General features: G+C 33.2%; 6 protein-coding genes across 8 annotated transcripts; 3 read left to right on the plus strand and 3 right to left on the minus strand.

The window, feature by feature from the left end:
* Positions 1-262: 262 nt before the first annotated feature.
* Positions 263-4,581, minus strand: LOC129879875 (G-type lectin S-receptor-like serine/threonine-protein kinase At4g27290). Its single transcript, XM_055953605.1, has 7 exons — positions 3,226-4,581; positions 2,675-2,803; positions 2,349-2,533; positions 1,699-1,909; positions 1,376-1,613; positions 1,044-1,194; positions 263-851 (listed from the first exon to the last, which is right to left on the minus strand). Exons 1-7 carry the CDS (start codon positions 4,577-4,579, stop codon positions 537-539), a joined length of 2,583 nt encoding a protein of 860 aa, XP_055809580.1. The 5' UTR covers positions 4,580-4,581; the 3' UTR covers positions 263-536.
* Positions 4,582-12,318: 7,737 nt separating this feature from the next.
* LOC129874007 (putative fasciclin-like arabinogalactan protein 20) lies at positions 12,319-13,699 on the plus strand. Of its 2 annotated transcripts, XM_055949229.1 has the most exons (3): positions 12,319-12,962; positions 13,326-13,462; positions 13,541-13,699. In XM_055949229.1, the coding sequence occupies exons 1-2, from the start codon at positions 12,403-12,405 to the stop codon at positions 13,459-13,461; spliced, it is 696 nt and encodes a 231-aa protein (XP_055805204.1). In that variant the 5' UTR covers positions 12,319-12,402; the 3' UTR covers position 13,462; positions 13,541-13,699. The 2 variants fall into 2 exon arrangements, with proteins under 2 accessions (XP_055805204.1, XP_055805195.1); XM_055949220.1 differs by having other exon boundaries at positions 12,319-13,462.
* A 464-nt stretch (positions 13,700-14,163) lies between these two features.
* Positions 14,164-16,220, minus strand: LOC129879876 (pentatricopeptide repeat-containing protein At1g71060, mitochondrial). The gene has a single exon (XM_055953606.1). It carries the CDS (start codon positions 16,057-16,059, stop codon positions 14,434-14,436), a length of 1,626 nt encoding a protein of 541 aa, XP_055809581.1. The 5' UTR covers positions 16,060-16,220; the 3' UTR covers positions 14,164-14,433.
* Positions 16,221-17,390: 1,170 nt separating this feature from the next.
* On the minus strand, positions 17,391-21,992 carry LOC129879877 (beta-glucuronosyltransferase GlcAT14A). The gene is made up of 4 exons (XM_055953607.1): positions 21,085-21,992; positions 18,734-18,809; positions 18,520-18,635; positions 17,391-18,422 (listed from the first exon to the last, which is right to left on the minus strand). Exons 1-4 carry the CDS (start codon positions 21,584-21,586, stop codon positions 17,908-17,910), a joined length of 1,209 nt encoding a protein of 402 aa, XP_055809582.1. The 5' UTR covers positions 21,587-21,992; the 3' UTR covers positions 17,391-17,907.
* A 4,348-nt stretch (positions 21,993-26,340) lies between these two features.
* LOC129879879 (ABC transporter G family member 7-like) lies at positions 26,341-37,077 on the plus strand. 2 transcript variants are annotated; one of them, XM_055953609.1, is made up of 12 exons: positions 26,342-26,675; positions 28,872-29,062; positions 29,145-29,295; positions 30,532-30,664; positions 32,250-32,451; positions 33,110-33,380; positions 33,799-33,930; positions 34,251-34,471; positions 35,127-35,339; positions 35,445-35,529; positions 36,353-36,608; positions 36,750-37,077. In XM_055953609.1, exons 1-12 carry the CDS (start codon positions 26,430-26,432, stop codon positions 36,779-36,781), a joined length of 2,133 nt encoding a protein of 710 aa, XP_055809584.1. In that variant the 5' UTR covers positions 26,342-26,429; the 3' UTR covers positions 36,782-37,077. The 2 variants fall into 2 exon arrangements, with proteins under 2 accessions (XP_055809583.1, XP_055809584.1); XM_055953608.1 differs by having other exon boundaries at positions 26,341-26,675; positions 36,353-37,077.
* A 1,175-nt stretch (positions 37,078-38,252) lies between these two features.
* LOC129879880 (ABC transporter G family member 7-like) lies at positions 38,253-48,752 on the plus strand. The gene is made up of 12 exons (XM_055953610.1): positions 38,253-38,326; positions 40,718-40,908; positions 40,991-41,141; positions 42,375-42,507; positions 43,933-44,134; positions 44,796-45,066; positions 45,484-45,615; positions 45,936-46,156; positions 46,803-47,015; positions 47,121-47,205; positions 48,028-48,283; positions 48,425-48,752. The coding sequence occupies exons 2-12, from the start codon at positions 40,778-40,780 to the stop codon at positions 48,454-48,456; spliced, it is 1,827 nt and encodes a 608-aa protein (XP_055809585.1). The 5' UTR covers positions 38,253-38,326; positions 40,718-40,777; the 3' UTR covers positions 48,457-48,752.
* Positions 48,753-58,572: the final 9,820 nt, after the last annotated feature.

Genomic DNA, 58,572 nt, shown 5'->3' on the forward strand with positions numbered 1-58,572 from the left:
GATAGACAACTCATGAGGATATAAAAGAGTAGGTCATCTTGCTATTGATAGATAACTCATTTTTTGTTTTTTTCCCTAATTAAATTCCTCATGTATGGAGAAAAACTTAGTATATACCCTACATACAAGAGACACAGTTCTACTTATTACATAATGTCCCTCTTATGGAGAGCAATGAAATTGTTTTTTTTTTTGGACATTCAATTGTCCTGTTTTGCAATAGTAAGTTACAAGAGGAACAAACAAAGGGAGCAAATAGCCATGTAAAAATACATAATTTAATTACTAAAGATGTTTCTAAAGTACATCCTTTAGTAGAATATATACATTGAATAAGTAAAGATAAGAAATAAAATATAAAGGGATTTAATATGTCAAAATTTGATGGCATCTCACTCTTGTCACTATCATAAATCAAGTCAATTTTTGACGAACATTCTATGAGAAATTCATTAAAAAAAATACTCATCAGAAAAATTTCGACAGATTTTTCAACGGATACGTTCATGGGAAATTGACTGATTTCTAGTAGTGCGTTATCGACCCATTTCAATGGTGACAGTAAGCTGATTATTAGAGACACCATCAGACTTAGCATTAGAAGAAGAAGATGTGTTATTACCACCTTTTCTTGTCATAAAAGACGGTTGATTTGGGCGTGGAAGTGAAATAATATTTTCACTACCAAGCATCATTATAATATTTGATGTATTGGGCCTCTCTTTTGGATCTTCTTGTACACACAAAAGCCCAATATTAAGCAATTTAATTGCTTCTTCTTTGTTACATGATTCATGTAGTGATTGATCCACCAAGTCCAATGCTTTATCTTCTGTCCATAATCTCCATGCCTAAAATATAATATATAGTACAAATATGTTAACACAAAGTTGTAATTAATAGCTACTTTTCAGTCCTGTAATTGAGAAATAAATGTCATGGAGATTCAAATTTCATAGGCTGGAGTTTAACCTATGAAGTTTGAAACTCTGTGACAATGTAGAAAAAAGAAGCAGCAAGATTTAACGTAATTATTCACTCACATGGCCTAAGAGGTTCGACGCTTCTTCTTGATGAAAAAATCCAGTATTTCTTCTTCCACTGATGATCTCGAGTATAACTATTCCAAAACTAAATACATCCGATTTAATTGAGAATAATCCATCTATTGCATACTCTGGAGCCATATAACCACTGCATAAATAGTACCAATGGACAAGAAAATCAACACAATTGCCAAATTTTTTTTTAAAAAAATGGGGCAGTCTGATGTACAAAGCATCCTGCGTTAGCAATGTTTGGAGAAGGATCGCACCACAATTGCCTATATGAGTTTCAAAATAATGCCAAGACAATAGGAATTAGCAGTACTTACTAGGTTCCAACCACTTTATTTGTATTTGCTTGTGTAATTTTCCCTTCAACAACTCTTGCTAATCCAAAATCTGATATTTTTGGATTCAACTCTTCATCTAATAATATGTTACTTGTTTTGAGATCTCTATGAATAATCCTTAATCTTGAATCATGGTGTAGATAAAGAAGTCCTTTAGCAATTCCCTCTATAATTTCAAATCTTTTTCTCCAATCCAATGTCACACTTCGTCTTCGATCTTATGGAGTCGTCATGCAAAAAAATTAAAGAAATTTAACTTGTATACATCAACAGTATAAAGATATTAGTAAAAAAATACTAACCAAAAATGAAGGTGTCAAGACTTTTATTTGCCATATACTCATAGAGTAAAATCTTTTCACTTGATTGAATGCAATAGCCCAAAAGTCTAACAAGATTTCTATGTTGAAGCCTTGCAATCAACATTACTTCATTCTTGAATTCATTTATGCCTTGTCCAGAATGACTTGATAACCTTTTTAATGCAAATTCTCTTCCTCCTGAAAATACTCCCTACAACAAATTTACAAGAGTTTTATTCATTATAATCAAGGAATAGTACTTGATAATACTATGACATTATGTTGGTTAGGTGCACGTCATGAGTTCAGTCATGTTGCAAACAAATGTCTAGCATTTAAGTATAGAAGGATATAGGATCGGCCTCGTTATCCAAATCTAGAGACGAAACTAAGATTTTGAGTTTATAAGTTTTGGATTGTAGAAAAGACAAATTACTGAATTATGAAAATATATAAGTGGATTTCTAAGCACAAATACAGAGTCGTCTGAGCTGAAAGCCTGAAAGGCTGAAACTATTGGGTTCTGCCGAACTCCTAAGTAGACATGTAGCTCTACCCTTTGTCTAAATCTAGTTATGAACGTGCGCCATTGACTCTTAGAAATTTCTAGCTTATAAAAATAAATTACAAAATGATATTTGTATAAATACCTTGTAAACAGGACCAAATCCCCCTTGACCAAGCTTATTTTGTTCAGAGAAGTCATCTGTTGCCACTAATATGCTTTCAAAACTAAAGAATGGAACCTCAATATTGCCTTTATCATCTTGAATATCCATCAATTCCATTCCTTCTCCTTCAGTATTATTCTGCATGAAAGGTTTTGTAGTACTCTCTGTATTTAAACAGAAAAAAAAAGATGGATGAGTTTAGAAACCTGATAATACTAAATTTTGTACATTTTTAATAAAAAGGAGAAAAATAAGTGAAAGATTGTGATTCATTAAAAAAAAAAAAAAGAGACATTTGTTTTTACCTTTAACTTTTGAGCTTCTTCTTTTTCTATAATATATATAGGAAAAGCATGAAAGAATGAGAAGTGCAGCAATCACACCAATAGGAATTGCAATTTTCAGCTTTGTTGAAGTTTGCTTTTGATGTGCATCTGATAATCAAGAGAACAAAGAGCACATTTTACCAAGTAAAATGACAAGAGAAATGATAAGTTCATAAATAGACAGAATAAAAAAGAAAAAGAAATGTTGTATTTTAATGTGCCACCACTCTATCTTTAATCAAAAGTATAAAGTTCAACCTTTGAGAATAGTCAACAGATTGGTAGGAAGAGCTTTAACACCTTAATTATTAGCTAAGTCCACTCTATCCTCAACTAAATGTCTCTGGTTCAAGTTCTGTAAATGAAATCGTTTTTGATAAGAAACACTTTACCCCTCCCCGTTGCCCTTCCCACCCCAACCATAAAGTGGTGCGAACACAACTTTTCATTTTTCAAAAGAGACAAAAAACAAAATAAAGTACCTCATGCATCTAAAATTCAAAAATTTAGGAGAAATTGCAAGTCATCACCTTGGTTACTTGAAAACTCAGAAGCTGCAAGCCTAACATAAATGGTGCTTCCATTTGCATTATCTTGAGAAAGTTGTTGCAAATTCAAGATTTCCCCTTTCCATATCAAACACCCAATATTTCCACTCTTATAAGCATAACCAACACAATCACAATTCTCCAAACAAGCACTTTCACACTCTGCTTCATTCCCAACACCCAAAGTCTCATTATTTGTTGGTAATCTCATATCCTTGTACATCCAAAACTTGTCCTTTTCACCAAAATTACCACAATTCAAACTTGTTTTCCTCATACATCCACTTGAAAAACTATTCAATTTCCAATCCTTTTCAAACTTAGGATTAAAACCATTCAAACAATCACATGTTGGAGCAGAGTTTAACTCACTACATGTACCAAAAGCTCCACAATAAGAAAAAACATCACAAACTTGTTTTGGATCAGTGTAAAATACATTCCAATCATTTGTACTATCCATCCATAGTACTTGTTTTGTTTGTCCATTAACATCCATAATGAAATTTGAAATAAGTGAAGGGTTAAAGAAGTCGTACATGTAATAAACCTCATCATCATTATTAACATATGTATAATTAAACATAGGATTTGGTTGATATGGTACCCCTGTAAAATTGTTGCCTGTCCAAGGTCCACTATTCCAATAAATAACACTATGGTTCCACATATTAACACCTTGTCCACTATACTTATCCATGTTAACTTCATGTGTAAAGGGTCCTGGTGATGGATCGTTTGCGTTTTTCCATGAAGTAAGGACCTGCTTCAGTCTTGTACGTTTGTTGTACCCAAATTTTGAACCAGGCATGAACGTGTGAGATGGATGATCAAAACTTGTCCATAGAAAATTCGTCCTATTGTTACTATCTCCATTACTTAATATCAAATTTCCATCATCAACAAGTGTTGCAACAACTTGGGAATTGTTGAAATTTGTGGTAAAATTGATATTTGTCGACCAAATTATTTGTTTAGTACCATTGATGAGTACTAAATTTCCATCTTCAATCTTGAATTGTGCAAAATCCATTTCATATATGGAAATTGGTGTCTCTCTATTTGCAACCCAAATAACAGTTTGTTTACTTAATTTTTTGTACCATATACCTATGTAATAATTGGAATTGTTACCTGGTGTGAAGAATCCCATTTCAAAATTACCACTTGAAGAAACTATTGTTGAGGCAATTGAAATCCATTTGTTTCCACCAATTGTGTTACCAATAATTGAACTATTTTGGCTTGTAAAATTGTTAGCTTTTGCTAAATGAAAAGGGGGATTTTTTAGAGAGAAAAAAGAGAGTACAAAGACCAAAATAAAGAGAGGAGTCATTTTTTGCAATTTTAGATTTTGTGCATTACAAATGATTTATGAAGACAAAGAATGTTGACTAAAAATCTACCTGCACTAAAATGTGTGCATTAATTTATGTCAATTTTAATTTGTCTCTTTAGCTCTTTTTCACATTTATTTTTAATATAAAAGATATATAAGTTATTAAATTATTCTTATTGATTAGATATTTTTTGAGACTTGTCTTTTTTAATATTAGGGGCATAGTTGAAAGAATTTGAAAGCGACAACTTCAGTTCTTTTCACGTCAACAAATAGTAAATATAAGGAATAGTTTATTAAATTATTTTTATTTATTAGATATTCTTTTCAAGAACTACCTCTTTAATATTTGGGGTATAGTTAAAAATAATTGTCAATTTTAATTTTGAATTTTTAAAATGATAATTTTTTGAGCTAAAACGACAATTAAAATGGATAAAAATTTTGTCTCAAATTACTTGTCTTGTTTCTCTTTTACACGCACCTTTAAAAAAATTAATTAGGAGGAGTTTTTGATTAGCTTATCTTTATTTATATCTTACAATATAATCTCTTTTCGTCAAATTAATGAGGTGTTTACGATCTTTAAAAAAATTTACTATTTAAAATAAAATAGAAAAAAATTAATCAATTTTATTTTCAACTTTTACAACGATAAATAATTTATTTTGAAGAACAAATTAGAATTGTCTAGTTAATAATTTTGACTAAAATTAAATGAGTGTCATAGTCAAAGTCTATGTTATTAAATTTTTTCTCTTGAAGGTTCCTTCTCTTATTTATATATGTTTCTTTTCTTTGGTCAAAAATTGGACGCTATGTTTACCTTATTGGACCAACCCAATTTAATTTTCTCCTGCATATTGCATACGTCACTCATTAATTTATCGTAAACATTTTTAATGGATTTTTTTAATCAAGAATTTCATTTTTTTTCAATGCCATTCAAATAAGATATTCATCAAAAATTAAATCTGCTTTCACAATTTATCTATTGTGGACTGTAGTCAATTGATAAAAAGAGTTACGAAATGAAATAAACAATAAAAATAAATATGTCTTCAGTACTAAGCAAACTGAAGTCGATTATATAATTTTTAAATATCATGTTTTTTTGAATTAAAATTCATCTCATGTCAAATCGTCAATATTAATAAAAAACAACAAAAAAAAGTTATTATAAGTTCTCTTGGAAATGAAATGAATAAAGGAAAAATAAATATTTCACTTAGTTACCCATTATTTCCTAACTCACGCATTTTCACTTGGAAATTGATATCTACTGATTAGTCTATTTTGTGATTAATTAGTTTACTGATTAACTTAATTATCACGCCATTAAAAACAAGAGGTTTCTTAGAAAATGCTTCTTTTTTTTTTTGTGTGTGTTTGTTAAAAGATTTTTATAAAACTATGAAAGTGAAAGGCATTATCTGTATCTCGAAGAAAGTATGTTGCAATTTGACTTCTACTAAAAAGATGTTTCTTTGAAGAGTCAAATGACTATTGTTTTTTTAATTTTTTTTTTGTCATTTTAACATTTAAAAGCAATATTTATTATAATTGTAAATATTTAGTTTTTACTTCAAACAATTGAGAAATAAATATTCGAATTTCGATATTAAAAAGTAACCTTGTACACTGAAATCTGAATTTTACCATTTTCTCCGTTAATCAAAGCTCTTTGGTTATGAGTCATAAATATGAAAAAAAAATTAATAGAAAATATTTTCCTCAAAAAATTCTATAGATAATATGAATTTAAATTGATCAGGCTTCAATGCCGTATTATATTGAATATTGGACAGGAAATCAAAAGGCATGAGTTTCATTTTTTTCTATATTGCTTTTTTCTTATTTGTTACTTCAGTAGCCAATTAAAGACACTATAGTCAATGCAAATTACTTTGCGTTTCAAACGACCTATTCAAACCGCGGTTGAAAATTTAAAATAAATATAATTTTTTTATATTCTTCCCTCCATACTTAATTAAAAATTTTGAATTCAAGCTTTAAAACAGAAAAATTCTAATAGCAAAACCTTCTACTTTTAATGAGTATTATGCACCATGAATCTGAATTAATTGACGTCAAAACAGATACTGAACACCAGATAAAAAAATAATTTTAGACCCAAAAAATGATCCAATCATTTACGTAAGAAACCACCAATTTGACTAGCACAATATCATATTCTAACTTTCACCAAAAACATTATATACATATGTATCAAGACAATGAGTGTCTTTATCTAATTATCTTTCTTGACTCTATGCTAGGTTAAAGAATATTTCTTCTACATAGAAAACATGTTATTTCTAGAAACACTAGATTAACCTTAATTATCTAGTATAGTTTTATATTGACAGGCCATTTTTGCTTACACCTTGTGTCGTAAGATGTGATCTAACTCTGAGATGAGAAGAAAATGCAAACATGTTCATGTTCGGTTGGTCAAAAAATTTAAAAAATAATTTTTTTACTAAAATAAAATTCTTAAAAACGAAGAAAATAATTTTTTCAGTAAGAATAGGAAAATAAGTTCCACAAACTTATAGTAATAATTGTGTCCTCCCCACTCTCCAACACACCTCATCTATATTATACAAAAATACTTTTAAAATGATATTTTTTACTTACATACCAATTAACACAAGTAAAATGAAAAACCCACACAAAAAAAAATATTCCCCCCCCCCCCCCCCCCCCCCCGCAAACACACTCTTAATGTCAAATGTTTGTTTTCAAAACCAAAAACATGCCCCATGTCTTGGAAATTTGAGAGATCCACCTTTAAAATAATGCATGCCTCCAAAATAGACATGTCACCATTTGGTTATTGGTTGTTCACTACTTTCTAGTATCAAATAAGCACTTATATTTTTATTATTAAAATATATACTTTCTATATATTTCTAGAAATTATATAAAATTGCAAGGTGTTTGGATTAAACGTCTAAATTTCAGGAAAAAAAATCAGATTTATGATGATCAATTTTAAGTTGTTACCATATACATAATGGTGAAGAGATGTTAATTGTGAATGAATAATAATATACAAAATGTAATCTCACCGATGAAATTTAAGACTATTGAAACGATAATTTGAAGGCACGTCGTGCTTAAATGAGACCACAGGCCCATACTATAGAGTTTGGTGCATTTCAAAGGCCCAATGACTTGTATTCGTATATAGGAAAAATTATCCTTTTACACATATTCTAATATCATATTTACTTATATTCCCTATTATACTAAAAAATATCCAAAATTCCTCTTTTTTCTTTAACTCTCTCTCCCTCACTGATACATCACTCTTCCTCCCTAAATCCTCGGCTAAATTCGCTCCTTTTCATCAGTTTTTGAGATTTTGAATTTCTGAGTACATCTTTTACTCAATTTCAAGGTTTTAACTAAGGTATATTTAAGTTTTTCCTTATCTGAAATCTCACTTCATCCTCATTCAATCTGATTTCTCCTAAAATTTGTATCGTTTGATTTCTTCTGTAAATCTTTGAAAAATCTTCTAAAATTGGTGTCCTTTGTTTTCTTCTATAAATTTGAGACCTTCATGTCTACCATTTTCAGTGAGGTACATGCATTGAAGATTATTCGTTTATGCACCGATTCATTATACATAACATCTAAGATGCATTCTATATTCGTGACCTTGATACATTATAATTTGATTCATAAAGTAGATGTATCAGGTGCTATATTTATGTATCAGGTTATAAATGTATCAAGATATAATGCCCCTGATACATCTACTTTATGTATCAAATGAAAATGTATCAAGCTATAACCTTTCTGATACATATAAATGTATGTATCAGAAACTCATTTATTAGTCTTTACAGCTCCTGAAAACTCTACCTTATGTATCAAATTATAATGTATCAAGAATTAAATCTCATGATACATCTGCATTTATGTATCAGATTCTACTGCTTTAGATAATGTTGTTTTTCTATTAGTTTCTCATGTATCAAGGATTAATGTTTCTGATACATCATGTTTATGTACCAGAATTATAAATAACTGATATGCATTAACTATTCTATAGCTAAAGATGATGTATCAGATACATAACTAATGTATTAGCAAAACTGGAAAAAAAATTGAAATCGACTTTGGTTTGAATTGATGCTCTATTTTTTGGCTTGAATCTTCATGTACACAACCGTTGCTTTTTTTAACCAATTAATTCCATTAATTAGATCAGTAATTGATTTAAAAAACCAATCATACCTTATATTAAAATACTATCCATAAATAGATGATCTGCATTAACTATTCTACTGCTAAAGTTGATGTATCAGATACATAACTAATGTATCAGCAAAACTGAAAAAAGTAGAAATCGAGTAATTTTGGTACGATGAGGGTTGTTTAGTAATTAGACTTTTCCATTATGGGATTTAGGTAAAGTTTACAAAAATTAATTGGGTAAACACTTTTTAATAAATAAATACTGATTTTAGCGATATTTTTTATTTATTATCATCTATAGCAATACATAGCAATACTATGATAAATCTGATATGTATTAAAAGTGAATTATGCATGCAATATAAATGTATTCTAAGTATTTTAAAATATATTATGCCTGTTTGGTAAGAAATTGACACAATATATTATAAGTGTATAAAAGTTGCATTATATGTGCTTTATAAATTATTTCGCTAATATGTATTAAAATTGTATTATAAATCTATCATAAGTATCTAGTGAAAAAAATATTATTATTATAAATGGTAAATATTTTCTTAAATCGGTATATCTATGTAAATTTCCATCGTATATATCTCTAATGGGCCTAGAACATTAGTAATGTTGCACTTTTTGATTGACACAAAATCTAAGAAATAAAGAAAATATTTTTAAAATTTGCAGGAAAAAAAAAGTCGTCGACATATGTCTAGTTATAAATAACAAATGTGTTCTGTTGACTAAAGACATAGTTAGTCAAGCTAGGCTAATTAATGATAGTTAAGCTAACAAGAGTAGTTAATTGGTTGTTAGTGGCTGTTAGTTAGTTATAGATACTGTTAGGGTGTATGTGTACACAATAACAAATGTGTTATAAGTAGGGTGTTATAAATAACATTTGTTATTTATAACTAGAGTATCTATAACTAATGGTAGTTAAGCTAACAAGAGTAGTTAATTGGTTGTTAGTGGCTGTTAGTTAGTTATAGATACTGTTAGGGTGTATGTGTACACAATACACAATTCAGTACAAATACATATATATGTACATGTATCAGTGGAACAAAGGAATAACAGAAGATATTTCTTTCTCTCTCTTCCTCTCTAAACTCAGACTTCTCTCACTATCTCTCTCTAGCTTCGTCTCTTTTCTTCTCTTCTATTTTTCTCCATTAATGGAGCACTGATAACCTCCATTAATGGAGTTTTAGCATGTTCATCATTCCTTCTAATGATTTCTATGTATACTTATCTACATTGTGCATATACTGATTTACGATACTAAGGCTGATAAACAACAATTAATATATGTTTGAATATACAGGTTCATCAGAATTAAATAGTTTTGGCCGAAACCATGTGTATGTGCTTAAAAATGCACTAAATATATACAAAAACTAAATTAAGAACCTAATTACTACATTGCATATATTTTAGGTGAATACTGTGTTTTAGATAGATTATGATACATTTGAGCAAATAAAATGATAGATGATGATTGATCTGCTATAACTATAATCAGATAAAAGAAAAACGTGTAGCGGTAACGAATTTTGGTCACAGGTTCGGACCCATGCATAGCGGGAGCGCATGAAAATTAGCTCAGAGTTCTGGATCTGCATGAATGATTCCATTTGATCAGCTTTCCTAATGTCCTGCTTTTATGTCCAATGGAGTAAACAATGACATAGCCGTCTTTGTAGATTGACGGAGGAGAGATTTTGACGAAGTTAGTTGAGATTTCAGAATCAAGGAAATTGCTATTACTGATGAGGTGGTACTGAAGAGAAATCGTCGAGATTTCGGTCGGAGTGCGCGGAGTGAAGGAAAATTGTTTCGGCTGGCGGAATTTCTCTATTACCGGAGATATCAAAGATCGGAATTAGTCGGAGCAAAAATGGTGAAGCCTGTGAGGTTGAGATTACTCCACTGAAGGAGGTTATCGTACAGCATCAAAGTAATTATTCACTAATCAAAACACCTTCATCAATCCAACAGAATAACAATCTAACTGTTCAAAATAAAAAATCAGAAGAATTCACAGAGACAGAAACGTAGAGATCCATTATCCACATGCATCCACAATGCAAAGCATTACATTTAGAAAACAAAAAGAAATCTGAGTTTCAACTGCTCTTCTTAAAGGACTTGTAACAATTTGTTCGAGTAAAAAAGGAGAGTATTAGTACAATTTATCAGTAAGCCTCCATGAAAATTAGCTCAGAGTTCTATACGCACTACTATTCCTGTGTCCTTGGCGGAATTGATGTTGAAGATTTGTCCAATGGAGTAAACAATGACATAGCCGTCGTCGTAGATCGGCGGATCAGGATAGATTTTGACATTGCAAATTGAGATTTCAGAACCAAAGAAATTGCTAGTATTGATGAGGTCATACTGAATCGAAACCGTCGGGATTTCTTTCATTGAACGGATTTTACTATGGGAGAGATAAAGAGGGGAAAAGTGAAGCAAAATAGTGTCGCGTGGCGGAGTTTCTTTCTTACCAGAGATTTCAGAGATGAAAGCGAAGTCATGCGGAGCAAAAATGGTGAGGCCGGTGAGGTTGTCTTCACTCCACCGGGGGAGGTAATTGTACAGCTCCAAAGCAAGTTCGGACATAGTGGTGTAGCCTGAGCTGGACATTGCGCGTGTTGCGTTGACTAGCGATTGCAGTTCCGGTGGAGGTTTCTGGTGGTGAACGGAGGCGGCGGAGAAAGAGAAGAGTGATGAACAAGCAAAGGCGAAGATGAAGAGAGAAAAGTATTTCAGAGCTTCCATGGCTTTTGCGTTCTGTTATGATTTCTGAGTTTTCAAAATATGAGCGTGTGGAAGGTGAAGGAGAGTATTTAAGCGGGAAATATATGGAGGGGAGGGACACTTGTTCGTATATCATTGGTTAAATTGAAATCTCGATGGAAATGACCGCATTTTGGATTTAATAACTAAATTTCATTTTCCGATTAAGCACCTGAACTTGGTCACTATTTTATTGTTGCTATCATTTCCGTTCTTTATATTTTCTTCACTCTCATTTTCCCTTCTTTTACTTACTTTGTACTCGAATCGAAGATCATTTAAAAATAATATATTTATTTTTATGAGATAGTGATAAAATCTGTGTATATAATATCCTCTCCAAACATCATTTTATGAGATTTCATCATATATATCATTGTTGTTATTATAGAAATTTTCAGAATAATTTTTTTCAAACACCATGAGAAAAATCAAATAAACAAAATGATTTGTGTTAAACAATTATGACATACTTTATAAAAATTTCTTCTTCATTGAATAATTTAAGTGGTTGAATTTTATTTTCGATCGTCTATCAACAGCAGTAATTCTATAAAGTGAGATACGAGACAAGGTAGAATACTTATTATTACTTCAGAAGGTAGAAATATTGTTTTCGAGAAAATATATTCATATCCATAATCTATTCACTTTGTAATTCTCAAAACTAAAGGGTATGACTTATACAATTCTATAAACTTATAACTAATTATGATTCCCTAAAATAACCGCTAAAAGCTATAAACCTCTCCATAAACCCCACACACTCATAACAGAACGAAACAAAGCAAAGCAAAAGCTCAACAACAATGGCGTTCTTCAAAGCATTTTTCTTCTTCTTCAGTTACCTCCTCTGTTTTTCCACCGCCCAATCTCCGCCTCCACCACCAGCACCTCCACAATCTCTACTTAATGCCGCGGAGACTCTGTCGAACTCCGGCTATATATCCATGTCACTCACTCTTGAGCTCATTACCGATACCGTTCTCTCACGAGCTGCCAAGAATTCACTTACTGGTTCTGCTCTTACCATTTTCTCTCCACCCGATTCGTCTTTTACCGATTTCGGTCAGCCTTCGCTTTCTCATATCCTTCTCCATTTCTCCCCTGTTTCGATTTCACTGTCTTCACTTCAATCCCTTCCGTTTTCTTCCAAAATCCCTTCATTGTCCCCTTCCAGTTCGCTTTATGTTACGAGTTCTCCTTCTGATTCGCGAGTTTCTATCAACAATGTGGAAATCGTTGGTTCACCGATTTATGATGATGGATTCGTCGTCGTTTTCGCAATTGAACATTTCTTCACCCAGAATTTCACTAAGCCGGAAACAAATCGGAACCCGGATTTCAAACCGAGCCCTCAGTGTATCAGGTTTGATCCATTTTCTCGGTTTTACGAAGTGTCATTGCTGTTGAAATCGAAGGGTTATTTGATTATGTCTTCGTTTTTGGAGTTACAATTGATCGGGTTTTTGAAGAATACGGAGTTGAAATTGACGGTGTTTGCTCCTATGGACGATGCAATTGTCGGCTTTTCCGGGGATTTTCCCGAGTATCAGCAGCTGTTTTTGAGGCATTTGGTGCCTTGTGTGCTGTACTGGACTGATTTAAATGATATGGTAAATGGAACTGAGTTTAAAAACTATATAAATGGGTTGAGTTTGAAGATAACGCAGGTTAATGATGTGAGCTTTGTTAATGGAGTCGAAATCACTTACCCAGATTTGTATTACAGCGATTGGCTTGTTGTTCATGGATTACAAAGTTTGATTCCATTACCTGATGAGATTGATGATGAAATGGATGAAGATCCTGGTAAACCCGAGAGGATGATTGATGTTTCTATCGCCCCTGATCATAGTGAATTCTGAGGTATGACAAAATTTCATTTCGAGCATCGTGTTTGATTGATTTTGTGTTTGATATGTTGGTGATTACTTGATGATACAGGTTAAATTGATACTGGAAATGCTGGTTCTGGGAAAAGTTTATTTCATAGTTTTTAAGTGCTTGAAATTACACTTCCTATAGATTTTCTTGATTTTGAGTACTATAAAATTGTTTGAATAGAATTGAGATTTATCTCCTGAGAATGTTGTGGTTCCCTTATTTTCATCTATATTTCCTCTTTGCCTTGTTGTAGTACACAAGAAAATGCCCGAATTTTAGATTTCGAGGATCAAGAATTTGGTTGATATGAGTTTAGGACCAACTAGAGGTGAGGTGAGGCGAGACGCTTAGGAGAGTGTACAAGAACAATATGAATGAAGAAACATTAAAAACAACAACGTCTCAAGTCCCAAACAAATTAGGATTGATTATATGAATCTTATGACCATGTTTCTTCATTTAAGTTCATCTTATAAAGAAGAAACACGGGAAAGGGGACAAGAAAGAAAATGAACATAATAATGCTACAACAAAATTCAATTGTCAAAATGATTCCATCTTATGCTAACAATATTGATGAAGAAACATAGAAAACAACAAGACTCAATCCCAAACAAGTTGAGATCGGCTATATGAATCCCTTAACGACCAAGTTCATCTTAGGAAGAAACATAGAAAAGGGGACCACAAAGAAAATGGACATTATAAAGCATATGGATGCTACAACAAAATTCAACCAGTTCAATTGTCAAAAAGATTCCATCTTAAGCTAAACATTATCCAACCCAAAGGACTTCTCCTTAGTTTCTCAAGTTTCCTCCACAAAGCTTTAAAAATGGGGACAAAAAAGAAATGGACATAATGAAACGCATTGACGGTACAATAAACTTCAACCAATTCAATTGTCAAAAATACTACTACTACATTAAAATGATTCCATCTTTAAGGTGTCTTTAGCCAACTAAAGGACTTTTCCTTAGTTTCTCAAGTTTCCTCCACAAAGCTTTAACAGTATCCTCTTTTCCCTCGTCAAGAAGTGCGCGTTTTAGGTTATCGAACAATGGAAGTGGAGGTCTCATGCCCATATCAAGCATTTCTTGAAAGTATCTGCAGGCATCATCCAATCTATTCTCACGACAAAAGCTGTTAATCAACGTGGAAAACGAATGCATTCCAGGAAGAACTCCCTTTGTTTTCATCTGATCCCAGACCCTTAGAGCCATATCTGTCCGGTCCTCGTTGCAGAACATCCTTACCATTATCTCGTATGTGCTCACAGTCGGTTCACAGCCAGGATCATTGCTCATTTTCTGAAACACCGTATAAGCTTCATTCATTCTTCTGGCCTTTATAAGATGGTGAAGAATGATGTCATATGTTCGGGTATTTGGACCAATCTTACTTCTCCTCATCTCATCAACTAACCTATATGCATCGTCCATACACAAAGACCAGCAATAAGCTCCCACCATCGCGTTATACGTAAACACCTCAAGCTCAAAACCACTACCCTTATACAGCTCAAAATACTTAAGAGCCAGAATCAACCTTTTATCCGATCCCAAACCATTTATCAACGTGCAATACACATGAGGCGTCGCCTTAATCTTCTTCCTTTCCATTTCGTGTAACAACTCAATCGCCTCATCATACTTCTTAACCTTGCAATGAGCATGGATCATGATTCCATAGCTCACCACATCAAGCTCAATACCATCAGCCATCATCTCGCGATAAACTTCATTCAACCTCAACAAATTCTTTTCTTGACCCCAACCTTCTAACAATATCGTATACGACTTAATATTAGGCTTAAATTTCCTATTCTTCCATTTATCAAACACCTCTTGTGCATTCCCAACATGCCTAGACTTACTCAATGTATCAAGTAATCTATTAAAATCTTGCAACTCATGCATCAATCCATACTTCTCCATCCTCTCAAACGCCTCGATAGCTTCTTTAACCTTCCTCGCACGAGCAAATCTCCGCGAAACGAGTGCAAAAGCTTCTTTACACAATAACCCTTTGTTTTTCAACTCATCAATCAAAATCCAAACCATCTTAAACTGCTTGATCTTTCCTAGAGCTTCAAGCAAACCATGATAACTCTCTGCAGTATGCACGAACCCATTCTGCTTCTCAGCCCAACGGAAGAAAGATAAAGCTAAAACCCCAGAATTGCTGAGCTTCTTTATAACCTCATTAACTAACAAAGGACTCACATTTACTGAAGCAGAATTCAAAGAATCAGCAACACTGTTCGTCGAAACATCAGTGTTTTTCAGTAAAATTTTGCAGATTCTTTCTGCTTCCTGGATAATTTCTGGGTTTTTGGGATTTGGGTTTTGGTGATTAGCATTGGAATTGACATGGGTATTCACTGAATCGTAATGAATTGATCTGACTAAGGGTAAAGAACTACTAGTACTAGTACTACAAACAGTAGAAATTCGAAAAAAGGAGATAAATTTGTGAATTTGGGGTCCATTTTTTATGGTGTTTGTGGAGTTGTGAAGTGAAGGGATTAGGGTTTTAGAGGTTTTAGGAATGCGGCTGAGGAATCGACGGGGAGCCATTTTTGAAAACTGAGAAAATGGGGAACGGGAAAAAAGGGAAAGCAGAATTAGGGAAGATGAATGGAATTTTAAAATTTATCATATATTCATTAATTTGGTGAAGGCAGCTTGGAGTAAAAATGGGAAATAATTTTTATGTTATGTATAGATTGTGGGAAGCCATATCGTAAAAATCGAAAATAATGAATCTCTTATCTTTTTGTAAAAGATCGGGATATTCAATAGCTCTTCTTGGTTTTGATAAAGATGGACGGTCCTCTTCAAACATTAGTCTCTAATATTTGTGTTTAATTAAACCGTCTACAATCACACGTGTGACAGTCCTTCCTCTAACTTTGTAACACTTGTATTCCTTGTGATGAATGAGGAATATGAATATCAAGTCTTTCCTCAAAATAGGATGGTTGAACTCCAATTAACTATTTTGGCCCATAAGTAGACACCTCAATTTTTCTTTTGTAGGGATAATCAATTACCATCGTTTTGATATTACTATTACTACTTTATGTCGTTCGCGCTCGCGTGCTGACAATCTGCCACAATTGATTAAATCATACATGAAGGTTAATGGGCTTGCTACCTAATAGTAGTAAGAAACTTTACACAAAAATGCAAGTATAAATCTAATGAGAAATTTTCGAGGACCAATGATGCATGGCTACTACCCTTCTCCACTAAAATATCCTCCTTTTTCTTCTGTCTGCGGCAAATCGTGATATGCATTAAGCCCACACAATATTGTACTCTTACCATTAGACCAAAGCTCGGAGGCCAAAGTTAGACTTGTGATGAGGGAAAACATACAAATGCGTGATTATTTTTTTTACCATACGAGACTTGGGGGTTGTAATAAAAATGAATACTTACAAATGCATATTTGTTAGTTGTTAAAAGATGCTAGCCACTTCTCCAGCAGGATATCAACACTATGTTCTTGACCATGAATGAAGTGTTTAACTAAAAACCTGCTGCAAAACTCCAAGAGACCAACTTTTTAAAAACCATGGTATTCGGAATCAGTTTGCATGCATCTTGACTGTTTTCACGAGGTACTTGCTACCTCTCACCAGTTAACGCGCTGTGTAACTCTACTACATTTGTGAAGCAGGTAGAGAACGGGTACTTGTGAAACTCGCTTCCATGGAAGAAACAATAGTAGTAACCCCAGTTGATTTCACATGGCTAAAACAATACTTGTTGTTCCACCAATCTATTGTTGATATTCTTGATTATATGTCTAGTCACTATTAAAATGCGTATAGAGCTTCTCTCGACCAAGAAAAAGGAGATACAATAATAGTAGCTACATTTACAACCAACAAAAACGCTCGAAGATCCAAAAGTAGTTACTTGGATAGCATTTGTACCAGACTTCTAAAGTATAGCAGAGGTACCAAAGCTTAAAAACAAAAAAAGTGTCTAATGATTTTGTTCACAGAGAAGTCAATAATCGATCTAATTAAACTGCATGTAACACAATGTCAAGTGAAGATAAAACTTACAAAGGCATACATGTACTAGATGTGAAAACTCATTAATAACTTACAATCAAAAAAATATAGACGTGGTACAGCGGAGATATTCCTCTTATTGTTGGGAGACGGTATATATGGTGGCTCTACGATTAAGTTGTACAAAGGCCACAGCTCAATCCAAAACTTGGAAAGAGCCTGCTGATGCTTCTTCCAGCTTGCAATCTCAAAATGAACACCAAAGAAGCTCATAACTAAGAACATATCTCCCAAAAAAGAATTGTGGACCAAAAATGCATCTAAGCTGAAAGTACTCAAACCTGGTCGTCAACTCAGGCCAGTAGAGATACCAGAAATTCAAGTCGTACTTTGCTCGTCATCTGCATTGATTTGATTGTGAGCTCAAATCTTGAAGCAGTCTTTGTACAGAATCCCCTAACGTTTTCACTTGAGGTCCAGTCTTCAACAAGTTGACATCACCCCATCGGGAACAAGGATCCATCCACCAACTCTTGCGACCGATGCACCATGCACCTGGTGTCACTTTGTTCTGGCTGCGCTTAAGGATATTCTGATCGATCATGTCAAGTACTGCCTCATCTTTATTAAACTGTCTAGCAAATGCAGCTCCACTTTGTGCCATCAGATCGTAATCAGAAGTGTTAAGGAAAAGCGGTTCCATCTTAGGGGGGTTATCCCAAACCATATATCTCATGTCACTATTAACTGTCGTGTTCTTAAACTCGGGTGAATTGCAAACAACAGAATGGAAATAGACTTCTTGTGACAACACTGCATTAGTAAAATACATTAAAAGGGTTCTAGGAAGGTTGTCCCATCCAAAAACACAGAATTCAAGAAATGGTCGGCTCAAGAAAACCCAAGGAGAACCTGCATTTAAAATTTTAAGTTCCTCAGTCAGTCATCAATTTTCGAAAAAAATACGTAATCTGTTAACTCAATCACAATGCAGTATGAAGAACTCTACCAGTAAAAACTTTGAAAGCCTCAGGCATTGGCCGCTTTTCGGTGGCATAAAAAATTTGTGTCTTTCGTGCTAGGTAAAGCCCTGGATCAACTACAATGGGTTTTACTCGTTGACCTCTACAATTCCATTAGACAAAACAACTATTCAAGATTTTGGACATAAAAATGTATGTGTTAATAACAAAAAGGAAAATTGAAAACAAGATTTTGCCTACTCTTTCCATCCAAGGTCGCTTGTGTGGTCGATGAAATTTAGGTCTCTACTAACAGATGAGAGGACATGAGATAAGTCTGAAAGCAGAGTAGAAACCATGTCAGAGTCAGAAAAATGAGCAAGGAAGTCAATACACAGATGTTATGTACTAGTAATTATTATAAAAGCAAGCAGGACCTAGTATCAACATAACAAGGCAAATCTCCGATTAAACATGGAACTGGATGTCTCATGCACACGATGGTTCAACATTCATCAAGGAAAATCCTGGATGATTCAATATGCAAGGCCTATCCTTATCATTCAGCATATCAGCAGACTATAATGGTCATATAAATTAAGCTAAGTCGCCTGTCCATTCTTCAAAAAGAACTCCGTCCCAAAACCTGTCTTGACAGATAATTTCTTAAACTTACCATACACCCTACTGTTTCTGGCACTTCGATTATTGTACTATTTTGTGGTAGGTACTGTTCCCTTTTTAGTGCGGATTGTCATGCTTTTTTTAACATTTTGTCTTGGTTTCTTCCTGTTGTTTCTTTTTCCGAACTGCTTTGTAATGATTTTACTTGAGCCGAGGGTCTATTAGAAACAACCTTGTAGGGGTAAGGTTTGTGTACACACTATCCTCCCCAGACCCCACTAGTGGAATTACACCGTGTATGTTGTTGTTATAATACACCCTACAATCCTCCACGCCCTTCCCCGCCCATCAAAATTGAGGAGTTTTTTTTTTTTTATCATTTTATCCCCTTCTCATCTAAATAGTTTAGGAAACTAGAGGAATACTCATTTTCTTCCCTGCTCTTTCAACAAATCCATCAATCAACTAAAACCCAGTCCTGAAAATAGTTGGTGCTTTTCATCTTATTGTTTCGGATAACTCCACCAAAATGTAGCTGGAAATTATTCTCCATCTCTTACTCCTACAATCATTAGGCCGTTATTGGCAAGACAATTATGTGTAAATAAATATGAAACATTCAATAGATTTCCCACTACATGATTCAGACTTGAACCCTACATTCATCACAATGTAGATTGAACTCTTTTTTCTTGCTTTTACAATTCATTAAGCAATAACTGATAAAGCTAAACTTATATTTCTTAGAGAAAAGTTGATGGGATCGTTTCCTGTTTATAGAAGTTATGATTTTTTTTCCAAATCTATAAAGAACAATAGCCTGAACCAACCCAACTAGTCTTATGTACTTGCCAGGTCTTTTGACCTAGAATTATGATGATAAAAACTAAAGCTACTTCAAGAACATATCTAATAGTTATTTGGAAATTCCTTTTCTGCACCTGGCTTCTATAATTGAGTGCATTCCACATAATTAAGTTGATATAACTAAAAAAACAAATCTCCATCACATGGAATAGATCTACCACCAAATTTTAGCGAACAATCAGGACATGAAACTTTTACATCCTTCGTATCCCCCAAGTGGTAGTGAAAGAAAACAAACCACCCTCTAGCATAGCTTAGATAGCTCTAATATAAAGATAATATTCAGCAAATTAGTTGGCCAGCTATCTGCAGATTGGGAGGCTAGATGTCCGCATAGTTGGATCAAATAAACTGAATCAGAGTCATTGTTTTCAAGGGGGAAAGATGGTGTCATATAGGTCAAAACGGTACATTAAACTCTTGCCGCAAATGAACTGGTTTTCATAAAAGCCATTCAAATTATAGGTCAATCAATTAATGTCATCTTATTTTGAGTGAACACAAAATGTCAACATCTCTTTAGAGGAGCAGAACTACAAGCAGATACATATCGACAAACAAAATTAAACTATCACATATCATAAGAACGAGAACCGCCACGTAATAATAGTCATATCTTTCTGACTTTATTCACCAATCATATACCATAAAAACACAATGTTTCATGTAAAATCAGCTCGATCCAGAATCACAAAACTAAAATACACTAGGCGACAAATTTCTAAACTGAGACACTAATCCAGTAGGCAATACAGTAGTAGTCAATCGTACAATGACATGAGATCCAACAACAGCAACAACATACTTGTAATCCCACAAGTGGAGTCTGGGGAGGGTAGAGTGTATGCAGACCTCGTAGACAATGATGTAATATCCAAAAATCAAAATTTTGATTCTCACATACAGCTCATATCCTAAACATAACTCATCCAGAGGACAAAAAATTGAAACTTTAAGCAAAACTAACACCCAAAATCCAAAACCCATGAATCATTTTGGCAATTATGAGCTTCTACCTTATCAATTAGTCAATCAGAAGCTATCTTATCAAAACAAAGATAATTTCAATTATGAACAAAACCAACAAAACAATAACCAATTCAGCTGAAGCAAAAACTTACCATCTTGTGTAATTAAAGGATAATCAGATGCACCTAAATTAACAAACCAATCCCATCCACCATCCACCTTTAACAAAATTGATACCGCCCTTAACATTGCCGCTATATTGGTTGAACCCATATAAGTAACTGGATCAGGCTTTCCAACCACATCCACATTCCCAAAAGCCTGAATTACTGGCACAGATTTCACCAACATCCCAAGCTTCCACCTTTCTTCTTCACTCCCATCTACACCAATGTGCAACAAATACCTATTCCTAGGATGATACACAGCTAACAAAAGTCTAAAAATCCTATCACTATCTCCCCTTCCACCTGAAATGTAGTATGCAAAAGCAGGTGGATGGCCCGTCCCGTGATTCACGGGCATGGCAAACCTCCTCTGTGATGAAAATGCATAGTATGATGAGCTAAAGCCTGAAATGGACGACAAGAATATGAGAAATGATACAAAGGCTGCACAAAAAAGTGCATATAGCCATTTCTTTTCAGCTCCCATCTTAAGCTACTGTCAGCATGGAATAAAAAAATTGAATCTTTTTCAGAAGAAAATTCTGATCTGGGGCTGTGAAAAAAATGATTTCTTGGTATAATGGGTTTAAGAATCTTTAACTAAAAATGGGTTCTTTCAAGATCCTTCAATTCAGTGAAAGAGAATTCTCATTAACTTCCTCAAAATCAAGAATCTTTATCTCAAAATAATCCTTTTTTGAGATCTTCACACAGTGAAGACAATTCCCTTCCCAACAAATACTAAATCAAGAAAACTCCCTTTTCAAAATAGTAAATCATTAAACTTTCTGAAATTTTCTTTTCTAATTATGACAAAAAAATTGTGGAAATCTGAATTTAGGGTTAGGGTTTGAAGCAGATGTGTATATAACAAGTTAAAAGAAAGATGAAAAATTAAGCAAAGAAGATTCAGAAATGGAAGCAAAGTTTTTCTTATTTTTTTTATATTTGTTTTCATGAAATTGATATGGAAATCATTATTTTTGATCTATTAGCTAAGCAAATAAATAAAAATAGTACTATTTGTAAAAGGGAGATTTGTTGTATTACTCGCAGATAGAGCGCTTGGGAACACGATAAGGACTATTGGTAGAGATGTGCTTATGACGTGCTTAGTTTGAGCGTGGGATTGATTAATCACAGGTGAATTTACTCAAATCTACTTTTGTTGGAACTTTAGGAGTTGGAAGAGCTAAAAAAACAAAACTTTACTCTGTTTTTCTCGTGTTTGAAAATTTATAAAAATATTGAACTTCTTTTAAAACTTGTATTTATATTCGCCTGAGTTTTCTCTTATAAGGAATTTAAAAAGATAGCAACAAAAAAATTTTGTAACTAAACAAAAAAATTCATCATTAATTCTATTTAGCGATGAATTATTAAAAAAAAAAATGTTAGCAACAATAATTTAGCAGCAAAGTTTATAGTCAAATTCAACTTTTTTTAGTGAAAAATAGTGATTCTTTCTGTCATTGAGTTATATCTCTTACATGTCCCACCAGAAGATAGTATTAACTAATTCTAAGTTAAAAGAATCGAGACATTAATTCAATGTTAAAATTCTTGAATATCTTGGAGAATGATCTTTTTTTTCTGATATTATAAATATGAAAATAATTGTTAAAGTTTGATTAAACTATCAATCGTCTGGCCCATCAAAAATAGGATTGACTATCATTTTCAAAGGATATGAGAGAGTTTGTAAATTGTAACTCTTAATTTTAAACATATCATAAATTTATATGACCGTAGAAAATATGCTATTAATGGTAAATAAGAAGTTTAAATTTAAATTCTTTCAACTATTAAAAAAATTGTCCATTTTGAAATTCTCTTTTTATTTTTTAGTGAATACCATTATTAAAAAGAGAATTATAAGAAATTTGGAAATTTTACAATGATATTTCTCTTTTATAATTAAGAGTGATTAGGTATCTTAATAAATTTGGAAAATAATGTGTGTACCCTATGCTGAATGTTTTTGCTTTGATTTTGTTTAATTCTCTTTGTTGCAACTTATATGATTCAGTCCAAAATTTGCTAATTACAACTCTTCTTTGACTTTGTCTTAATCAATATAGTTTATGGGTTTAAAACTTTGATTAATTGCTTTGATACTAAAGTTTTAACCTGAATGGGATCACCTAATTAACATGAGTTATCTAAACTAATGTATTTAAAGTGCATGTGAGAACCTCATGTGTTTCTTTTTTTTCTTTTTCATTATTGTCCACTTTTTTCGATCAATTTCATTATCAAAATGATCAAAAAAACATGATCTTGCTTCTTATTCTCTTATTTTATCATTCAATATTTATATTAAAATTCAAACATAATTCGGATTGCACGCTACAAAATTCATTTTGAAGACGACGTTTCCAACATAATTTTTTCTATTTCCAGAAAATACATTTATTTAGTTGATGAAATTGGTATACATCATACGTAATTTTTAAGATGCTTTGTTGATCTCATGACAATATAACTATTTATATATGTCAAGCTACTTAAAAAGATATTTACGGTAAAATAAGATAAACAACGAATTTTGTTGTTTGGTTACTTAAAAAATTAAATTGGATATGATCATCCATATGAGTCCATCTGAATTATGAATCCCTACTAAAGATTAGTTATATATTTAAACTAGAAATAATAAGAAGGAACACAACGGTAAGACTTTTCCTAACTGTTGCATCAATTTAGTTACGAAATTTATCAATCGTTAATCTCAATCTTTTCAGTATGTCTTTCTTATCGAAAACAAGTGATATTTTCATCTTGAATAGATTTGAATTACAATCTCATTAATTTTTTATATTTTACTCAATAAAAAAAAGTAAGTACTTCCAAATATCTTTCATTTTTCCTCAATAATATTCTCATTTTTTCATAAAATAAAATACTAGTAAAGAATATTCTTATTTAAGTCTTTAAGATTCTTAAGTAAGCTTTAACCTGAATGGCTCACCTAATTAACATGATCACTGACTAAGATTGTAACACACGACTGCATTTAAATTTTAAATAAATTAGGATCGATTATATAAATTCTAATTAATTATGATTTTTTTCTTTTAAATTAATCTCAAGTTAAGTGTTCGTTACGGTTACTTGAGAACCTGAATAATGAATATTCAGATAGAAAAATTTCATCTTTAAGATAAAACGCTTTCTACTAAAAGCAATTTCATGTCCAATATTAATACTCAAAACTCAAATACTTTTAAGTAAGACAAAGTCTAACATGATTATTAACTAATTAAATACTTAATCTTTCTCAGGTAACGCCACGTTCCTAGTCTTTTTGTTTAATTCTTTTATATATTACTTTAGGTTAGGTTTATGAAAACGATGGTATTTGTGTTCTGTCCAATATATATACGATTTTATATTAAAAATGAAGCAAGAATATTCTAGAGTTGGTAAAGTTTAAGAAATATGGGACTCCCAATATTTTTAAAAAAATTATTTTCAATTGATGTTCAGTATTTATGTAGGACTCAATTAAATTTATATTTGTACTCATTTATAGAGAATGATACTTTCAATAAAAAAAAATTATCATTTCAATTTGTTCGGACCCGAAATTGTTAATTAAGAGTGAAAAAATTCCTTGTTAATTAGTCTAGGAGTTTGATGAGAATTCTATTTGGAAGTGTGGAAAATAGATATAAACAGTAGAAAGAGGATAAAAGAAGCCAAGTTGAAATTTTTATAAAATAGTGTTTAGCTGAAGTAAAGTTAGGCAATTTGCCTTTGCCATATCTTGAAAAAGTTAAGCAAAAACGGCAAGGCTTTGACCAATGAAAGACAGTCACGATTCATGAACCATATTTGTCAAAAAGGATAAAATAATGAAAGATTAAATAGAAAGAGTTGATCATTAGGGGTCGTTTGAAATAATTAATCACTATATATATCGCCGATCATAATCATCTTTTGTACTATTAATCAAGTATCACTATATTCAAGTTATTGAGTCATTATCAATTACTATTATAAATTAATACAAATTTCATCAATTACTATCTTCGACGCACATTCACATGTGCAAAATATATAATTTAAGTAGTATTATATGCAAATATTTTGACTTATTAAGACTTTCTATGCAAATATTTACTCTTCTCTTGTCAAGTTACAAAGGGTGATTGAGAGAGTAGATTAATTATTATGTTAGCATCACCAAATTATCGTGTTTGGACCAACTTTTGCATCCATCAAAGTTATGATAGATATAGTTAATTATTTAGTGTTTTTGTCTTCGTTGCTAACCATCATCATGATTAAATATATTTTTTAAACGCGTTATTGATATATTAATAAAGTATTGATATTTTATATGACTTTTTTATTTATTAATTTTACAATAAACACAATTTTATAATTTATTTTTTTACATAGTAATTGGTATGTTTTCTTTATGGTCATTTTTCCTTTTTCATACTTACTCTGTTTTGTTGTACTCAATCCAAGAGTCTTTTAAAATAACATTTTTATCTTTATGAGATAGTAATAAAATATACGTACGCTTTATCATTCAAGACTCACTTATGAAATTTTACGAGATATATTATGTTGTAATATAATATTTTAATATTTATATATGCTTTCATATTCAGATATTATTCACTATTTTAAAACCATTGTAATCTTGATTTCTATTGATAACACTAATAACATTGAGGAAAACTATCAATATACTTTCTCCGTTCTTGTTTACTTATCAAATATTTTTTAATTTAATTTCCCTTTTTGAAGTAAGTTCTTATGATTCAACCAAAGGGCATATAATTTATTGACTCCACAACAAAGATTTGTTTTACTTGTCAATTTTGACAAATCAAGAAATAATAATTTTTTCTTTATATTATATCCTCAATTTATTAACATCAAGTTAATGTCTTTGAAAAATGTAGTAAGTAAATATGTTTAAAACTTTTTTAATTAATAGAGGTAAAATGATAAATTCACTATACCAATCATGATTTTTTTAATAGATATGTCAAGTTAAAGTTTGACAAGTAAAAAGTAACGGAGAAAATAGGATTTAGGACTAATTAAAAATTAAATTGATAAATTAGAAGTAATAGCAAAATTACTATCATAACCTTCATACCTTATCTCCTCCTGAAGGACACGTGTTCGTTCATATAATACACACTGGTCAGTGGTCCCATATAACAAAAGACTTTTGTCTTACTCAAAATCCACAAAACGACGTCGACATAATTCCATTACGTTCATGACGACGACGCATTAGTCTCAATACGATTATTTTTTCGTGAGAGTGAAGAAGAGAGACGAGCAAAACGTGAACGGAGAAAATGTTGCCGATTGGCGGCAAAGGCGGCGGAGTTGGCCAGTTACTGGCGGCAGTTGCGGCGGCGCTACTTCTCCGACTTATCTCCTCTCCTGGTCCGGCGATTTTACCGGAGAATGAAGATGTTCCCGACGATGACAGTGAGAAAGGAAGTGAAAATGGCGAAGCTCCAGTTACTGGAAAAGTACTTCCAGTTACTATTAAATGGAGTAATATTACTTGTTCGCTCTCTGATAAATCCGCAAACACGGTGAGTTCATTCATTGCATTTTTTTTGAATATAGATTGAATTTTCGACGTAGCATTTGGAGAAGTCAAGTGAAGTCATTCCATAAAGCATGCGAGCTTATGTTGATAAATGTTACAGCAGATTATTTTGGTGAACTTATGAATAGTTCTTCTATTTGTCTATTTTATTCAGAATTTTGTGAAATTAAGCTGAATTTGATGATAAAATTCAGAGCTTGTTGCCAAATGTGTGTAAAAGTTCAATTCATGTTTCCTTTTTTGATTATTTTGCAGAGATTAAGATTCTAGAATTTTCTCCTATTAGTGTAGTAGAAAATGTAGAATAAAACATGACAAATAGCCAGATGATGAACTTCTCTTTAGTCAATTTCATCAGTTTGCTGTTATTGATGAGGCTTATATGTTTTCTTCAATTTGTGTATATTAGATATATATATTACCAGTAACTATAATAGATATCAGTCCTGTTAAGTGACAGGGAGTGATCAGTTATCTTAATAGTTGGATATATATATACAACCCCCCCCCCCCCCCCCCCGGGGTTTGTGGAGGTAACAACCGAGATATTTTATGTGTGTTAGCAGATATATGTATATTGCTTATCTCGTCTTACCAAAAGAAAAATAATGCTAAATAGAGTGTATTAGTAATGCTTGCATTTGTAATGTTTGTATTAGTTATGCTTGCATTAATTAATAATAGATTATTTTTTATGCATTCTTTGGTTTGGTGTATTAAAAATAGCATGTATTGCATAAAAATATTTATGTACAAATATATCCTCAATTGGGTCTTTAACCATGCTAATGCATGCATTAAATCTCTCTGCATTACTAATACCTAGAAATCCATGGTATTAATAATAGATACATTAATACACAATAGAGCCTGCATTAGTTATACATAGCATAAAAATTTTTACCAAACAAGGTATTACTAATACACAAAGCTAATGCATGCATTATTTTTGCTGATACACTCTACCAAACTACCCTAAGGTGATAACAATGAATATTTCCAATGATTATTAAAAGAACACCCATACTCTCATCTCTTTCCTTCTTAGTAGCCAAACAAGTATAGTTACTTCAAAGTGACTTCACAGTTTAAGTGTTTAAACTTTGATTGTATCTTCATAATCTAGTCTATTTTGTCAAATTTTATGACAAACTATGTGGCTCGACCTTTTTTTCTTGAGAAAGTAACACTACTATGTGTCTTGATCTTACAAGTAACTGTGGCTTCCCCTTAATTTTAATTCTCAGTGAATTGTCTAAGTGCTCAACTTTGTCTCATTGTTTATCTTGTAATCATTTGATTCCGCTCTTAAAGCTAGCTTCTACTCCTCCTCCTTTAGGATAGAGGCTATCACCCATTCCTGATAGCCGCAACTCTGCCCGTTCCCTATTCCATGAAAGAATGAATGGGAATTGATCTGACAACAACTGGGCAAAATCCATCTCTATGTTTATTGTTAGCTAAACTTGCTTCCTTTCTTGCTTTCATGAAGCTGACCTTAACAAACATCTCATCCATTTTCGTAGATGGAAGATCCAGTGTTATCAAAGGCACACTTTAAGCGCGCTTAAGCCCGGAAGCGAGGCTCAAAATGTGTTGAGCGCTTCACCTCTTTTAATGTGCGCTTCAGTGTCGTCATCAAGGTTCTAAGGCATACTTTCCTTGCCAATGAACCTCTTCTAAAGAGATAACACCAAACAATTGATATTTCATTTTATCATAATTATTTTTCAATTTCATTGTTCATATATGTGTCATTCATGCTTTTAAATTATTAGTCTTGGACTAAACATTTATATTTGTATTTTTTCTCCCTTTGCGCCTTTTATTATTAAAGTCCATACTTTATTTGCGCGTTGCGCTTAAAGCCCCAACTGTCCTTAGAGCTTTTCTGCGCTTATTGCTTTTGATAACATTGGGAAGATCCGGTGAATCAATTCAATTAGACGCCACTTACCTAGATGCAATGCTTTTAATTCTCACCTACATATTCTTTTGTTCACCCTTAAACTTTTGCTCATTTTGCTTTGAGATAACTAATTTCTGGTTATATTGATTTAAGCAACATGCAAGTTTCCCATGATTGGAATTGTTTAGTTATCCTGAGGGCCAGATTCAAATGATACTGACGTTGACATTCAAAATCTTTGTGTATCTTTTCCTCTCCCCCAAACTCTAGGTGCGGTTTTTGCTAAAAAATGTGACAGGAGAAGCCAAACCCGGTAGATTGCTAGCAATAATGGGTCCATCAGGATCAGGAAAGACTACTCTTCTCAATGTTCTAGCAGGTCAAACAAAAGCATCACCCAAGTTAAATTTGTCTGGTCTTTTGGACATCAATGGGGTGCCATTTTCAAACAAAATATACAAGTACGTCCACTGTCAATTAGACTGATTACTTTTCTCTTGAGAGAAATTCTTACCAAGATGATGGAATTTTTTGCTCCAACAGGTTTGCTTATGTTAGACAAGAAGACCTTTTCTTTTCCCAGTTGACTGTTCGAGAAACTCTCTCTCTTGCAGCTGAACTGCAGCTACAGGACGTATCTTCAATAGAAGAGAGAGATGAATATGTGAACAATCTATTGTTTAAGATAGGTTTGGTAAGGCTTCCCTTTGTCTTATTGTGGTACTTACTTTGAACCTGTTCTAGTTAAAAGTTGTTGCACGAAACAAACCCCTCTTTCTCTGATGGATGTAGAGTGTTCTAGGTATTTTTCTCGAGTTATTCTCCTGTTTCAATTTACATGACAATCTTCCCATTTTGGAATGCTCCAAAATGTTTGATGCATTCTAAATCTATACAGCTTTCACAATTTTCAGGAATTTAAATCCATTCAACAATAAGGATGGAGTAATAATTAAGGTTTAATGTCCATTCAATCAATTTATGTCCTACTCAATCATTTATTACTTTGGGACTAGGACCTGTATGCATGCAATCCCTTATTAGTTGTTTGGTTTGCTTATTATTGGATTCAAAATTGGTATTAATAATTGAGCATTTGACTTAATTCAATCCCAGTATTAGTAGTACATGCATCAGTTATGCTGCAATTTTCATTGTATTTCATTCTACCAAATTAAATGTGGAATGTCAATACATTGAATTACGTAAATGACAAAAATGCCTTTTGAAGTATTACTTCTTTAGTTTATGATCTCTAACTTATCATCTCTCACTTGTTTCTAATAATGTTTATAGTATTGATTTAAAATTATAAGAATCTGTATTAAAATAAAATCATTGGGTACGTCGTTGTTTGTTGTTGTAAAATAAAACTTTCAAGTTTAAAGGAGGATGCCGAGATTGATTGATTGATTGATCTATTTAGACCATATTCTTATATTCATTGTGTTATCTTCCTCTTAGAAGTATTCTTTATCGGATAATTTTTGTTATAGATTCTGCTGATTATTTTAATCAAGATGGTATAACAAAGAATCTCGGATTGGAAAAAACTGATTTAATTTAGGTCACAAGTACTACTGAGAACAAATTTATTTATCCAATTTAAAACCTACAGATGTTTTAAATTGTACATCTCATGTCCAACTTTTAATATGATGAACCAAACATCCGATAGTAAACAAAATATTTCTTTTGGATTAATATCCATTGTATTACAATTTTGTACTGTAATCTCTGAAAAATTTGTCCATGAACAAACAATCCCTTATTCTATGTTAATTCCCTTTTCATTCTTTAATGTGTTTCCTGCTCTATCTTCAGTTTCTGCTTCTTGAAAAATCTGGAATCTGTTAGTATTACTTCTGCATTTAGGAGAGAAATCTCTCTGTTCGTCCTCAGTAGTGTTGGTTTCATGTCTCTTTAAAAGGTCAGTTGTGCTGATTCACGCATTGGTGATGCAAAAGTTCGTGGAATTAGTGGAGGTGAAAAGAAACGCCTGTCGCTTGCATGTGAGCTTATTGCCAGTCCATCTGTAGTTTTTGCTGATGAACCTACAACTGGTAAGTTACGCTATCGCTTTTGCTAGTCCACGTTTGCTGGCATTATGCTTTGATCATGATGGTACATCCAATTTTTCTACCTTTATTGAACTCAGTTGACCAGTGAGTATCTTTTTGTCTGGTTGACATTATATGCTTTAATTTTTTATAGTGCCTAGTCATTACAACATTGCTAGAAGCACATATAAACCAAGGACGGTCTTTATAAAATCAAAGGTTCTAAAGTAGGATAAATATAGATTTCTGGCCACTATGCTTCCCTGTAGTCTTCTCTATGAAGTTGAAATAGCAGGGGCTCCCAATTTTCACTATAATCTCTATTCTCTTCTATCTTTCACTTATAATGGTGCTTACCTCCAGGCCACAACCGTTATCCAGTTGTGTTGACTGCTTAACTACATGACAGTGTCGAACTTTTATGTAGTGGAAGTCAGAATAATCATTGGATGAGATGCATAAAAAGATTGTTGAACTTGTGTAGGCATCTAAATCCTGTGATAATATGATTCTAGAAAAGTATAAAAAAATGAATCTGAATATTTTTTCTATTCTCGTAGAGGCTGGATGATTAGTTCTTCTACTTGCCCAGACAATATGCTGAACTCAATAATGTCCAAAAACAAATGTTTGCTTATGGTGCTATTAAGGATAAAAAAACCATTCTTTGGGATTCTGTATTGGTTTGTGCTGTTGTACTGTCTAGAATTGTATATGCTTGATTCTCTTTATGTCAAGGAAGTCTTGTGGGGTCTTAGTTAGATATATAGTACTAATTTCGAAGTACTTTTGTATGTGAAAGAGTGCATTTGGTTTTAGAAGCCTCTACATGTTGAAGGGGAAGGAATAAACATATAAAATGAAAGCTAACAAAATGAGCTTCTGGTGGAAAAACATTCAGACTGGAGCTAAATCAGTATCAAACATTTATTAGTTAAAGACTCATTGAATATGTCCCCCTCTTTCATAAAGAATTCATTTATGCATCCTAGTTTTGTCTAGCTATTCTCTTATATATTAGTGGCGTTCTTTTTAGTAAGGATCTTCTATGTTAATGCCATGCCTCTTTTGTTAATGGTTTCTGGTATCTGGATTCCGTTTTAGCCTCCTGCAATTGAGGTGCAGCTTGAAAGCTAGATGTATTCTGTTTTACTTACTTTGAATCGTAAATCACATAGTAAAAAAAGGGCAGCCCGGTGCACTTAAGCTCCCGCTATGCGCAGGGTCCGGGGAAGGGCCTGAACACAAGGGTCTATTGTACGCAGCCTTACCTTGCATTTCTGTCAGAGGCTATTTCCAAGGCTTGAACCCGTGACCTCCTGGTCACATGGCAACAACTTTACCAGTTACTCCAAGGCTCCCCTTCTTTTAAAAGATATGAATTACCACTTTCCTCGGTGGCAGTTGCGAAATATTACTAGCTCTTTAAATCTAGGATGAAGTATGTTTATAATTTGGGAAATTCTGATTTTAGTAGAAACAACTGAAAGTAGACTATTGAAGTCACAATACTAATGCGAAGACAAGGATTTACTTCAATGGTTGCTTGTTCACCTTTTTACTCCTTTCCCACAAAACCTGCTTTCAGGACTTGATGCTTTTCAAGCAGAACGAGTGATGGAAACCTTAAGACAACTTGCACAAGATGGACATACTGTTATATGCTCTATACACCAGCCTAGAGGTTCTGTATATGCAAAATTCGACGACATTGTTCTGTTAGCAGAGGGCTCGCTCATTTATGCTGGTCCTGCACGTGATGAAGTATTAGCGTACTTCTCGAAATTCGGGTGTGTAATATGATCGATTCCCTAAGTTACTTATACAGTTCATATAACGTTATAGTATTGTGCTTTGGTTCTCACTCAGGCACTGTATTCCTGGAACTGTAGCTTATTTCTATGGTTTGTGTTCTGACAAAATATATGTCTACATGGTGCCTGTTAATTAAAAAAAATTTCTTTCAAGTACAGCTATATGTCCCTTTGATAACTGATGGTGATTTTAGTGTAGCTTTTATTCTTAAACACATAGATATCAAGTTAGACTGTGGTAAGATGAAAATTGTAGATGCTATATATATCTATATGGAGAAGAAATTATGTAACAAAGGGGATTCTTGTATGTGGAATCGGTACTTTGAGCTTGGAATGAGCATGAAGTAGCATGACAAGGAAATTCCGTGTATGATTTTAAAGTGTGAGTTGCAACACTTTATGATGTAACATATATCTTCTTTTTTTTCCTGTTATTTTTTGTGGGGGAGGTTGTGGAGAGATGGATGTGTATATATGTGTGTGCGTGCACGCATGTGTGCCTATGCAAATTTATGCATTTGAGTAAAGCCATTGCCATATGGATATGGAGCCATCTTAATTTCCTATGATTCATGTGAAGTGAAAACTGCAATGCATTGATCAAGTATTGATGGTGGTTGCTAAATGACAGGTACATTTGTCCAGATCATGTAAATCCCGCTGAATTTTTGGCTGATCTAATATCTATAGACTATAGTTCTCCAGAGAGTGTATATTCTTCTCAAAAGAGAATAAATGGCCTAGTTGAGTCATTCTCAGAAAAGATACCGGAGGTTTTATATGCAACTTCACTTGTAAGGGATAGCTCGAAAACCTGTACAAACTTACAAAAGAAATCTATTTCACGTAAAGGTGGTTGGTGGAGACAGTTCAGGTTACTTCTCAAACGTGCATGGATGCAAGTGAGTTCCATCTATCTAATTCTCTTCCAATGTCACTACCCTGTTTTAGCGGGAATTTGGAAGTAGTTACTATGCTGATTATAAATAGTGCTGGAACTATAAATCATATAAAAAGCAATGATAACTGATAAGGAGGAGTTTGTTCATTTTTCTGGAAAAACTAACAGATGTAAAATGGAGAATTTTAGCCTCTTGTGTGCTATAGGTCATTTGTTCGAGTCTAATTGCATTACCATGTTATGTAGCTAGCTGGAGCTTACCCTGTCTCCAATAGATTTATTTATTTTCTTGCAGATTGAGGACTTCCTTCTAATCCATTTCTTATGCAAAAAAAAGAAGTGATGTTTGAGCAATTTTGCATTGTTTGTTTTTTGGTTTTGGGTCTGTTATAATTGAGATTAATTAAATTGATAAATAGGCTTCTCGTGATGGACCAACAAACAAAGTTCGGGCAAGGATGTCAATTGCTTCTGCTTTGATATTTGGTTCTGTATTCTGGAGGATGGGAAGATCACAGACGTCAATACAAGACAGGATGGGATTACTTCAGGTGAGAAATGCCAGTATACTTATATCAGGTCCTGTCAATTAGATTAATGTAGCGTCAACATGTACTCTTGATTGCGTATGAATAGGAAGAAGAGTAACTGTTCTTTTCCTTGAGTTTTCTGTGCTCTAAAGCAATATCTTCTTATTCTTAGTTTAACCCATTGCCCAACTAATAATCTGTGGCCAAGTAACCGAAATTGGGTGAAGATGCCATACTTCCAGCCATTAAAAAGCATCAAACATGAAAGTGCAAGTGCCAAATTGATGAGGCCATGGGGTTCCTAATCAATTTCCTTCCCATTTTCATGTGTTCATGCATAGGTTGCTGCAATAAACACTGCTATGGCTGCTCTCACAAAAACAGTTGGTGTCTTTCCCAAGGAACGAGCAATTGTTGATAGAGAGCGTGCAAAAATGTCTTATGCTCTGGGACCATATTTGCTTTCCAAGTTGATCGCTGAGATTCCTGTTGGAGCAGCATTTCCACTTCTCTTTGGTGGTATCCTATACCCAATGGCTAGACTTCATCCTACCATTTCTAGGTGAGATAGAATGATTTTCGAAGATGAATTAACTCGTAATTTGAAGAAGAAAGATACGGAAATCCTGAGTTTACCACTGTTTATGAGTTATACACATATATGCGTTGCTGATTAGGGTGAAACCATTAAGGATATAATCATCTCAGTTATAATGAGTTCATCTATTTTTACTACAAAAAAGGGATGTAGTTGACGTTTTATGGATTTTGCCAAAATCATTCTTGAACAAAGCAATTGAAATGGGGACGTGTTTATGCATAGTTTTCTTCTTTGTTAACTTTCTGAGCATCATATTAATGACTTCGTACCGTTAGTATGATGTCATATAAGCTTCTTCACCAGTTACCTTGCTGAGTGCATATTTGCCAGCTTCAATGAAGGCATTTTCTCTGAAGTCTTACTGTGCTTTATTGAGAAAAGGGTCTTCATAGTCAATGTTTTTGCACTATGGCGTTCATTTGTTATTTCTTGCATTTACTTCTCGAATTTTAGTGGTCCCGTGACTATACTCCCTTCCAGCGACAGATGCTACTATTAGCTTATGGTAAATGGTATTTCGATAAAATGAGACACAAGCATTTGGTTGAAGAAAGAGGTTGTAAACTAGAATACACCTCCATATTGAATGCTAAAACCGTTCTGCTATGGTTTGTAGATTTGGGAAGTTCTGCGGAATTGTGACGGTGGAGTCTTTTGCTGCATCTGCAATGGGCTTGACTGTGGGAGCTATGGTTCCAACGACTGAAGCTGCATTAGCATTAGGCCCCTCTCTTATGACAGTTTTTATCGTCTTTGGAGGGTACTATGTCAATTCAGACAACACACCAATTATTTTTCGGTGGATTCCTCGAGTTTCTCTTATAAGATGGTACTAAATGTCCCTTCATATGCCAGAGTACTCGGCCATTCCTTGACTCTACTAGTCTTTCAATCCAAGGACTCCAATAGTTTGTGAATTTCTTGCTACTTTCAGGGCATTTCAGGGGCTTAGCATCAATGAATTTAGTGGTCTTCAATTTGAGCATCAAAACTCATTTGACATACAATCTGGTGAACAGGTGAGTGAAGACAGTGGACTCTTTTTTACTTCATAAGATTCTCCTTTTAATTGCTTTACTATCTTTTCTAGAAATTTTTATGTATGGACATCAATTTTCAGATCATTGAACTAAAACTTCCGTTAAGATGGCAAAAGCTTCTCTAATTTACCCAGAAATCATGTTGGTGTCTTTTGAATCCTTTTGCAATTGAAACCTTAGACTTAGGTGCAGAGGGATCTAAGGTTGACTCCAGATGGCTGGTGAAACTTTTTAAGTCTTGCAGTATTAGCATGACCACTTAAAGACTAGATTGTGAATGATAAGCACAAATACTAAGGTTAACATGATGAACACATTTTTTATCAACCTTTTCATGGTTTTGTTTTTCCATTTTTTATCCTTTTTTTTGGGAATGTATTGTTTTGGTTGTTTTCCTCCTTCTGTTGTTCACTTTGACATTTAGCCAACTTCTAACCTAAACTAGCTTCTTAGTTCAATTTAGAGTTATCATATTAGACTAATGCGAAACAAGCAGTATGGTGATAATTAACATAGGTAACTAGCAACCTGGAGAATTGAAGTCGATACATACCTGTTATCTGTAGTAGACAACACTAAAAGAGCTTCACATTTCAAAAAGTGGAATACAGCTCCCTCTTGGATCTTCAGGAGGTGGTTCCGTTGCAAGAAAAATATCATTCACTATCCGAACTTTAAGATTGAATTCACCATAGCCTCTCTCCCTTCATCTTATGCTTGCTGATCAAAATCCCCAAGCGTCGGCGATGAATCAAATTGTTTTCATCCTTATATGGCAACATCTTGAATTTCACTTCTACAGGTACTCGAGCGGCTATCATTTGGAGGCAGCCGAATAGGTGATACCATTATTGCTCAAAGTAGAATACTCATGTTTTGGTATTACACAACTTACCTTCTCCTGGAGAAAAATAAGCCCAAGTATCAGCGGCTTGAACCTCCACCACGTCTCAAAGATATCGAGGAAGAGCCAGAGGAAGAGGCAAAGCTTCAGCCCGTAAAGGATGATGATTTGCCTGAACCAACTCAACAAGTTGAATCTCCTCCCTCGGATGAAGGTAAACCCGACGAGCAGCAGGAATCTTCTCCTGCTGATCCACTTGATCTGTTTACCCTTGAAGGCTTGTAAATTGCTAGGGAAAAAATGGATGATGTTGATACAAAGATGTGCTACTTTTTCATTGATTTATCTCCTACAGGTGCTAATCAAAAGGAGATGCCTGTGCAGTAAAGGGAGGTCTTTCTTATGTGAGCTAATTCTAATATGAAGTAAATTTCATCTCCTTCCTGTTGTCTTTAGGGGTCAAAAGCATTAGGAAACTCCTTGAAGATCGTCCAGAATATTCATGAAGTATGGTAAATATGAGCAGAAGTCTAATGTAAAGTTTGAACTTTTTAGCCTATTTTCATAACCAAAAAAAGCGTACTGTTGCTTTGATCATTGGAATCAAATAATTTATATGATGAGTTAGTAGGTCGTATCAAATGGCATTTTCAACCTTGAAATGTATGGTTGAAGTTTTGCTATTTCCTCTTTACTTCTGTATTTTCTTTTTTAATCTGCTTTGATATGTGTTACTTGAGTCTAGCGTTTTTTAGAAATCACCTTTCTACCTTTATGAAGTGGGGATAAGGTTTGCGTATCCCATAAGTAGGCACCATCTCTGAAGTTCCAATGTTCTAATGATTAGAGATGGTGCCATGGTGATATTTTAGTGGGTATATTGCCTTTCCATATCCTATTTGTTAATTCATAAAAGTTAGGTACCAGTGGAATAATTGAGGTATTGGTTCAAAATTTCTTATTAAAAGTACTTTTTGTCGAAAGTGTTGGTGTTAGAGTAGTAGTTTGTGTTTGGTTAAATTATTTTATGTGTTGTATAATACTAAATTATAGCCACTTTGTGATAATAATATCAGAAAAAAGAAATAAGAATGATAAACTGCAGACCTCAAAACTGAATACATTTAACGTTGACTACAAACTAGGATCATATTCGAACTTCTTTTGACTTTAAAGTGAAATTTATTAATTAATCCATTGGCAAAAGTATGTCAACGTACTTCTGGCTTCCGGTTAAGCACGTATTAAAACTGAAATAATTATTGCATGATTTTATAATCAAATAGAATTTTTTATTTCTCAAAAATGAAAAAAATAATTAAAAATACCATGCGGTCCAATCAAATTTGTCTATTATCTTTTTCCTTGGTTTTTTCTGTTATTTTCTTTTTATTGAAACTGTCAATAATAAGATGACGATTGCATAAGACCATATAAGGAAAGCAAATAATTCACTCACAATTAGTGTGGAACTTTGATATCTTTACATGATTTAAGACTGAACATATGAATCGTGAACAATATAATATAGAGTTCAATATCAGTAAAACAAAAATTGAGATGTGCTTGACATTAATATTACGATAAGAACATGGACTTTTAAACTAACCTTATCCAAGAATAGTTTATGACTTTTAAACTAACCTCATCCAAGAATAGTTTATGAAACGCAAATTGCTCATTATCATATAAAGAGATTAAATAATCAATCACATCGATAATTCAAGAATTGAAAGACGTGTCTTATTTATGATATCAATATATTAAATATAATCGTTTTTTGGTTAATTAAAAAGAAAAAAACAAATTCCTTTTCTTTGGGTTAATTGTTTTTTAGAGTTATTTTCCAACTCAGTTACTGGAAAAGTACTTCCAGTTACTATTAAATGGACTAATATTACTTGTTCGCTCTCTGATAAATCCGCAAACACGGTGAGTTTATTCATTGCATTTTTTTCGAATATAGATTGAATTTTCGACGTAGCATTTGGAGAAGTCAAGTGAAGTCATTCCATAAAGCATGCGAGCTTATGTTGATAAATGTTACAGCAGATTATTTTGGTGAACTTATGAATAGTTCTTCTATTTGTCTATTTTATTCAGAATTTTGTGAAATTAAGCTGAATTTGATGATAAAACTCAGAGCTTGTTGCCAAATGTGTGTAAAAGTTCAATTCATGTTTCCTTTTTTGATTATTTTGCAGAGATTAAGATTCTAGAATTTGCTCCTATTAGTGTAGTAGAAAATGTAGAATAAAACATGACAAATAGCCAGATGATGAACTTCTCTTTAATCAATTTCATCAGTTTGCTGTTATTGATGAGGCTTATATGTTTTCTTCAATTTGTGTATATTAGATATATATATTACTAGTAACTATAATAGATATCAGTCCTGTTAAGTGACAGGGAGTGATCAGTTATCTTAATAGTTGGATATATATATACACACACACCCCACGGGGTTTGTGGAGGTAACAACCGAGATATTTTATGTGTGTTAGCCGATATACGTATATTGCTTATCTCGTCTTACCAAAAGAAAAATAATGCTAAATAGAGTGTATTAGCAATGCTTGCATTTATAATGTTTGTATTAGTTATGCTTGCATTAATTAATAATAGATTATTTCTTATGCATTGTTTGGTTTGGTGTATTAAAAATAGCATGTATAGTATAAAAATATTTATTTACAAATATATCCTCAATTGGGTCTTTAACCATGCTAATGCATGGATTAAATCTCTCTGCATTACTAATACCTAGAAATCCATGGTATTAATAATAAAAAAAAAGGCAGCCCGGTGCACTAAAGCTCCCGCTATGCGCAGGGTCCGGGGAAGGGCCCGACCACAAGGGTCTATTGTACGCAGCCTTACCTTGCATTTCTGCCAGAGGCTATTTCCAGGCTTGAACACGTGACCTCATGGTCACATGGCAACAACTTTACCAGTTACTCCAAGGCTCCCCTTCATGGTATTAATAATAGACACATTAAAATACACAATAGAGCTTGCATTAGTTATACATAGCATAAAAAAATGTACCAAACAAGGTATTACTAATACACAAAGCTAATACATGCATTATTTTTGCTAATACACTCTACCAAACTACCCTAAGGTGATAACAATGAATATTTCCAATGATTATTAAAAGAACACCCATACTCTCATCTCTTTCCTTCTTAGTAGCCAAACAAGTATAGTTACTTCAAAGTGACTTCACAGTTTAAGTGTTTAAACTTTGATTGTATCTTCATAATCTAGTCTATTTTGTCAAATTTTATGACAAACTATGTGGCTCGACCTTTTTTTCTTGAGAAAGTAACACTACTATGTGTCTTGATCTTACATGTAACTATGGCTTCCGCTTAATTTTAATTCTCAGTGAATTGTCTAAGTGCTCAATTTTGTCTCATTGTTTATCTTGTAATCATTTGATTCCGCTCTTAAAGCTAGCTTCTACTCCTCTTCCTTTAGGATAGAGGCTATCACCCATTCCTGATAGCCACAACTCTGCCCGTTCCCTATTCCATGAAAGAATGAATGGGAATTGATCTGACAACAACTGGGCAAAATCCATCTCTATGTTTATTGTTAGCTAAACTTGCTTCCTTTCTTGCTTTCATGAAGCCGACCTTAACAAACATCTCATCCATTTTCGTAGATGGAAGATCCAGTGTTATCAAAGGCACACTTTAAGCGCGCTTAAGCCTGGAAGCGAGGCTCAAAACGTGTTGAGCGCTTCACCTCTTTTAATGTGCACTTCAGTGTCGTCATCAAGGTTCTAAGGCATACTTTCCTTGCCAATGAACCTCTTCTAAAGAGATGACACCAAACAATTGATATTTCACTTTATTATAATTATTTTTCAATTTCATTGTTCATATATTTGTCATTCATGCTTTTAAATTATTAGTCTTGGACTAAACAATTATATTTGTATTTTTTCTCCCTTTGCACCTTTTATTATTAAAGTCCACTCTTTATTTGCGCTTTGCGCTTAAAGCCCCAATTGTCCTTAGAGCTTTTCTGCGCTTATTGCTTTTGATAACATTGGGAAGATCCGGTGAATCAATTCAATTAGACGCGGCTTACCTAGATGCAATGCTTTTAATTCTCACCTACATATTCTTTTGTTCGCCCTTAAACTTTTGCTCATTTTGCTTTGAGATAACTAATTTCTGGTTATATTGATTTAAGCAACATGCAAGTTTCCCATGATTGGAATTGTTTAGTTATCCCGAGGGCCAGATTCAAATGATACTGACGTTGACATTCAAAATCTTTGTGTATCTTTTCCTCTCCCCCAAACTCTAGGTGCGGTTTCTGCTAAAAAATGTGACAGGAGAAGCCAAACCCGGTAGATTGCTAGCAATAATGGGTCCATCAGGATCAGGAAAGACTACTCTTCTCAATGTTCTAGCAGGTCAAACAAAAGCATCACCCAAGTTAAATTTGTCTGGTCTTTTGGACATCAATGGGGTGCCATTTTCAAACAAAATATACAAGTACGTCCACTGTCAATTAGACTGATTACTTTTCTCTTGAGAGAAATTCTTAACAAGATGATGGAATTTTTTGCTCCAACAGGTTTGCTTATGTTAGACAAGAAGACCTTTTCTTTTCCCAGTTGACTGTTCGAGAAACTCTCTCTCTTGCAGCTGAACTGCAGCTACAGGACGTATCTTCAATAGAAGAGAGAGATGAATATGTGAACAATCTATTGTTTAAGATAGGTTTGGTAAGGCTTCCCTTTGTCTTATTGTGGTACTTACTTCGGACCTGTTCTAGTTAAAAGTTGTTGCACGAAACAAACCCCTCTTTCTCTGATGGATGTAGAGTGTTCTAGGTATTTTTCTCGAGTTATTCTCCTGTTTCAATTTACATGACAATCTTCCCATTTTGGAATGCTCCAAAATGTTTGATGCATTCTAAATCTATACAGCTTTCACAATTTTCAAGAATTTAAATCCATTCAACAATAAGGATGGAGTAATAATTAAGGTTTAATGTCCATTCAATCAATTTATGTCCTACTCAATCATTTATTACTTTGGGACTAGGACCTGTATGCATGCAATCCGTTATTAGTTGTTTGGTTTGCTTATTATTGGATTCAAAATTGGTATTAATAATTGAGCATTTGATTTAATTCAATCCCAGTATTAGTAGTGCATGCATCAGTTATGCTGCAATTTTCATTGTATTTCATGCTACCAAATTAAATGTGGAATGTCTATACATTGAATTACGTAAATGACAAAAATGCCTTTTGAAGTATTACTTCTTTAGTTTATGATCTCTTACTTATCATCTCTCACTTGTTTCTAATAATGTTGTTGTTGTTGTATTTAAAATTATAAGAATCTGTATTAAAATAAAATCATTGGGTACGTCGTTGTTTGTTGTTGTAAAATAAAACTTTCAAGTTTAAAGGAGGATGCCGAGATTGATTGATTGATCTATTTAGACCATATTCTTATATGTGTTGTGTTATCTTCCTCTTAGAAGTATTCTTTATCTGATAATTTTTGTTATATATTCTGCTGATTATTTTAATCAAGATGGTATAACAAAGAAACTCGGATTGGAAAAAACTGATTTAATTTAGGTCACAAGTACTATTGAGAACAAATTTATTTATCCAATTTAAAACCTACAGATGTTTTAAATTGTACATCTCATGTCCAACTTTTAATATGATGAACCAAACATCCGATAGTAAACAAAATATTTCTTTTGGATTAATATTCATTGTATTACAATTTTGTACTGTAATCTCTGAATAATTTGTCCATGAACAAACAATCCCTTATTCTATGTTAATTCCCTTTTCATTCTTTAATGTGTTTCCTGCTCTATCATCAGTTTCTGCTTCTTGAAAAATCTGGAATCTGTTAGTATTACTTCTGCATTTAGGAGAGAAATCTCTCTGTTCGTCCTCAGTAGTGTTGGTTTCATGTCTCTTTAAAAGGTAAGTTGTGCTGATTCACGCATTGGTGATGCAAAAGTTCGTGGAGTTAGTGGAGGTGAAAAGAAACGCCTGTCGCTTGCATGTGAGCTTATTGCCAGTCCATCTGTAGTTTTTGCTGATGAACCTACAACTGGTAAGTTATGCTATCGCTTTTGCTAGTCCACGTTTGCTGGCATTATGCTTTGATCATGATGGTATCATCCAATTTTTCTACCTTTATTGAACTCAGTTGACCAGTGAGTATCTTTTTGTCTGGTTGACATTATATGCTTTAATTTTTTATAGTGCCTAGTCATTACAACATTGCTAGAAGCACATATAAACCAAGGAGGGTCTTTATAAAATCAAAGCTTTTAAAGTAGGATAAATATAGATTTCTGGCCACTATGCTCCCCTGTAGTCTTCTCTATGAAGTTGAAATAGCAGGGACTCCCAATTTTCACTATAATCTATATTCTCTTCTATCTTTCACTTATAATGGCGCTTACCTCCAGGCCACAACCGTTATCCAGTTGTGTTGACTGCTTAACTACATGACAGTGTCGAACTTTTATGTAGTGGAAGTCAGAATAATCATTGGATGAGATGCATAAAAAGATTGTTGAACTTGTGTAGGCATCTAAATCCTGTGATAATATGGTTCTAGAAAAACATAAAAAAATGAATCTGAATATTTTTTCTATTCTTGTAGAGGCTGGATGATTAGTTCTTCTACTTGCCCAGACAATATGCTGAACTCAATAATGTCCAAAAACAAATGTTTGCTTATGGTGCTATTAAGGATAAAAAAAACATTCTTTGGGATTCTGTATTGGTTTGTGCTGTTGTACTGTCTAGAATTGTATATGCTTGATTCTCTTTATGTCAAGGAAACCTTGTGGGGTCTTAGTTCGATATATAGTACTAATTTCGAACTACTTTTGTATGTGAAACAGTGCATTTGGTTTTAGAAGCCTCTACATGTTGAAGGGGAAGGAATAAACATATAAAATGAAAGCTAACAAAATGAGCTGCTGGTGGAAAAACATTCAGACTGGAGCTAAATCATTATCAAACATTTATTAGTTAAAGACTCATTGAATATGTCCCCCTCTTTCATAAAGAATTCATTTATGCATCCTAGTTTTGTCTAGCTATTCTCTTCTATATTAGTGGCATTCTTTTTAGTAAGGATCTTCTATGTTAATGCCATGCCTCTTTTGTTAATGGTTTCTGGTATCTGGATTCCGCTTTAGCCTCCTGCAATTGAGGTTCAGCTTGAAAGCTAGATGTATTCTGTTTTACTTACTTTGAATCGTAAATCACATAGTAATAGTTGAAAGTTTTCTACCCAAACTTCTAAAAGATATGAATTACCACTTTCCTCGGTGGCAGTTGCGAAATATTACTAGCTCTTTAAATCTAGGATGAAGTATGTTTATAATTTGGGAAATTCTGATTTTAGTAGAAACAACTGAAAGTAGACTATTGAAGTCACACTACTAATGCGAAGACAAGGATTTACTTCAATGGTTGCTTGTTCACCTTTTAACTCCTTTCCCACAAAACCTGCTTTCAGGACTTGATGCTTTTCAAGCAGAACGAGTGATGGAAACCTTAAGACAACTTGCACAAGATGGACATACTGTTATATGCTCTATACACCAGCCTAGAGGTTCTGTATATGCAAAATTCGACGACATTGTTCTGTTAGCAGAGGGCTCGCTCATTTATGCTGGTCCTGCACGTGATGAAGTATTAGCGTACTTCTCGAAATTCGGGTGTGTAATATGATCGATTCCCTAAGTTACTTATACAGTTCATATAACGTTATAGTATTGTGCTTTGGTTCTCACTCAGGCACTGTATTCCTGGAACTGTAGCTTATTTCTATGGTTTGTGTTCTGACAAAATATATGTCTACCTGGTTCCTGTTAATTAAAAAAAAATTCTTTCAAGTACAGCTATATGTCCCTTTGATAACTGATGGTGATTTTAATGTAGCTTTTATTCTTAAACACATAGATATCAAGTTAGACTGTGTTAAGATGAAAATTGTAGATGCTATATATATCTCCGTGGAGAAGAAATCATGTAACAAAGGGGATTCTTGTATGTGGAATCGGTACTTTGAGCTTGGAATGAGCATGAAGTAGCATGACAAGGAAATTCCGTGTATGATTTTAAAGTGTGAGTTGCAACACTTTATGATGTAACATATATCTTCTTCTTTTTTTTTCTGTTATTTTTTGTGGGGGAGGTTGTGGAGAGATGGATGTGTATATATGTGTGTGCGTGCACGAATGTGTGCCTGTGCAAATTTATGCATTTAAGTAAAGCCATTGCCATATGGATATGGAGCCATCTTAATTTCCTATGATTCATGTGAAGTGAAAACTGCAATGCATTGATCAAGTATTGATGGTAGTTGCTAAATGACAGGTACATTTGTCCAGATCATGTAAATCCCGCTGAATTTTTGGCTGATCTAATATCTATAGACTATAGTTCGCCAGAGAGTGTATATTCTTCTCAAAAGAGAATAAATGGCCTAGTTGAGTCATTCTCAGAAAAGATACCAGAGGTTTTATATGCAACTTCACTTGTAAGGGATAGCTCGAAAACCTGTACAAACTTACAAAAGAAATCTATTTCACGTAAAGGTGGTTGGTGGAGACAGTTCAGGTTACTTCTCAAACGTGCATGGATGCAAGTGAGTCCCATCTATCTAATTCTCTTCCAATGTCACTACCCTGTTTTAGCGGGAATTTGGAAGTAGTTACTATGCTGATTATAAATAGTGCTGGAACTATAAATCATATAAAAAGCAATGATAACTGATAAGGAGGAGTATGTTCATTTTTCTGGAAAAATTAACAGATGTAAAATGGAGAATTTTAGCCTCTTGTGTGCTATAGGTCATTTGTTCGAGTCTAATTGCATTACCATGTTATGTAGCTAGCTGGAGCTTACCCTGTCTCCAATAGATTTATTTATTTTCTTGCAGATTGAGGACTTCCTTCTAATCCATTTCTTATGCAAAAAAAGGAAGTGATGTTTAAGCAATTTTGCATTGTTTGTTTTTTGGTTTTGGGTCTGTTATAATTGAGATTAATAAATTGATAAATAGGCTTCTCGTGATGGACCAACAAACAAAGTTCGGGCAAGGATGTCAATTGCTTCTGCTTTGATATTTGGTTCTGTATTCTGGAGGATGGGAAGATCACAGACGTCAATACAAGACAGGATGGGATTACTTCAGGTGAGAAATGCCAGTATACTTATATCAGGTCCTGTCAATTAGATTAATGTAGCGTCAACATGTACTCTTGATTGTGTATGAATAGGAAGAAGAGCAACTGTTCTTTTCCTGGAGTTTTCTGTGCTCTAAAGCAATATCTTCTTATTCTTAGTTTAACCAATTGCCCAACTAATAATCTGTGGCCAAGTAACCGAAATTGGGTGAAGATGCCATACTTCCTGCCATTAAAAAGCATCAAACATGAAAGTGCAATTGCCAAAATGATGAGGCCATGGGATTCCTAATCAATTTCCTTCCCATTTTCATGTGTTCATGCATAGGTTGCTGCAATAAACACTGCTATGGCTGCTCTCACAAAAACAGTTGGTGTCTTTCCCAAGGAACGAGCAATTGTTGATAGAGAGCGTGCAAAAATGTCTTATGCTCTGGGACCATATTTGCTTTCCAAGTTGATCGCTGAGATTCCTGTTGGAGCAGCATTTCCACTACTCTTTGGTGGTATCCTATACCCAATGGCTAGACTTCATCCTACCATTTCTAGGTGAGATAGAATGATTTTCGAAGATGAATTAACTCGTAATTTGAAGAAGAAAGATAAGGAAATCCCGAGTTTACCACTGTTTATGAGTTATACACATATATGCGTTGCTGATTCGGGTGAAACCATTAAGGATATAATCATCTCAGTTATAATGAGTTCATCTATTTTTATTACAAAAAAGGGATGTAGTTGACGTTTTATGGATTTTGCCAAAATCATTCTTGAACAAAGCAATTGAAATGGGGACGTGTTTATGCATAGTTTTCTTCTTTCTGAGCATCATATTAATGACTTCGTACCGTTAGTAAGATGTCATATAAGCTTCTTCACCTGTTACCTTGCTGAGTGCATATTTGCCAGCTTCAATGAAGGCATTTTCTCTGAAGTCTTACTGTGCTTTATTGAGAAAAGGGTCTTCATAGTCAATGTTTTTGCACTATGGCGTTCATTTGTTATTTCTTGCATTTACTTCCCGAATTTTAGTGGTCCCGTGACTATACTCCCTTCCAGCGACAGATGCTACTATTAGCTTTTGGTAAATGTTATTTCAATAAAATGAGACACAAGCATTAGGTTGAAGAAAGAGGTTGTAAACTAGAATACACCTCCATATTGAGTGCTAAAACCGTTCTGCTATGGTTTGTAGATTTGGGAAGTTCTGCGGAATTGTGACGGTGGAGTCTTTTGCTGCATCTGCAATGGGCTTGACTGTGGGAGCTATGGTTCCAACGACTGAAGCTGCATTAGCATTAGGCCCCTCTCTTATGACAGTTTTTATTGTCTTTGGAGGGTACTATGTCAATTCAGACAACACACCAATTATTTTTCGGTGGATTCCTCGAGTTTCTCTTATAAGATGGTACTAAATGTCCCTTCATATGCCAGAGTACTTGGCCATTCCTTGACTCTACTAGTCTTTCAATCCAAGGACTCCAATAGTTTGTGAATTTCTTGCTACTTTCAGGGCATTTCAGGGGCTTAGCATCAATGAATTTAGTGGTCTTCAATTTGAGCATCAAAACTCATTTGACATACAATCTGGTGAACAGGTGAGTGAAGACAGTGGACTCTTTTTTACTTCATAAGATTCTCCTTTGAATTGCTCTACTATCTTTTGTAGAAATTTTTATGTATGGACATCAATTTTCAGATCATTGAACTAAAACTTCCATTAAGATGGCAAAAGCTTCTCTAATTTACCCAGAAACCATGTTGGTGTCTTTTGAATCCTTGTGCAATTGAAACCTTAGACTTAGGTGCAGAGGGATCTAAGGTTGACTCCAGATGGCTGGTGAAACTTTTTAAGTCTTGCAGTATTAGCATGACCACTTAAAGACTAGACTGTGAATGATAAACACAAATACTAAGGTTAACATGATGAACACTTTTTTTATCAACCTTTTCATGGTTTTGTTTTTCCATTTTTTATCTTTTTTTTGGGAACGTATTGTTTTGATTGTTTTCCTCCTTTTGTTGTTCACTTTGACACTTAGCCAACTTCTAACCTAAACTAGCTTCTTAGTTCAATTTAGAGTTATCATTTTAGACTAATGCTAAACAAGCAGTAGGGTGATAATTAACATAGGTAACTGGGAACCTGGAGAATTGAAGTCGATACATACCTGTTATCTGTAGTAGACAACACTAAAAGAGCTTCACATTTTAAAAAATGGAATACAGCTCCCTCTTGGATCTTCAGGAGGTGGTTCCGTTGCTAGAAAAATATCACTCACTATCCGAACTTGAAGATTGAATTCACCATAGCCTCTCTCCCTTCATCTTATGCTTGCTGATCAAAATCCCCAAGCGTCGGCGATGAATCAAATTGTTTTCATCCTTATATGGCAACATCTTGAATTTCACTTCTACAGGTACTCGAGCGGCTATCATTTGGAGGTAGCCGAATAGGTGATACCATTATTGCTCAAAGTAGAATACTCATGTTTTGGTATTACACAACTTACCTTCTCCTGGAGAAAAATAAGCCCAAGTATCAGCGGCTTGAACCTCCACCACGTCTCAAAGATATCGAGGAAGAGCCAGAGGAAGAGGCAAAGCTTCAGCCCGTAAAGGATGATGATTTGCCTGAACCAACTCAACAAGTTGAATCTCCTCCCTCGGATGAAGGTAAACCCGACGAGCAGCAGGAATCTTCTCCTGCTGATCCACTTGATCTGTTTACCCTTGAAGGCTTGTAAATTGCTAGGGAAAAAATGGATGATGTTGATACAAAGATGTGCTACTTTTTCATTGATTTATCTCCTACAGGTGCTAATCAAAAGGAGATGCCTGTGCAGTAAAGGGAGGTCTTTCTTATGTGAGCTAATTCTAATATGAAGTAAATTTCATCTCCTTCCTGTTGTCTTTAGGGGTCAAAAGCATTAGGAAACTCCTTGAAGATCGTCCAGAATATTCATGAAGTATGGTAAATATGAGCAGAAGTCTAATGTAAAGTTTGAACTTTTTAGCCTATTTTCATAACCAAAAAAAGCGTACTGTTGCTTTGATCATTGGAATCAAATAATTTATATGATGAGTTAGTAGGTCGTATCAAATGGCATTTTCAACCTTGAAATGTATGGTTGAAGTTTTGCTATTTCCTCTTTACTTCTGTATTTTCTTTTTTAATCTGCTTTGATATGTGTTACTTGAGTCTAGCGTTTTTTAGAAATCACCTTTCTACCTTTATGAAGTGGGGATAAGGTTTGCGTATCCCATAAGTAGGCACCATCTCTGAAGTTCCAATGTTCTAATGATTAGAGATGGTGCCATGGTGATATTTTAGTGGGTATATTGCCTTTCCATATCCTATTTGTTAATTCATAAAAGTAAGGTACCAGTGGAATAATTGAGGTATTGGTTCAAAATTTCTTATTAAAAGTACTTTTTGTCGAAAGTGTTGGTGTTAGAGTAGTAGTTTGTGTTTGGTTAAATTATTTTATGTGTTGTATAATACTAAATTATAGCCACTTTGTGATAATAATATCAGAAAAAAGAAATAAGAATGATAAACTGCAGACCTCAAAACTGAATACATTTAACGTTGACTACAAACTAGGATCATATTCGAACTTCTTTTGACTTTAAAGTGAAATTTATTAATTAATCCATTGGCAAAAGTATGTCAACGTACTTCTGGCTTCCGGTTAAGCACGTATTAAAACTGAAATAATTATTGCATGATTTTATAATCAAATAGAATTTTTTATTTCTCAAAAATGAAAAAAATAATTAAAAATACCATGCGGTCCAATCAAATTTGTCTATTATCTTTTTCCTTGGTTTTTTCTGTTATTTTCTTTTTATTGAAACTGTCAATAATAAGATGACGATTGCATAAGACCATATAAGGAAAGCAAATAATTCACTCACAATTAGTGTGGAACTTTGATATCTTTACATGATTTAAGACTGAACATATGAACCGTGAACAATATAATATAGAGTTCAATATCAGTAAAACAAAAATTGAGATGTGCTTGACATTAATATTACGATAAGAACATGGACTTTTAAACTAACCTCATCCAAGAATAGTTTATGACTTTTAAACTAACCTCATCCAAGAATAGTTTATGAAACGCAAATTGCTCATTATCATATAAAGAGATTAAATAATCAATCACATCGATAATTCAAGAATTGAAAGACGTGTCTTATTTATGATATCAATATATTAAATATAATCGTTTTTTGGTTAATTAAAAAGAAAAAAACAAATTCCTTTTCTTTGGGTTAATTGTTTTTTAGAGTTATTTTCCAACTCAGTTTTGCGTCAGCCAATATTATGGAAACAACCCTGATGATCTGGTCTTTCCAACTACTTTCTGTTTTCATTTCCAAAATAAATAAATTAATAGCTATTTTTAATTTATTATATGATGGATATTTTACATTAGAACGTTCCAACCCTACATGAATAAAATAATTTTAAAAAATTGGAAAGATAAAGAACTAAAAATTAAAAAAAGAACCGTCTTGCAGAAAAGTCAAGTTATATCGCCTTAGCAAGTTAACATCAACTGAATTTCTGATATTAATATAATGTATAGTTGAATTTATGCATTAAAATCCGCTAACAACGTCTCGATCTCACTATATATAGCAGTTAAAAAATATCCAGATAAATACGACGTATAGAGTAAAGACTTTTGAAATTTATGATATTTCCTCTATTTCAATTTATACGACACATATCAAATTTTGAAAGTCAAACTTTTTTATTTTGAGTGTAAATTCGAACATATAATCTTTAAGATTTTTGAAAAATAATTTACATTCCAGAATCTATATACAGAGTATTATAAGTTAGCAATTTAAAATATTTAAAAGGCATTAGACATACAAATAAATCACATGTAAAATTTTCTTGTTTAACTCTAAAAAAACAAAAAATATTATATAAATTAGAGCATAAGAAGTATTACACATGCCATGTAAGAACCATGTAAGAACAACGTTATTAAAAGTAAAATTGAAATTAAATTTAAAATTGAATCGTTTTTAAATATACGGAAAATGACCTAAAATGCCCTTGAACTATTGAAAATGGTACAAAAATACCTCTCATCCATCTATTGGGCCTAAAATGCCCTTGACATCCACTTTTAGGTCCAAAAATGACATTTTCTTTAACGGAAAAGGGCATTTTAGGCCAATAGATGGATGACGGCCATTTTTGTACCATTTTCAATAGTTTGAGGACATTTTAAGCCATTTTAACAGAATTTTAATTAAATAATTTGAATAATTTTTTTAAACACGCGGCGACCATCTATTGGTTACAATTTAATTATTTAAAATTAATTATAAATCCAAATTTATTTAACAGAATTTTAATTAAATAATTTGAATATTTTTTTTAAACACGTGGCGGTCATCTATTGCTTATAATTTAATTATTTAAAATTAATTTTAATTACGAAAAAGGCCTAAAATGCCCTCGAACTATTAGAAATGATAAAAAAATGTCACTCATCCATCTATTGAGCTTAAAATGTCTTTTTTCGTTAAAGAAAGGGTCATTTTTGGACCTAAAGGTGGATGTCAAGGGCATTTTAGACCTAATAGATGGATGAAGGACATTTTTATACCATTTTCAATAGTTGAATGATATTTTAAGGCTTTTTCAGTTAAATATAAAAGATGACATTCTTTTAAAACAAATAAATAGAAAGTAGTACTAGTTAGTATTAGGGACAGAGCTAGGGTACAAATGGTTCATTGGAGGAATATCTTTCTATAAAAAAATTTATAATAAATTTCTTTAATTTCCTCATATATTTTTTAAGTATATTTTGAATTTTTTTAATAAAAATTTTAATATTCATTATACTTGCAAGTTGCAAGACTAAATCATATATGACCAGGTCTACTTGACAAATGATGTCATCTGAACTATTTATCTATTAATTATTGGTGTTTGACAGTTAATATAACACGGTTTTGCCAAATCATGTTTTTGGTTTAATACTTTTAATTAATAATTAATTAACACTATCCTCTTATGTCCCCAACATCTATAAATACAAGCACCCAAAGCCAATTATCACTCAAATCTCCTTTTTCAAATATTTATACAATTCTCAAAATTAATCAATCTAAATAATGGCAACAACAACATCAACTTCTTTTCTTTCATCTTCTCCATTTTCATCAAGAAGAAGATCATCATCATTACGAACTTCGAGAACGACGACGACGCTTGCAATGGGGAGAGAAGCACAAGATCGAAACTATTATAATGGTCGTATTGTAGATGAGAACTTAATTATTTTACGTAAGAGAATTCATGAGATGAAGATGATCGAAAAAAATTACGAGCCTCCGGCTAATTGGATGGATTGGGAAAAGAGTATATACACGAATTACGATGCAAATATTTGCCAAGCATTGGGATTGTTGCAATCCAAATTAATGGATACAAGACCTAGTTTGGTTTTGGGCATGGCTGCACTTATTGTATTAAGTATACCCACTTCAACTATTGTCATCTTGTTTCATTTGATTGAGTTAACCAGGGGATTTTAGTTAGATAATATATTTCTCCAAGTTGTTTCTTTAACGACTTAAACTCAGCTATCAAAGTATTATCTGCTTTGATTTAATATATTCAATTGCTAGGGTTAGCTTTACGATTTTATCCTAAAAAGACATCTCAACACTTGACCTAACTTTTCTTGTTACAATTTCATATATTATTTTCTTCTTGGGATATGTTTTAGTCATTCCTAGAGTAATATTTTAAAGATTTTCTTTTTGGCATGTACAATATATATCAACACAAGAACAAATACAAAATCTTTATTTCATTCATTTTTTTCTCGTTCAATTCTCGATACTTGTATTGAAGTGTGATTAAGTTAGCTTAGCTTCAAAAAAAAGTTTCATATTAGGGATAAAGAGTTCCCAAATAAATAAAAGCTTCATACCTATGGGAGGAGCTAAGTGGGAGCAAGGGGGTTAAAATTATTTTTTATATATGTATAGAAGGTATTGAATTCTTTTATTTTTAATTTTCGTATGTTTACTTTTTTATATTTTCAACTCTCTTAATAAAATTCCGATTCTGCTATCTCCTGCCCTACCAACCACTCTTTCCCAAGGAAAAGACAATTTAGTACTTATGTGCAATCACAAAAATAGACAATTTTCAGAGTTAATGTTTTTCAAAGGTTGCCCTAGCCATTGATATACAATAAAGTAAAACTTGCATAAATCAAGAATCCCCAGCCATGGATTTAGGATTTGTACATGTTTTATGACCTTTATTTGTATTTCCTTTTTCTTTTAAATTTTGAACATAGCTTTTTTTTTACTGCCAATCATTGATAAATAAGAGCATATATTTGCATTTTGCTTCGATTAAAAAAACGTGTAACTATCTCGTCTAAAAAATTTAAACTTATGAAGATTTAATATAAAAGAGAGAGAGAACGGGAGTTTGGGAGAAGAGAGACATATAGATCGAATATATATCATCTATATTGAATTGTGGATTTTGAAATGATAAAATCAATGAGGGTGGGGAGGGGGTTAGCCCCTAAATAAGATTTAATGAATTTGTAATTTAGAGATAAAATAATAAGATATTCAATTCGGCACAACATTAGTAATATTAATTAACTACACAATTACAAGAATAATTAATAAGATCATAACTATCCATCTCATGCATTGCAAGAACAATTAATCATGTAGAGAATTCATCCATCTTTTTCTCCAAAAACCCTACTTGTGCCATATACCAAATTCAACAATTTTTTGGTCCTTATCCGATGTTTAGTATTCGCTTTGGGGCCAATGGCGGAGCCACATGTTGCTTGAACCCCCTTTGATTGAAAATTATAATATTTATATATGGTAAAAATAATTTTTTATGTATACATACTAGATGTTGAAACTCCTTCAGCAAGTTCATGTGTCTACTTCTTCAAATTTTGAAGACCCTAAATCAAAATTCTGGCTCCATCACTATTGAGGCCAATCGAACTAATTTAAATCCATACCACGCCAGAAAATGTCATGAAAAGTAAAACACTTCTTATCAAAGCCGACTTCATTCTTTATAGTAACATCATCGAAATTCGAACACAAACATTCTCGTGTGAGCACAAATATTAGGTATAGTATACACAACCTGCTGCAAAAAAAGAGATTCATTATAATTGATTTGTGGAACCAATTAATTAATTAAACACAAAGTATATAATATCAAAAAAAAAAGAGCTCAGAAATGAAAATATCACATACGCATAAAAAAAAAAACTACTACAAGGTAAGTTTAAGGTTTGCTTCTTTCAATCTATTACCTTTAATAATATAGTAACACCTAAGTGTTTAATATAACAAATTTAACATGATTTGTCATAATATGTTAAATTACACCAATAACATAAAAAAAAATTATAACATATACATGAAAGATTAAGGGACAGTAAATATAATAATAGGGAGCTCCCTTCAGTCCAAGACGTGACAACGATAGCTAAACACAGCTCACGTATCATTGAATCTCAAACACGTCAATTTCTAAAAGGGCTTGTTGACGTGGTTCAGAATCAATGAGTCGTCAGCTGTGTTTTTAGCCTTCGATTGCCTCGGACTGGACCGGAGAGAGCTCCTTATTTTCTCCATATACCCTAAAATGAAAAAAAAAATGTTGAAAAGGAAAAATTTATCATTATATCAACTCATCATGAAAGCACAAAAAAACCAAATGCATGGCACATACAATAACACTAAAAAATCACACATTTTTTTAACTATATTTTTATTAAAAATATAAACTCGTGTGAGTGAAGTGTATATGGGAACTGAGCTTGACAATAAGGAAGAGGGATATATATATATATATATATATATATATATATATATATATATATATATATATATATATGGAGGGAAACTAGGATATTGGGAACGTGAAAATCTAAGTGTAGATTTAGAGCAGTTGTACGAAGCAACAAATATGGATTCGCACCGTGTAACGCCTATAATTTTCTTTTTCCAGAGTTTGGTAGAACTCGAGATATCTGGTTAAAATTGAATAAATCATATATTATTGAATTTTAAAAGGTGTGAACGAAAAATGAAGAGCTGTGACTTTTTCAAAGGGTTGTGACTATTCTGAAAGATTGTGACTTTTTTGAAGGATTGTGACTTTTTCAAAAAGTTGTGACCTTTCCGATAAGGCACAATAAGTACATGTCCATACTAAACATTTGTTGTCTATAAATAGATGATTTTCTCTCATTTCAAACAATGAATTTTCTGAACTTCAGAACTTCTTCTTCTTCAGCACAAAAAAAATTTAGTATATTTTACTGTTGTTGAATGGTTCACTGACACCGTGATTTTAGATAATGATACACCGGTGACTCTATCGGATATATTCCATTAACCTCGAGTATTTGAGGGGAATAATTTCCTTAAGGACACACTTGTGCATTCAATGGGCTCGATTTTCTTTTTTGAGAAAAATATTTTCTATATTATTTCTAATCTGTTTCAGATTCTATTTTTTTACTGGTTTTAGGTTTCTGATTTTGAAAATATTATTTAAACTTTATTGTTTCTTAGCAAATTCTCCAAAATTGGTGTTCTAAATATTTTCGTAATACAGATTATATAACATATACATCTAACCACAACCTTTGACATTTTTTTTAATTTTGTTTAGCAGTATTTTTGGGCTAGGAGGATTAATTAAAGTAATCTATTTTACGTGTGAATTGTGATGTAGATTCTATAAGTTTTTTTTCTTTTTCGAAAGAGAAGTAATATATGTTGGGAAAATGCGGACAAATACAAAAATATATATGGTCAAAATAATGAAATAAAATGGGAAAATAATGACACTAAAAATTTTGCGTGAAAATTCTTTTAAATAAGGAAAAAACCATGGGCCAAGAGGAGCAACTGATATCTCTATAGTAAGAAATTTTACACTGGATAGTACCGAGTACAACACTTAAAAAAAGATTACCACACACTCAAAAGGAATAACACTCTTTTGATTTACCACCTTACAAAAAATATCGCTCACACTCTAGTTTTCTTCACAGAGTATTTTCTTATAGTCTATGAAATCCTCACAACACTTTAAATATTTTTCTCTCTGTGTATTGGTGTCTGAAATGAGGAGCTGAAGAGCTCCTTTTATAGGTGAAATTTGTATTTCACCGTTCACCATTTGTCAACAAAATGGTGCTACTTTTCCACCGAAAGTTTGCATTTCTGCAAACTTTGTTGACAACTCCAGCTGCTGCAATTCTTGACTAAAAGATTTAGTCATTGTGGAAAGAAAATCATGGCATAGACCCCACAAATCTTCCCCTCTACTCCCATTAACTAGAAGGAGGTATCTTCATCTTCGGGGAGAGAGCTTATGCCAACAAGTTCTTTGCATAACTCGAACTTGTTCCTTGTTACCACTTTGGTTAGCATATCTGTAGAATTCTCATTTGTTGAAATTTTTTGAACCTGCATAGATTCGTCTTCTATTTTTTCTTGAATCAAGTGGTATCTCACGTCTATGTGTTTAGTCCTTTCACGGTACATAGAATTCTTGCTCAAGTCTATTGCATTTTGACTGTCGCAATAGACGACATACTCCTTCTGATGCAATCCAAGCTTTTGAAGAAATATTTTGAGCCATATCATTTTTTTGCCAGCTTCAGAAGCCGCAATATACTTAGCTTCAGTTGTAGACAGTACAATACACTTCTGCAACTTTGACTGCCATGATATAGCTCCCCCTGAAAAAGTAAACAATTATCCAGTAGTGAATTTTCTGTTATCAAGGTCACCTGCCATATCAGCATTTGTATAGCCCTTCAAGATTGGATTGGATCCTCCAAAACACAAATATTTATCTGAGCTTTTTCTCAGATAATTGAGTATCCACTTTACAATTTCCCAATACTGTTTTCCTGGATTATCGAAAAATCTGCTGACAACACCAACTGCGTGAGCAATATCATATCTAGTGCATACCATTGCATACATTAAGCTTCCGATGACGGAGGAATATGAAACTTTGGCCATACTCTTTTTTTCCTCCTTAGTTGTAGGACACATTTTCTTGCTCAACTTCATATGACCAGCAAGAGGTGTGCTAACAGACTTAGCATTCTTCATGTTGAAGCGCTCCAGTACACGTTCAATGTACTTCTCTTGCGACAGGTAAATCTTCCTTTCATCCTTGAGATGAGTAATTCTCATACTCAAAATTTGGTTGGCATGACCTAAGTCTTTCATAGCAAAAACCTTACACAGCTCTATCTTTAACTCATCAATCTTGGAAGTATTTTTGCCTATAATCAATATATCATCCACATATAGCAAGAGGATGATAAAATCATTGTTAAATTTTTTTTGTACAAATACACAATAATTTGAAGAAGTCTTCTTATAGCGTTGCTCCCCCATAACATATTTAAACTCTTATAGCACTGTCTAGGAGCTTGCTTTAGCCCGTAGAGACTTTTTTTGAGTTTGCACACAAAATTTTCTTTATCATTTACTTTGAAGTCCTCAGATTGTTGCATATAAATCTTATCTTCTAGGTTACCGTGAAGAAAAATCATGTTCACATTCATCTGCTTAATCTCTAAATTAAGACAAACACCTAAACCAAGAATTATACGAGTGGAGGACATTTTCAAAGTCGATACCCTTTCTTTGACTAAATCTCTTAACAACCAATCTAGCTTTGTAACTGGGCTTCAAGTTGTGTTATTCAATTTTAATTTTAAACATCCACTTGTTCTTCAAATCTCTCATGCCCTTAGAAAATTTCACCAACTTATACGTGTGCTTCTTATGTAAAGATTTTATCTAATTTTGCATGGTTTTAATCCATTGATCCTTATGCTCATCTTCCATGGCTTCCTCATAATACTCAGATTCACCCCCATCAGTGAGTAACACATACTCATTGGGTGAATAGCGAGAGAAAGGAATACGATGTCTTGTGGACCTCCTACGAGGATTATTTGCTTCTTTCACAACTTCATGAGCAGGAGCATCATCAATAACAACATCAACATGTTGACCTGGGACTTGATTCTAAGCATCACCATGATTATCAATCTCACCAACATCATTCACATTTGTATGAAAAGCTTGATCAAGATGGACTACTCCATCTGAACTTGAAAATTTTAGCTACTCCACTTTGTCAATATCTTCAATGGTTTGATTTTCCATAAAGACGATATCGCGGCTTATCATAAACCTCTTCTCAATTGGATCATATAGCCTATAACCAAATTCATCAAGGTCATATACAACAAAGTTGCACCACCTTGTTTTGACATCTAACTTTGACCTCTCATCTTTCGGCACATGTACAAAAGTTTTGCAATCAAATACTCTCAAATGGTCATAGGAAACATCTTTTTCATACCAAACTCTATTTGGAACATCACTTTGCAAAGCAACAATAAGAGATAATTTAATAACATGTGCAACGGTCAAAAAGGCCTCACCCCAAAAGGAGTTTGGCAACTTTGCTTCTGAAAGCAAACATCTAACTCTTTCCATCAAGGTCATGTTCATCCTCTCAGCTAACCCATTAAGTTGAGGAGTCATAAGAAGAGTCTTCTGGTGTCTAATACCTTGACGCTTGCAGTATTCATCAAATAGTCCACAATATTCACCACCATTATCAGTACGAATACATTTCAGTTTCCTTTCGACTTCTCTTTCAACTGAAGCCTGAAACTGCTTAAAGACACACAACACTTAATCTTTAGTCTTCAAGACACAGACCCAAAGCTTTCTGAAGCAGTCATCAATGAAAGTGACAAAGTAGAGTGCACCATCCAGAGTCCTTGTCTTCATTAGACCGCATAAATCAGAGTGCACGAACTCAAGCAACTGTATCTTTCTTGAAGGAGGGTTAGACTTAA

This window comes from Solanum dulcamara, chromosome 2 (genome assembly GCF_947179165.1).
Source record: "Solanum dulcamara chromosome 2, daSolDulc1.2, whole genome shotgun sequence".
Taxonomy (NCBI): domain Eukaryota; kingdom Viridiplantae; phylum Streptophyta; class Magnoliopsida; order Solanales; family Solanaceae; genus Solanum; species Solanum dulcamara.

Bases quoted from the DNA above. Each gene is read 5' to 3' on its own strand.
- LOC129879875 (XM_055953605.1), bottom strand. From the start codon at position 4,579: ATGACTCCTCTCTTTATTTTGGTCTTTGTACTCTCTTTTTTCTCTCTA. The intron at 1,910-2,348 runs GTATTTATACAA...AATTTGTTGTAG, and splicing joins GATTTGGTCCTGTTTACAAG to GGAGTATTTTCAGGAGGAAG. The intron at 1,614-1,698 runs GTTAGTATTTTT...CGACTCCATAAG, and splicing joins TCTTGACACCTTCATTTTTG to ATCGAAGACGAAGTGTGACA.
- LOC129874007 (XM_055949220.1), top strand. From the start codon at position 12,403: ATGGCGTTCTTCAAAGCATTTTTCTTCTTCTTCAGTTACCTCCTCTGT.
- LOC129879876 (XM_055953606.1), bottom strand. From the start codon at position 16,059: ATGGCTCCCCGTCGATTCCTCAGCCGCATTCCTAAAACCTCTAAAACC.
- LOC129879877 (XM_055953607.1), bottom strand. From the start codon at position 21,586: ATGGGAGCTGAAAAGAAATGGCTATATGCACTTTTTTGTGCAGCCTTT. The intron at 18,810-21,084 runs GTAAGTTTTTGC...CTCTGCTTTCAG, and splicing joins TCCTTTAATTACACAAGATG to ACTTATCTCATGTCCTCTCA. The intron at 18,423-18,519 runs GTAGAGTTCTTC...TTTTAAATGCAG, and splicing joins GGCTTTCAAAGTTTTTACTG to GTTCTCCTTGGGTTTTCTTG.
- LOC129879879 (XM_055953608.1), top strand. From the start codon at position 26,430: ATGTTGCCGATTGGCGGCAAAGGCGGCGGAGTTGGCCAGTTACTGGCG. The intron at 30,665-32,249 runs GTAAGTTACGCT...ACCTGCTTTCAG, and splicing joins TGCTGATGAACCTACAACTG to GACTTGATGCTTTTCAAGCA. The intron at 33,931-34,250 runs GTGAGAAATGCC...GTTCATGCATAG, and splicing joins ACAGGATGGGATTACTTCAG to GTTGCTGCAATAAACACTGC.
- LOC129879880 (XM_055953610.1), top strand. From the start codon at position 40,778: ATGGGTCCATCAGGATCAGGAAAGACTACTCTTCTCAATGTTCTAGCA. The intron at 41,142-42,374 runs GTAAGGCTTCCC...TCTCTTTAAAAG, and splicing joins TATTGTTTAAGATAGGTTTG to GTAAGTTGTGCTGATTCACG. The intron at 46,157-46,802 runs GTGAGATAGAAT...TATGGTTTGTAG, and splicing joins CTTCATCCTACCATTTCTAG to ATTTGGGAAGTTCTGCGGAA.